Here is a 60,948-nt window from a genome sequence, read left to right as displayed (position 1 = left end):
GCAAGGAATTGAGGGGTTATGTGGGTGAAGCTGAGGAGGGTGGGGATTAGGATGGATGGAAGCTCATGCGGATTATTAACACCGTCACGGACAAGCTGGGCTGAATGACATGTTTGGCTGCTGTAGATTCTATGTAACAATGCAATGCCAAGAATGGCATTGTGAATGTCCAAGACAGTTCTACCATTTACACACGGTTGCTGTATTTATTTAAAGAGACTGCCACCAGTGAAATTAAAATGGTTTAAAGCGCTCTGGGACGCTACCCCGCATGAAGGGTGCTATATAAATGCAAGTTGTTGTTGTTGGTTTGAACTGGCACAACCTGTCTGTACATAGACTCAAAGTAGTCATGTTTGGACAATTTTGTGAATTCATTTGGTATGTCTCCATGTTACAAAAACAATTACTGAGGCTAAGGGAATTAACATTGTTGTACAAAATCGCCAATGCAATAAGAAATAATGATTTATTATTAAGAAGAGGGGATTTTCAGGTCTCTGGTGTGTGGAAGATGGACAGCATCTCCTCCTGAAAATGAGCTGAGCTGATAACGGTTGTAATACAAATCTCTCCGCTGTGGAGGGACAATTTTAATCTTAGATGTGGCACTGAGGCACAATTATCATTCAGAGTACAGTAAACCTACCTCCCACAAGTGCAAAGAACTATCGTGTCCGTGCCTTTTAAAACTTTACCAACCACTGGCCTACTCCACGTTCCCCCACACCCTGACTGGTCCACTATCAGTGGTCGAGCCTTCAGCCTTTCTGCCCCCACCATCTGGAACTCCTCTGCTTCGTCCCCTCCCTTGCTTCCTTCAATGCCCGTCTTCCTTTTTGACCGTGCCTTCGGTCATCTTCCCTCCTCCACCCTTCTCCCCTTGCCATCCACCCCTCTCTGATCCCATCCAGCAGCTCGGGTGCAAACCCTTCATTGTCCAACACTTTGGGATGTCCTCCTGACCTGAAAGGCGCTGTATAAATGCAATGTGTTGATGTTGTTGTTTATGGTTGCTGATTCTCTGAATGAGGTATCTGTTTAATCCCACTCTCATGCCTTCCCTTCCATTACTCTTTCACATTTCTGTTTTTTCAGATAATTATCTAATTTCTTCTTAAAAAGCTAATAAGCTAATAAGGAATTTTTTCTCAACCATGTTCTAAGTAGAGCATATTCACTTGTGAACAATGCTGTGTGTGCTGGCCCTCTCAGCTCATCTACTGCTGAAGACTCTCGAGTCTGCGAACAGCAACAGTTTGCTTCATTGCTCCCTGCGTTGATATAGTAGCGCACTTCAAAGGAAATAATCTACAGCGTCAATTCTGTGCTTTGCGGAAATACGAATGGGAATGGGTGAAGAAGGTCTTTTTTGTTAAAGAACATTGAAACCCCGCCTGTTTAAGACTGTTTCAGGAAATCCCATCACCCTTTGGGTTATTGCTATCATGGTCACTAACAGTAAAAACAAGAGCATTTGTAACAAAAAAATTTGCAATCTTCGAATTACAACAACTCATAAACTATTCGTCCTAGCAACATGATGTTACGATGCCTGTTTATTCCAAATCTCCAGAGTGGATATACAGTGAAATCAAGAGAGAGCAAGCGAGAAAGACAGACCTGATCGTTCCTGTGAAATAAATCTGAATATCACCATTAAAACAATGCTTTATAATATATCGCACAACGAACATCCGTGACCACAGTAATCTTTCAACACTGAAAGAAAGAGAGAGAAAAAAATACACTGGAAACAGAAATAGCAGCAAGTAGCAAGAAGCGTTGATTCCCACATTCCCCTGACTCCAGTGCAGCTTCAGCCATTAGTACCACATCAAAGGCTAGTTCCTCCTCTTTAAAATTCATCTTCTGAACTGTCAGCTAATAGCATCACCCGATCCTGCATACTGGTGAAATCCCTGGGCTGCAATTTAAAACAAAAATATCAATCGCTGGGACTCTATCCTGCAACATTCATTCACACAAAAGCAAACAGGTTACCCCCACACTTACCGACAAAGCCATTGTACGTGAGTCGGTCAAACATCAGTAAAGATCAATTCCTCCCTCCAAAAAATCTGTAGATTCATTTTAAATAAATTCAGGTGTAATTCGCTAAGGGAGGTGGATTTTTTTAATGGAAATTCTTAAAGGGGCAGGAATGTCCTTCTGTTCAAAGTGCTCCTCCCAGCGACGATAAGGAGAGATATAAGCAGACACTAACGCTAACCAGTCACTGTTGTTAACACACAATCCAACCTCACACTGTTGTCAATGTATTTAAGAGGCGATTTAGTACATACATGAGGGGAAAGAGAATAGAGGGGAGAAGAGGGTTGGAGGCTCGTGTAAAGTATAAACACTATAATGGATTGGCTGAGCTGAATGACTTGTTTCCATGCTGTATCATTCTGGGATGCAACCCTGGGATGTTACCGAAGCGCTCTGAGATGCTACCCTGCATGAGGGGCACTGCATAAATGCAAGTTGTTGTTCTTCTATCTAATTCTGTGGCTTTTTTGACTTTGCTGCAATTTCCTTGATCGTTAAACAATCTTGATACCTGCCTCCTCCTGCTCCTGGCCACTCCAGGAGAAACCATGTGAATCCTGGAATAGGTCCGTTTGCCTTAAATGGGATGGATGCTTTGAACCAGCCTGGGAGCTGACCTACAAACTTCACATAGAAACATAGGAACTGAAGTAAGACACCCAGCCCATCAAGGCTGTTCCACAATCTTATTAAACTAATGGCAGATTTTTTTCAAACCCATTTGGCCACCTTTTTGTCAAATCTCTCAACATTGTCCAACTATCCGTCCACTGCTCTTTTTAAGTATCCCAATTCGATTCCCAATTTATCTGCAGCCAACAAGACAAAGCAGTGGAGAATACACCCAGCAGGTAATGTGTCTATCTAGGGACTGGCAGATGACAATTAGCTCCCAGGAATAGTCTGTGTCGAAATCTCTGGAAATTTTTGAAGAATTGGCTGCAGTTCTGTAAATTATAAATATAGGTGAGTTGATACCCAGGTGCTTCATCCTTCTCCAGAATAGCTAAGTAGCCAACGAGTTTATTTCAACAGCAAGACAAATTGTACTAATAGTTGCTTTCTATTATAGTCAGGGAAAATGTTTAGAACAGAACGTACAGCCCAAATGAATCAATCCATGAATTGATGGCATCTCTGTGAACACTCTCCAGTCTATGTGGAATGACCTGTTCTGTACATTTTCAGCTCACACACTGCAATTATTACTGTCATTCACACTCTCGTTAATACACTCCAACCTCACACCGTCTGCCCAAATCCCTGGGTGTTCAGCTTTGGGATGTTCTCCCGACGTGAAAGACGCTATTTAAATGCAATTTGTTGTTGTTATTGTTATTATCCATCACTAACACTCCCCAACCTCACACTCTCACTAACACCCTCCAGCCCCGAGGTTCATTTTATTTGAATCTATTTGCGTGCTTTTTGTTTCAAATATTACAATGTAAAATTGGAGAAGGAGGGGAGTTAAATACAAGTGCAGCAAAAGCCTGGCCGAAAGCCAATTTGAACATAAGAATTGCTAGACGAAAGAAGACCAAGGTCCATCCAGTACTCGTTCCACCATCCTGGCAGTCGCATGCACATGTCATGTCCCAAACTATATACTGTGTCCCAACATTTTATTTCCTAAAAGAAATCTTGTCTTATTTGCTTTTGAAAGAATCAACACTTTCTGCTTTCACCGTCTCCCTAGGGAGCCTGTTCCATCGATTTACTACTCGCTCACTGAAATTAGTGTTTCCTCAGATTTCTTTTGAATTTAGCTCCCTTCAAGCGCAGGCTCTGTCCTCTGGTTCTACTGTTCTGAACAAGATAAAACAGCTTATCGTGGTCAACAGTATCCAGTGCCTTTAGAATCTTAACAAATGCAATCAGACAGACTCTCACATCCTATTTGTGGCAGCACCCCAAGCAAGAAAATTCAGACCAGCTCTGTGCATCCTCAGCAGAAAATAATGGGCATAATTTTGTAGTTTATAAACAATGCCAGTAACCAATGTTAATAGGTCTGCAGTTGCAACATTTCTGCTGTTCTGGCATAGGTCTGTTAGTTGTTGCTATAACCTGGCCACAGGCCACATTATCCACTCTAGGGTTACATACACCTGATTAATGTGGGATATCTTTTACACTAACGTATGATCGAAACGTTACACTGGTAGTTTTCAGGTTCTGAGTTCAGATTATTTACTGAAATAAGGCAGTGATTTATTGTGCTGCTGTTAGTCGGGGATTTGGAATCCATCTCAGCAAATGCTACACTGCTGTTTCCCACTGTATGATCTTAACTCCCTATAAATTGTCCTCCACGTTCACTCTCTCACTATCAGTTATAATAAATTTAGCATTCTCCTTCATTTCTTCAAATCTCTGTCACTGGAAAAGTATTCTGTTTGAATCTCACCTCCTCCCCCACTCCCCCACCACCAGTCCACACTCCAAGGAGGATAGTCAAAAGAGAGTGTCTGGATTTGCAGCTCCTTGTAATTACACAGGAGCTTGATCCTGCATTATAATGCTGCACAAAACACATCTGAGGCTGGAGCAAGGGCCCAACTGACAGTCTGCGGAGAGTCTCAGTTTGAACCAAGGACATTTTATTTTTATTCTCATCATAAGAGCGACAGCAGAGGGAAAGGAGTGTTTTAGTTTAAACTTCCAGTTAAAAGCGCGCATGGTTTGTCTGACGGTGATAAGAAATTAGGGTCAACTTTCTCCGCTTTTACATTGACCTCAAGTCTTTTCAATAACACAGTACAGATCAGGGTTCAAATTCTTAGTCGGGTTCCTTAATAAGGTATTTGAATCACTCAAACAGGGAATTGCTTCTGTTAACCAGAAGTCTGACAAGTTGACCCATGGGAACTCCGCTCTGATGAACGTCTATGGCAATTCTACCAGGATTCCTTATGAAGGAATCCCGTAAAGAATTATTCCCAAATTAAACCCTACAGAACCATTGGAGTTACAGCCCAGAGGGAAGCCATTGAGATCATTTTGCTTATGCCAGCACCAGCTCCTCCAATGAAACAAACCACATTCATCCCAAATAGTTTGTCAACGCTCCCTGTCAGGCCTCGCATGTGAATAATGAGAATTTAAGATATTGAATGATTCGAAAGTGAATGGAACACAATTGTAGCTTCCAAGTATTAATACATTCTAAATGCTGCATTCAATGCTTATATGTAATATTGTTTTAACGATATTTCTAATCACATCAAATTTGCAATGTTTGCTAAATGAAGTAGCATAGAGTTCAAAGCACAATAACAAACTCTCCAGGGAGTGCATGGGGCAGAATAACTTCCTATGTCATCCTGACTGGAACCTTGTAGATCTACACAAAGAGTTTGGCAGCTCTGAGGATCAGTTAGCATAAGACCGAGCGGAACTGTAAAGAATGCAGAGATAGGGGGTACGTTGCAGGTTTCATGAGCTTATTTACCTTTGCCTCACGTCTTTTGAAACCGTTTTTTCTCCTCCGATTCATCACCTTGAGGCTGTAGAGAGCTCCCAGGATAAAGAGGGCCCCAGTCACTCCTACACCCACAGGCACCAGCATCCCAGACATGTAACCTGCCTGCAATAACAACATGATAGAGGTTAAAGATACTTGTGTCACGAGCAAGGAAACAAGACATAGCCTCATCATCGGCTGAGTTCTGGTGCTGAATAAAATTTGCAGGACTTCATGCCCATGGAAGGGAACTAACCAAAGCTTCACATAAATCATGGGATGCAAACGTGCAAGTCCGAAGCACCACATTGAAACACAAGTCACAAATGAAAAGCCTGCAACAAGCAGACCATAAACCAATTGAGCGTAAAAGGCAAAGACAAAAGAAATGCAGAATAATAAGGAAAGATTGTTGGTCAAATTACATTGGAATTAGAAAGATAACAATGAAAGAGAGAAAGCAGAGATGACTTACTTTAAAATCTTAAGACAGGTCACAGTAATACGGTATTAAAGCATGTTCGGCAAAACAGTACTTCGAACCAAAGCACAGTTCAGGTGAATAGATCACATGCAGGGTAAAAAGGTCTTAGGCACTTACTTTGTCTTTGATTTTTTCCAGCCAGCTTCTAACTGAAAAGAGACAGAAAAGGAAGAGGAGGAAACCAGTTAGTTTCTACAGAATAAATGTCTTTGTGATTATAAATAAACTTCAAAGAAAAGTGATCAGCAATCCAGAGAGCCTGACCAATCTGCACAGAGGGTTCTGCTTTACCAGCAGTCAGCACCTTCCTGTAACCGGCTCAGAGGAACACATGGTTCTTCAACATCAATAACAACAAGCACTTACATTTATATAGCGCCCCTCACGCAGGGCAGCGTCCCAGAGCGCTTGACAGTGGTGGAGCATGATGCCAAGCCAGGTGGGGGAGATATCAATAGGCACGGTCGAAGAGGAAGGTCTGAAAATGAGGAAGGATGGGGCAAGGCACAAGAATTGAGGGAGAGAGTTCCAGAGTTTCTGGGCGTAGTGACTGAAAATACGCCACAGGTGGTGGATCAGAAGGCACAAGGGACAAGCAGGTAGTGGGTTCAGTCTTGAAAGGAGACAACTCCGAGGGGACCATTATAGGGTATGTATAAATGTTTAAATTGAGAAAGTAAAAGTAACTCCTATTGTAAATTTGGAACAAGCATTGCAACAAAGTTTGGGGAGGTGGGGGAGCTTACCCACAGGAAAGGACCTAGGTTTAAAGTTGCAAAGGGCAAGTTTAGGAATTGAATTAATATTGCTCTTGACCACCCGCTTAAAATGAAAGAGACTGAGTTGGTGCAGCGGATTGCACTGAAGCCCTCTCACAAGGAAAAAGAGAAACCTCTTCAGCCACGTTATCTCATCGTTCCTGAATACCCACTGTCCCATATCAACGTATCAAGCAGTTTCTTAAATGAGTTCAGCGTCTGTTGCGGGCAAAAATTCAACCAACTTCCACCTTCTTCCTTATGTGGCGTCCTGTAGCTCAGTGGTTAGAGCACTCGCCTTGCAAGCAAAACACCTGGGTTCAATTCCAGGCAGGGCGAAACCTTGGGCAAGTTTCCTTACTCCACACACCTAATAATAATCCTTCCAAAACAAAAAATAATAATAAATTGATCATTTTCAATCCACGACTGTTTATGGGACACTGCTGTGCGCAATTGGCTGCCGCGTTTCGCCCACAAATATCCGGTCAATTCACTTTACAGCATATTCTGTGAAATGCTTTGAGATGTCTAGAAAACGTGAAAAGCGCTATATCAAATGCAAGGAGGGATTATTATTATATTATGGTGATAACATTCAAGTTACGATTATGCCTAACATTTTAAGCTACATGTCAAGACTTTGAGCTCACAGCCTAGGCTGGCACTCCAGTGCAGTGCTGGGGATAACCTGCATTGTCGGGGGTACCATTATTCAGAAGAGAAGCTAAACAGAGGTCCCATCTGCCTATTCTGATGGACATTAAAGATCGCAGTGACACTGCTGGGAAGTTTTTTCTGGTATCCTGGCCAACAATCCCCCAGATGAAATTGGTCTTTCACTTCATGGCTGTTACGGGACATTGCTGTGTGCAAATAGGCTGTCACGCTCACTTTATAACATACACAGTCACTACACTTTGTAGTATGTCCCATGAAGTGCTTCAAGATGACTCGAAGACGTAATAAGGATTATTATTAACTTGGGTCAGCATAAAAATAGAAACTTCTTCAAAACTTATGAAACGTAGAACACAAATGGTGGCGAGGGGGGGAGGAGAGAGGCAGCCACACAGCCAGAGAAATGTTCCCACTTGGCAAACAGGCCACTACTTTACTCAGGACTAAGTCAGCCTGAGAACTGTGGAGAAAGGAATCCTATCATATCACAGATCTTGTTACAGCCGCCTTATCTTGGCTGAAACTGAAGTGTGGAGTACAGCAATCTCATCACATCACTGTCTGCTACTTGATCTACAGATTGCCCATCAGTAAAACAAAGCCCACAGTGTTTCTGTGCCAATTTGCAGTTATAAATCTGGTTTTATTGGTATTCTTTTAATAACATCTGCCTCTAGTGCATTCCTCTTCCACAGGGACATTCCTCCGTTGCTGCCTTCATCTCCGTCAAGCTTTGTTACTATATTATAACCTTAATTTTCTCATCTCCTGAAATCCTTTGCTCTGGATTCACTTTGATTATCAGCAATTCTTCTATCAATCGGATTTAAGGAAGAGGGATCAATAAAAATAATAATCTTTGCATTTGATTTACCACCTTATCACTTTGTTAAGATGTCTCAAAATGCTTCACAGAATATATTGTAAAGACTGTATTGTATGGGTGAACATGGCAGCCAATTACACACAGCAGTGTTCCACAAATAGTCATGGATTTAGTGTCAAAAATGTTATTTTTCCAGAGCAATTATTACCCTGGAAAGTGAACGCCAATCAACCGGGTTCCTACTTACTATTAGGTAAACAGAGGCTACTAGAGTAAGAAAACTTGCCTAAGGTATTGATTCTAGGCAGACTAGACTTGAATAACTGAGCCAATTGGATGCTTTGCAGTGCCATTTTAAATATGCATGGCAATTCAACTCCCTTATAGTCCCTAGTTAAATCACATCTTCAAACCAGGCATTACACCGAAGTGTCGTCTGCTTGTTCAGGTGGGGACGTTAAAAGAACCCATGGCACGATTTGAAAAGAGAAGAGAATTTCTCCCAGTGTCCTGGCCAATAATCCCCCAGGTAAAATGGCTCATTCATCTCCTGGCTGGTTGTGAGGTATTGCTTTGCGCAAATTGGCTGCAGAGTTGCCTACAAAATACACAGTGAATACACTTTGAGACATCCTCTTGATGTCCTTGTGAAAGGCACAGTATCAATCAAGTACAAGGATTTATTATTTTATTAAACCTGAAGCACTTGTTGCAAATCTGCTTCTTTTGTGTCGCTAATAAACATCGAGTACAAAAGATATGGAGGTGGTGTGGTCATGATTTCTTCTCTACACTTAACATTTCAAAAGAAGTAAGAGAATATTCATGTCAGATATAGCTTTGATGATTTTTGTGCCTTCTGTCCTTTTGGGAATAGAGATTTCTTTGAAGTGTACAGTATTCTGCTAAAACCAAAGACTTGTCCAGATTCAAAAAAATAAAAGCGTGGGGAGGGGGAAAAAATATTGAGAAGTTTGTTGACACTGCAGTAACATCCGAACTGCAGGTGGGAGTCAAGGGACACGGGGAGGGGAAAAATGACAGTCAAAGGTATACAGGATAAACTGTAAAGTGTAGCATTTTATAGGCGAACGCAGCAGCTAATTTGCACGCAGCAATATCCCACAAACAGCCATGAAGCAAATGGCCAATTTATCTTTCATTTGGAATGCGAATAGGAATTGGCCTTGCCACTGGGAGAAGCTCCCTTCTCTTTTTGAGTAGTGCCGTGGATCTTTAATGTCCACCTGAACAGGCAGATGAGACCTTGGTTGATCGTTTCATCCGAAGAAAATTTGTGGAGTCTGTTATGATTTGAATTCAGCTGTAAAAACCTTATCCCTAGATTCCAGGGTAAAAAAGATACCCAAAGCCAACTAATTACTTGCCTCGTCTACTATTCATGGTGCTATGCAGACAACAGAATGTTGGCACTGTGAGCATTTCAAACAAGAATGAGAAGTGAGCTTGTAATCTTTGCTTTATCTGCTAATGCCCACGCTTTCTGAAGTTCTTTGCTCAGCATTTTTCCTTCAACTAAAACAGCAATCCTTTACTCTGCTAGCCAAGGGCTGTTTTCTTTATTCCAGCAAAGACAAACACAAAGAAAGCATCTGGAAATCAAAGCTCCCAACACTTTGCCGCTACCCCGCCTGCTTATACTGTGAAGCCCACTTCATGTATTATCTGTCAATGCAAATACCCAGACTAATCAACTCCCAACACTAATCAACAACAACAACAACAAATGACATTTATATCACAACAACAACTTGCATTTTGTACAGCGCCCTTCCATGCAGGTCAGCGTCTTGGAGCGCTTAACAGTGACAGAGCCTGACGCCAAGCCAGGGGGAGGGAGGAGGTGACTGTAAGTGCCTTTCACATCGGAGGGACATCCCAAGGCTCTGAACAGTTAAAGGATTGCACCCCAAGCTGGGTGTTGGAATCAAGAGGGAAGGACATTGGGGGGGTGAGGGGGGTGTTGTGATTGTGGCCGAAAGCACGATCAAAGAGGAAAGTCTTGAGACAGGCCATGAAAGAAGCAAGTGAGGGGGAGCATCAGAAGCAGAAGCATGAAGAAGTGAAAGAAATGCCACATTTCATTGAATCTGTTATGAAACGTCACATTTTGTTGTCCTGCAGATGCAGCCCCAGTAATATAACAGTAGCTTCTCTGACTTTTATATTTCTGGGTTGTTTTTAAAAAAAACTGGCTAAAAAATGGACCTCTCTTCAAAATGAAACACCATTTAGGCATAGATATCGATCCGCTCCCTATTGTGCTCCCCCGTTGGCATGGTTCATTTCATTTATTGTCAGCGAAAGCCAGCGAAGCTAAGTGGCTTTGCCATGCATCACACTGGAATAAACTGCATGACCTCCGGCCGCAGTTTTCTAAGAAAACTAATCCCATTGTCTCTGCTGTGCTCTAGCCGAATGCTCCACGGGGAGCACCTAGATTATAATACAGGATTTCTTTTCTGCAAACTCACGAGAAAGTTAATTAAACACCCGCCGATCTGCATCACAAAAAAATGGGCTACCATTCGCTCAATGGAAAGTGAATTTGAAATAGACGGGCTCAAAAATTGACCTTTTTTTCATTCTAACAAAGAAAACTTGGCTCTGCTCCACCATTCATAATTAAAGTCATTCAATCTGCACGGTGGTAGCAATTTAAAACAGTTTATATCCTTCCATTGAGGCACAAAAGTTGACCACTTCAGGTGATTTGCTGTAAACGTGGGCACAATCATTTCACTTCACTCTCCTTTTATTCTTCATCAGAAAGACATATGTTCCCCTCTCATCTGTTACATCAAATTGTATTTGCAATAGATAAAAGCTATCACTTGGACCTATTCTGTATTTACTTCTATTCTCTGCTAAGGAGAGGTTTAGATGTCTATTTCCTACGATTACTTTGGTTGCCACGAACTCTCACGTACTGTGCTTAGATTCTGTGGAGTTCTCAGTGTAAGCACGTTTGGCAGCCAAACATTTCTTCCACAAAGCCTGACTGAGACTCACTGTGATGAGAGACAGTAGGAATTTTGGTAAATAAATGAGTGAAGTGAATTCCAGGGAGAAAAACATTTGATATTGGATTCTCACAATGTTCACATCTCTTTGAAAAACTAAAGTACAAGAATTTTGCTTGGGTCACTGAGGTCAGACCATAATAACGCACTGATAGAAAAAACTCCCCTTGTACTGACCAGAGAGAGGAATGTTCATCAGGGAATTGTGTGAAAGCACATGACTGAGGTAAAAGTCCCACTTGGGTCGAGATTTACGCTATTTTCTTAGCATTTCAGAGTCCCCAGGATTTCACAAATACAGTCTTACTTATGAAACTGGTTTAACACAGCCAACTTCTGACCACTCCGAAATGTTGTGAAGATAGATTAAACCTAGATCCAGATGGAAATGTTCCAGTTCCCAACTATAATTCTCTAAACATCGCTAAGCAATAATGAAGTGGTAGCAAGCCATGAATCCCTCTTGGGACACCTGCAAATGCCCAGATGTCTATTGACTGGATGTCTATTAGCCAGATGTCTATTGGCACAACAGATGAGCAGTCAGGGAACATGACAGAATGTATCACTGGAAAAATGTACCAACAAAACAAGGGATAAAAAAAAATTGTTTAATAGCAAATTTTAATAATAATAGTGATCCTTGTATTTGATATAGCAATTTTCATGTCTCAAAGAGCTTCACAGAATGTACTGTAAAGTGAATTGATTGTGTATTTTTAGGAAGCCAATTGCGCACAGCAGTGTCCCACAAACAGTCATTGATTGAAGTGACCAATTTTATTATCGTTTTTTTTTCTTGAGGGATTATTATCAGGCATTCCGTGGAATAAGGAAAGTTTCCCAAGGTTTCGTCCTGCCGGGAATCGAACCCAGGTCTCTCGTTTGGGAGGCAAGTGCTCTAACCACTGACCTAAAGGGCGCCTAATTGCACCATTGAGGGAGAATTCAAGGTTTTATTAAAAAAAATTGCCAGAGATGATCCTCCAAGCTATGATGTGTGTCTGGGACAAGGGGAAAGGCAATATACTATGCCCTTGGGGCAAAAAGCCTTACTGGGCCAAGTAGAAATAGCATCACCACACATGTGCCAGGGGACAAATGCAACCTTAATTTGTGTACAACTACAACAAATCATTGGAGACAAACGCTTAATTCATTTTATCGGCAAGTTGCTAATGATCTCAAGCAAAGTGACTGCAAATATTGCATTCTCACTTAGTTCCACTGCAAGGAAATGTCAAAAAGAATAATTTCAGAGTGAAAGCATTCATGCAGTTTGACTTTGCAAATCAGCCCTATTGCAACCTAGACAAACAAGAAAGCTTATCAAACATGCCTTACATGCAAAATAGTAGCGAAGGCCTCAATAACTATAGGGGTTATTTTTATTGCCCAGTGTAAACCAAGCATCAACACAGCAGTTACAGAACAACAACAGCAACAAGATTCCATTTATAAAGCGCCTTTCACGTCGGGAGGATGTCCCAAGGCGCTGTACAGTTGGGTCAGGGCCCGAGCAAGGGTGAAATGGTCAGGGTGAGAGGAGGGAAGGGAGGGAGCGAGGAGGGGGTAGAGAGTCGAGAGGGGAGCTGAAGGCTCGGTCAAAGAGAAAGGTCTTGAGACCGGCCTTGAAGGAGGAAAGGGAGGAGGCAAGGCGAAGGCACTGGGGGATAGAGTTCCAGAGAAAAACGGCACTATCAAAAGTCTTTACTCGTAGGCCTATATGAGATGTTCCAACTGCATATCTTATACATGTTTAACACTCTGTGGCAATAACTTTCACACATGAGAGGAAAGACACCTCCTGTAATGGCTGCACACTCTCTATCAATGATGTCTTTTAAAAAAAGAACATAATTAATAATTGAAAGCGCTTCAAGGGTTCCGAGACACTGCCCCACATGAAGGCCGCTATATAAACGCAAGTTGTTGTTGTTAAAATCTCTATGAGTAAGGACTTCTGAGTCACCCTATATATTTACTGCTACGTACCATACTGAGTGCCACTAAATCCAATTGTTAAACCTGTGGAAATTGCAGTTGCTCTGATGTGATAACTTTGAACTAGGTTGATAAGCACCGACCGGATTAATTCATTTGACAGTTCTGACAGATGTGGAAAAGCCAAGATGATGAGCGTGGTGACTTAAATAAGTTGTTTTGTGCTTTTGTAATTTGAGCCTTCGGTCACCCTCCTACTAATTAAGAAATCCATTAAAAAATATTGTAAAACTGACCCCTCTTGACTCTAATATGTTAAGCTCGAAATATTAGAGTATTTTCCATTCATCTGAAGTACATGTTGCCTTAATAACTATTTATGCATCATAATCAACCCTCTGTGCTCAGCATGTGAAACACCTTCATCAAATAATACAACCCATTCAAAATCAAGCGTTCAAAATCTCACTTATTATAAAATCAAGCATTTGAACTCTTGAATTATCTTATTTATCCTCTGTGACTCTTGCATGCTTCAAAATGCTCAGTAAGCTGAACCCAGATCTTTAACTTTAAGTCCTCAGGCTTGCTACTGAAAAAACATTAGGTAACGCTTGCAAGAATGTACTTCATTGGGACTTTTAAAGTAACGTTTTGAACATCAATGCTGAAACTTTTGACATTGAAAATTGGCAAAACCAGTGGTCGAAATTACTTATTTAGAGAGATTCTTCATTCCTGTAACGAGTCAGCATGTAGGATGAGAGCAGCACAAGATTAATTAATCCAGAGAGCTCAGATGTAGCGTATAATGAATAGGTACAGTAAGCCTGCTTGACTGACCTCAACAATACCATCCATCATAAGAGTTTGAAAAATGTTCCTCGAGTATTGCAACTATAAATACTGAATTGGTTTGCTATGAAATCTTTTTCATATCTTCGATAAGATGAATCTCAAGGTATGCTGTGAATCGAGTGCATGTAAAACTGATGCGATTCAATAAATATTTTAGCAAAGGTATAAAGCTGGTCCTCCATCACTTATCATTAAAGAGGATGGACATGAGGCTGGATGAAGAGATATGGTCTCCTGCCAATGCAACTGTTGTGAAGAGTCTCCCTCTTTATGACTATGTTCTCCTCTACATAACGTGTAGCATAACTTTTCTCCTAGTGTCCTGGGTACAATCCCTTCCCCTCCATTAAAATTGGTCATTCAATTCATGGCTGTTTGTGGGACACTGCTGTTTGCAAATTGGCTGGGTCATTCGCACACAAAATACACAGTCACTCCATTTTACAGCATGACCTGTGAAGCACTTTGGGAGGTCCTCCGAACATGAAATGAACTATACCAAATGTAAGGATTTATTATTATTACTTTATTATGTTCTTCCCATTTACTTCATACTTTTCACGGTGTCAAGTTTGGTTTGGGTTCAGGCAGTAGCATTCTTGCATCTGGATCAAAAAGCTCTTGATTTAAGGCTCACATCAGGATTTGAGCTCCAGTTGGGGCGCATTGCATTGTCAGAGATGCCATCCATCAGGTAACTCAGGATGGTCCAATTGGACCGCGAGCCAGTTTCATCTCATCGCCCTCCATTTCATCTGACCCTCCACTCCCTTTACAACCTGTACATGTTACATTAAGTTTCTGGAAGGGAATCACAAAAAATGTTGCTTAGGGTATCCGGCCCTCAGCAGCCAAAGGTTGGACCACCTTGAGGTAAGGCATTAACCCATCTGACTGTCTAAGTGGGAATTAAGATCCCATGACATTATTCAAAAAGTTTCTCTCTCTGTCTTCTTCCAATCTTCCAGATGGACTGGGCGCTTCTGTGCTTTTTGTGGAACACTGGCTCCTGGTTTGTCTACAAAAACTGAGACCACAGTTGACAATTGTGAAGTACTTTAAGAGATTTCCTTCTGATAAAGCACTAAAAATCCAAGTTCTTTATTCGTAGCCAGCTCTGCAGCACTGTACATGCGAAGCGCACATTGGAATCATTTTGATTTTTATTCAACTTGCTTTACAGCTGTCGTTTGAAGTCAAAGCCATAAATAACAGGTAAAATTCCATCTGGACTTAGATTTATTCTATTAACCTAGCATTTCAGAGTGGGCAGAATTTGGCAATTTGTTCAATTCGCTTTTTAACTTTGAAGCCTGTTTCTTCAGCTCTTAAAATAAACTTCAAGATTGTAATTAAGAGCTTGACAATTCTGGGAGCTCTGATTAGAGGAAATATAGACCCTGGTGGAATTTCTACCCAATATGTACAAGGCAGATGGATATCTCTTTAGCTTGGCAATTAAAACATCCTATTGCATAATACAGAAGAATTAGGGGAGATCTTACTGAAATATATAAGATTGTTAAAGGGCTGGATAAAGTAGACACTGAGGGTCTGTTTCCCCTGGTAGGAGAATCTATAACCAGAGGTCACAGTCTTAAAATTAAGGGTCGGCCTTTTAGAACAGAGTTGAGGAAACATTTCTTCACTCAGAGGGTAGTGAATTTATCGAATTCACTACCCCAGAAGGCTATACATCTTCAAGGCTGAGACTGATAGATTTTTTAAAAATAGAGGGATTAGGGGATATGGGGATAGGGCAGATAATTAGAGTTAGGTCTGAAGATCAACCATGATCTTATCAAATGGGGGGGCATGCTCGAGGGGCCAAATGGCCTACTCCTGCTCCTAATTCTTATGTTCTTATAATCTATTACAATGCTGTTAAATCCTAAACTGTAATTTACCTGTGGAGCATTGGGTTATGCAATAAAGCCACTAAAAATAACTCAGAACATCCCATAAATGTTAATAATAAAATAATAATAATAATCCTTGCATTTGATATAGCATTTGATATTTTCTCATTCTGTGAAATCCTTTGCTCTGGATTCACTTTGATTATCAGCAATTCTTCTAACAATCGGCTTCAAGGAATAGGGATCAATAATAATATCTCTTAAATTTGATATAGCACCTTATCACATTGTTGAGACTTCTCGAAGCGCTTTACAGAATATACTCTATATTTTGTGGGTGAAACTAATCTAATTTTGACAGTTGTTTAGTAAGGTATACGAGGGAGAAATTCCACCCAGGTTCAGAGGCATTTTACTTATGAGGCATTTTGAAGCAGTGCCCAGAAACTGATCAATTTAGTCTTAACTTCAAAATTGGTTTTCTATATTTCTTAAATGAACCTGTTGAAAACTTTCTTCAAAATTAAGGCTGTTTTTTAAGAATTTGCCAAATTCTGGATGTTCTGAAATGCTACATAGAGTAAATCTAGATCCAGATAGAAATCTACATCAGTTACGACAAGCTTTGTTGGCAGTCCATAAGTCTATTAAAGCTACCCACCTGGTCGCCAGAAAAAATTAGGCCAGTAAATTAAGAAAAAATTATCATTAAATCTTTATTGATGTGCCACTTAAGGCTCGTCCATATAAATTGTTTGTTCAGAACTTCAATCTTGTTAACTATGAAAAAGCACCAGTCACTTGTCGACACTTGTCAATATATCCTCCGAAATGCTTTGGGTTGTCCTGACAATGTGATAAAGCGGTATGTCAAATGTAAGGATTATTAGCATTGTTATATATTTGTATTTTTGGGGGTGTTTTTCCTTTCCCCTGTGAGCAGATCTATCCACCTTTAACGGTGAATCTACATACTGACAATAATAGTAATACTTTCATTTGGTTTAGTGCCTTTCAAGTTGGGAGGTGTCTCACTGCGCTTCACAGGATTTTCTGTGAAGTGGTATAACTGTTTACTTGTGGGTTAACATGGTAGCCCATTTGTGCACAGCAAATATCTCATGAACAACCATGAAACAAATGAACACTTTTATTTGGTGGGATTGTTGACCAGGATAGCACAAAAACTCCCTTCTCCCTACATAAATAATAATGATTCATTATTCGGGTCTAAAAAGCAGGTTGGGCTAATAGTCCATGATCTAATGATGGCCACACAAATGAAATTTGTTGTTGTTCAAACACATGCTTTTTTTTAACTAACCTTCAATCAAAAGAATTATAGTTGGTTCTGTAATTGGTTGCATTGGTTAATTGCATAATCAATAAGATCTATAATGCATGCATGGTTAGCCAATGGGCTAATAGCTCAACCCACATTTCAGATCCCGATAAGAGCTTGGGTTCAGTCATTAGACCATAATTATTTTACGCCATGTTATTACGTGAGCGGAAAGGAACACACTTCATTTGGCACCAAATAATAATAATACTTGCATTTGATAGAGCGCCTTATCACATTATTGAGGCATCTCAAAGCACTTCACAGAATATATTGTTAAGTGGATTGACTGTACCTATCAGACCTGTGCACACAGGAAGGTGGGAGCCCCAGTGATGTCCTCAAGAATACTTCACTGTGCAGGCAAGCAGCATGTCCACACAGTGGTGTGTTGATCTCGCTCATCTTTACAACACTAAATGTCCATGTCAGCATTTTTCTTAATGCAATTGTGTAGTATAAGGTTTTGTAATGTGTGCACTCTGGGACGCATGTTTCCATCAGACAGTTTCATGGTGGTCGACAGCAACAGGATTGTGAAATGTTCTTCGCAGCACAGTGAAAATCAATTGGATTTACTTGTACCAGTAGATGGAGCCTGAGAAAAACTGAGTGCAAATATGAGTGATATACTTGCATTTGGGACATTGCTGTGCGCAAATTGGCTCCTGTGTTCATCTGCAAAATACACAGTCACACCACTTTACAGTGTATTCTGTAAAGTGCTTTGAGACATAGCAATGACATGAGGCACTCTTATCAGTTGCAATGGTTATTATGTTATTATTAGACAGAGGTTCACACTTTCCCTTGGCATTGGGTCAACTACCATGTAATGTATAAGCATCTAAAACAATTACTTATTTTTTTATCAGTAATGATTTTTTTTCCAACATCCCATAACTATTTAAAGACACTTGCATTTGATATAGCGTCTATAACATTGAAACATTTCAGTAATTATCGTTAAGTGCAGTGACTGTGTATTTTTAGGCAAACCCAGCAGCCAATTTGCCCACAGAAATGTCTCACAAACAACTAGGAGGTGACTGATCAGTTTCTAACCATCAATACACATTTTCTTTTCAAAGTCAGGCATTGTGGAATTTGTAATCCATTTCATCATAGCCAGCTAGCCTGTATTGCAATTATGACTCTACAATAACAGATTTACTACGTAAGTTGAAACAATTTCTGCTTCAGAAATAATAAGAATAATCCTTGCATTCGATACCATGGCTTTCAGTTGGAAGGATGTCTCATAGTGCCTCACAGGATATAATGGAAAATGTAGAGACTGGTTATTTTTGTAGGTGAAAGGAAGAGAGTAAGTTAGTTTTGCGTGTAGTTCATATTGTATTTGGTGCTTGAAAGGTTAATAGGTGTATCTACATCTACAGTTCTTTTAATCCTTATGACCCAGGTGACTCCTCATTTAGATCAATGTCTTGTAATTCACACTGAGATATTGGTTAGCCTCTGTGACTTCCATCCCTCCAAGCAAAGATGTGCACCCCATGAAAGGTTGCAACCTTGACCCGGATTCACTGAGTGAGATCCTTATCAATGGAGGTGGACACTTTGGGAGCAACGGTAAAACTGCAAACTGTTTCCAGTTACGTGAGCTTCTTATTTGAGCTGATTACAAATGGAAGATCAATGCCATTTAATCAATGCAATTTCCAGGACTGCATCTGTTCAAACTGGTTACTGTGACAAATCCCCAGTTACAATTGAAGGCAATACTTCCACATGGTCCACCGATCTCATGCACCCTCTATGCTATTTTGGGTCACATCTTGCTGAAATCACATCTGCTTTTCCCAATGTAGTGAGTTCGCAGTTTCCAGCTGGGCTGTCAGGCACGATTATGTCTCACAGAAAGAGAGATAGAGAGGGAGGGAGCGAGTGAGCTTACAGAGAGCAGGGCTGCTTACACTGTAGACAATGTCGAAAGCAGATTCCAACTTTTTTTAAAAAATCCCATAAGTTTATAATTAAAAGTTTATAGAGTCAATGGACCACTTTTTTTTATTATTGGTGAGCAAGGTTAGGCCTTTAACCGAATTAGACCGAATACGTTCCACGTAGAGAATGAAGGTTGACTCTTCAGACAAGCCCCAACCCCCAAAACGTCTTCGAGGCCCTAAGTTGACAAGGGACAATGTGGACTTGAACCATGTCTCCCTGACCACCCGAGCAAATCAAGTAACCAGACAGGTGTTTTTTGACTCTAGTTGGAGATTTCTCAGCATCTACTGTATTTAGTTGTATGCAGAGTACTGGATATGGAGCTCTCCTCACCAACCCCATAAAGCCATAGAAATTTACAGTAGGGAAGTAGCCCTTTCTTCATCTACAGATCCACTGTCAGATACACTGTTTACGGCAAAATCCTAATGAAATTCTTTGAGGCATTTCAGTGACGTGATAAGGTGTTATATCAAATGCGAGGGTTATTTTATTATATTCAACCTTTCATGCATATGTGGGCTCTTTGAAAGCAATTTATTCAATAGTACTCTATTCAATCCTATTATACACCTTTTCTCTGTACCCCATCCCGGTGAGAGTTGTATCCGAGAAGGAATTTGACATTGCTAACAAGTCCCACCCATCTGGTGCAAACTGGCAACTGAGAGAAACAAATTACGCTCTCTGCCTCAAAAAATGTAGCTGTTCAATGTCGGGCAGTTGCTAACCTTTCAATTATCCAAAGCTGAATTCTTCCTATGTACACCTTTCCCTCTGCACTCTCACAGGTAATTATCAGGCAGTGTAACAGAGGAGATAGAAAATAATAGTCCCAGGGACGGCAAAGGTGCCTGTGCCATTTCGATTCACATTGCTCCATGAACCCAATCTATCCAAGATGCATTCATCAGGAAGGTTTATAACAGCAAGGTATAAACTGGTGCAAAAAGGAAAAAAGATGAGAGACTTCAATCCCTTACGGCTGTGCTTTTCCATTTAAATAGTCCACAAGTGCCAGCATCAGTTTGTCACACATTGTACAGTAGTTTCCTATTCAATTGCCACCTTTTTTTTTAATAGGTTCCCAATGACTCAAACTGACTTCCTTGCCCAATCTTCCTCCTCTGGGATCCATCCTTCCGCCACAGAAAATATTCAATCCTGGCATTTATCATGTCAATACCTTAAGACCTACCTCTTCGATGGCGCCTACAGTCACCTCCACCTTCCCCTTCTCCCTTGGTCAGCTACCAAATGCGCCAGGCTGACACCCAACAACAACATCAACTTGCATATATATAGTGCCCCTCATGCAGGGTAGCATCCCAGAGCGCTCGACAGTGGTCGAGCTTTACGCCGAGCCAGGGGGAGGTGAATGTAAGCACAGTCGAAGAGGAAGGTTTCCAGCACGACCTGAAGATGGGGAAGGAGGGGGCAAGGCGGAGGGATAGAGGAAGAGTGTTCCAAAGTTTCAGGGCATGGTGGCTAAGGGAGTGGAGGGCACAAGGGACAAGCAGGTCAAGTTGCCCAACAAGTTGCAGGAAACTCCCGTGACAGCACGACCGTTCTGATGGTTTTTGATGTTCAAGCGTTGCAGGAGTAGCAGCAACCTTTCAGAGTGAAGGCAGTTAAAAGAGAGCGAGTACAAAGAGGAAAGGCTTTATTCTTACCCAGATTCTTTGTACCTTGGTCGTGCTGACTCCACTCAAAGGAGTCCGGAAGCTGGTATGACATCTCTACCACTTTTGTGAAGTTCTTGGCATCTGTTATGGGCCCGCCAGGCGTGATGTACAGTTGGGAGGGCACCTCAGTGTCATAATCCACATTGTCTTCATCCGAATCTGAATCCTCGTCTTCTTCCTCTTCCTCTTCCTCATCCTCATCTTCATCATCTTCATCTTCATCATCTTCTTCTTCTGCAGAATTATGAGAAGATTTTAACCAATGAGTAAAGTCAGCACAAAATACCAATTTATATTTTATAACAAATACAGCTCTTTTCTCATCAGGACATCTCAAAGTGCTTCACAGTGTGGATGGGTATCCGAACAGAGCGTAGGCTTGGGGAGGAAGATGACCGAAAGCACCAACAAGGATGTATGTTTTAAGACATGCCTTATACGTAAGAAAAGGAATGCTTTAGTGCAGCAACTCATTTAAATAAAACAACCAGGCATAAATTACATTAAAAAGCACTGAAGTCTGGCTAGCAGCCCATCGTATTTGCGTTATCTAATTTTTTGCCTTGAAAAATGCTTCTAAGAAGCTTCCCACAGCAGTTTAATTAATGAACAAGCTGCCCATGGAACAGATCCATTATCTATAAAGCAGAATAATGCACCATTCAAGCAACCATTAAACCCCTTTTTAAAACACTTTTTTCTACCTAATTAACTCTTAACTAATTTAATTTAATGCAGCACGCAAAGAAAGTGCATTACTAAAGTCAGTCGGATAGGATTTGGGTGGCATTCATGTGGCTGATCAAAACTCATTTTACGTGAGATAGTAGATCAGGGATTCAACATTCGTTTATGATACATACACCGTACACCTGATAAAAGTTGGTTACTCACTTCAAGGCTGTTTGTGGGATACTGCTTTGTACAAATTGGCAGCTGCATTCATCTACAAAATATACAGCCAGTACACTTTATACTGGAATCCTGTGAAGCACTTTGAGACATTTGACGATATAATAAGGCGCTATATAGTTGAATGGCGGATCCCTTTCTGGGTGTAGTAATTCCTCCCCCTAAAAACATTGGTCACTCAATCCACGACTGTTTGTGGGACACTGCTGTGGACAATTGATTGCCGTGTTTTGCCCACAAAATGCAGTCAATCCACTTTCAAATTCAAGGATTATTATTAAATGAGATGCAAGGATTATGTAATTATAAAAATAGTACTAATTTTCAGACTACATCAGTTGTTTATACTTTTACTGGTTTTGTTTGCCTCCACCAGTATCACCATCGGATTCTGCTGACACCTTTAATAGTTTTTGAATGTAAAACTCCCTATTGCTATAACCATTGTTGTTCTATTTATTTCATTCCTCTCCATTTCCCCAATGAGGGAGAGCCAACGCCGACCACTACAACAATTTTACACCGCACTTATACCGCACCTTTCACGTCAGGAGAACGTCTCAAAGTGTTTTAGAAAGGTAGTTCGAGAGCCTGAATTGGTTGGTAGACAAGAGGGGAGGTGGCTGAAGTTGCGATCAAAGCGATGGGTCCTTAGATGGGACCGAATGGAACGCTCTTTAGAAGAGAATGCTCTTTAAGAGCCAGCACAGACACAAAAAAAAAGCGTCAAAGCAGAACTGTGTAACAATTGCATTTCTGTCCAGCTGACAGCCAGCAAGAGCCTTTCCAACAAGGAATGGATGGCTTCCATTTTAGATACAGCTAAACTGGAGGCATTCCTTTACAGCCAATGGGAGAGCGCAGACCAATTTATTCAGACTCAACGTATTTGACTGTTGCCCGGTGATAGAGAAAGAGGAGAGTAGCATTTTCTTTCAATAGAGGGAGTGGGCGCATGGCAGGCAGCCAGGAAAAAGTGGAGATAGTGCCATGGCCGAGAAGGGTCTGTACAACTAGAGGGTGGCAGCAAAATATAGTATTAAAAAAAAGGCAAAATATGGCAGATGCTGGAAATCTGAAATAAAAAAACATAAGTTACTGGGAACAAGTAGCAGGTCAGGCAGCATCTATGGAGAGAGGAAAATGAGTTAACGTTTCAGGTCGATAACCTTTCATCAGAACAAAAAGGAAGTAGTTTGCCTTCTATCCTTTCCTGGCCTTTCTGTGATTCCTCGTCTTTTCAGATATTCGGTGGACTAATCAGGAGGGCCTTGGTCTTATTGATGGAGAAAGTTTGCTCTCATTCAGGACTTCAGACATTTTGTCAGGACAGCAGTGGTCCTAGAGTCAAGGGTGGAAGCAGACAGATAGAACAATTTTGTTGGGGGGGATTGTTGACCAGAAGAACACTGCTTTCTCTTTTTCGAATCGTGGCTTACACGTCCACCTGAACAGTCACGAGGCGGGACCTCAGTTTAACGTCTCATCTGAAGAATGCGAGTATCACAGAGTGAAATGATGGGAATACAGAAAATCCTTTGTTAATTTGCATTTCAAGCAAATGGCAGCACTACAGCCCCCACGATTCTTAAATTGTGGTGCGGATGGCGGGAGATCACGTAAAGATTGATTCATGTTCTGTGAAGCTCTATGATAATTTGCAGTCTATCACAGATTAGCTGAACAGCATTTCACGTATGCTGCACAATAGAAAATATAAGCATATTAGGCTGTTGAGACAAGCATTCAAGTATTTCAATTTTGTAGCTGAGTTTGCAGTAGCTTGCAAATTTTCTCTCGTTCCCCCCTTCCCCTTATATTTCAATCCTTTTTCAAATTTCGCAATTGGAAGGGATTAGAGCTCTATCTCTCTTAGGCTGTGCAATAAAATTGCCAAGTTGCCTTTTAAAAAAATTACACAACCTGTGATCCTCAGGATGTGCTGTCAGTGCCATACGTGACAAATGTTAAATTGAAAAGGACTAGATGTTTTTTATCAGTTACAAGAAGAACTGAAGAAATATCAAAATGTGCTCTATTTAGAGGTTTTGTGACCTTCAGTACTTTGTGATCTACACTGTGCGATATCTGTTGAATGTCCTTGAACAGGAACACATAGAAAAAAATACTAATTATGATATGTGGGCTATTCTTTATAAATACATTTCATGAAAGTTTTTGATAAAGATTCACAAGATATCCTGTGAAGCACTTTGGGACGTCCTCTGCACGTGAAAGTCGTGGAGTCCTACAGCTCCATGGTTAGAGCACACACCTTGCAAGCGAGAGACCTGGGTTTGATTCCCGGTAGGGCGAAACCTTGGGCAAGTTTTCTTACTCCACACGCACAATAATAATCCCTCAAGAAAAAAAACAATAATAATTTGGTCACTTCAATCCACAACTGTTTGTGGGACGCTGCTGTGTGCAATTGGCTGCCGAGTTTTAACAACAAGAACTTGGATTTATATAACGCCCTCCATGCCGGACGGCGTTTCAGAGCACTTCACAGTAACGGATCCCGGGGCCGAACCAGGGAGAGGGGAAGGAAGGTGACCAAAGGCGCGATCGAAAAGAAAGGTCTTCAGCCGAGACCTGAAAATAGGAAGAGAAGAGGCGAGGCGAAGGGAGTGAGGAAGGGAGTTCCAGAGCCTCAGGGCATAGTGCCTGAAGGCACGGCCGCCAAGTGTGGAGCGGAGGACTCGGGGGACGAGGAGGAGGCCAGACCCGGTGGAACGAAGGCAACCGGCATTATTTTAAGGAGAGAGGAGGTCAGAGAGGTAGGGAGTGCAGAAGAGTGGAGGGATTTGAAGACAAGAGTGAGGATCTTGAAGTCCCACAAACAGTTGTGGATTGAGTGACCAAATTTTAGATGGGAGGGATTATTCACTCACAAATATACAGCCAATTTACTTTACAGTATATTGTGTGAAGCGCTTTGAGACGTCTAGAAGACATGAAAAGCACTATATCAAATGCAAGGATTATTATTATTATTAAAGCTATACCAAATGTGAGGATTTATTTATTATTTATCATGCTGCAAAGGCAAGTTTTTATGTTGCTACGTTTCTTGATAAACAAATTTTGAAACAAGGAATCCTTCCATCGAAAACAAATTAAACTTCATAATAATAACATAGGTCACACATATATAAAAATGTTACAACCCTTCCTCGTGAAATTTTCACCTACATTTCTGCTCTGTGGATCATTCTGTTTGATTTTCACGTGGGCGTTGTATAAATATTTAACTATAGAATTCAACTTCATTTTTTGAAGCAAGGAATATGCTATGAATGACTTTACTTTGTTAAGCTAATCACATGCTCAGCCATCCAAGCCTTCAGCAATTCCCTTGCATCCACTACCCATACCGTGATTTTGCTGCTCGTTTCTGTTGCATTCAATCTACTGTCCAGACCCTCTCTCCTCAGTAAATGTGCAGGTGCTTTTTTCTTCAAAGAACCTTGACAACAGACAACAACAACAACTTGCATTTATATAGCCCCCCCCCCACACACACACCCAGGGTAACGTCCCAGAGTGCTTGACAGTGGCAGAGCAATGTACAATGTATCCAAGACAAGCAGATAACTGTCTGTCCAGCGCCTTGGGACGTCCTCCCGAGGTAAAAGGCGCTATACAAATGAAATTTTGTTGTTGTACTCAGAGGGTAACTCATTGGGTAATGAATGACTGGAACAGGTTTGCCAGGAAAGGTAGCAGAGGACAGGACACTCATTTAAAAAGCAGCTTGACACTGTGATGGGAAGGGTACAGTAGAGTGGGTGTTCTGGAAGGTTGAGATCAGATGGGAAAGACCAATTTTTTTTATAATTGGGGAGGTATTATCAAGACATCTCTCTTGTGGTTTTGGTCAACATTGCCCCCCCACCCCCGCCCCTTTCGGCTCACCCCCAAGCTCGGGCCCCCAAAGTGTCAAGCACTTCGTGAGACATCTTCACGATGTGAAAGGCACCGTATAAATGCAAATAGCTTTGCATTGTAAGGTCAAGATGAATTTATACACCGTCAACCACACTTTTGTATTTCCAGATAGACGCATCATACACTCGTACTTGTATTTGGAATATTTGAGTGCTTTTTGAATCACTCAGATCCAGTAATATTTTGTGAAGTTAATGCGCTTTTAAAGCTTATAATTGTTGACAACCGTTCAGCCCAAATCATTATTCTATTTAGAACAGTTATGGTTCATTGACATCAAAAGCCTTTGGGGTAAATTATTTGGGGCCCCTTCAAACACATTAACTAATTATACATCATATCCTATAAATTAACATAGAACATGTCAGAATTTTTCATTACTTTAATGTTCTTTTTCTCAACTGAGTTCCTCCTCACCCACTCCTCACACCCACTCTTTACAGTTGAGCGGGTGGGGTGGGTACCTTGCTTCTCATACAACCAACAGCGCTTTTCTTGGCTGGTTGGGCATGAGGAGACTTTTAAACAAGACTAAATGAAATTCCTACAATTTTCGCTAAAATTGTCTTGCTGGAGTAAAAAGTGTCTTAGACATAGAAAGCAGAAAGTGACGATAAATGGAGGAGAAAAATGCTCTGTCTGCTCAAGGCAGTAAGTAAGGGAGTTTCTGAGCTATAATAAGCAACGATTAGACACGGTAGTTCTTAAGGCTCGAAAGAAAATGACTCAGAGGGGATCTACAGAGGCATAAGGATAAAATTCTAAATGGTAAATGCAGATCAATGCACCAATGGGCTGAATTCTTCCCACTGCCAGTTCTCTCTTCCCAATCGCCACCCAAATAACTGCACCAGAACCAGAGGTAGGTGTGTGTATGTGGAGGGGATGGGTTAAGGCTGGGAGCAAAGTTCCCTGTTATTTCAACATATTTCCCGGCCTCTGCTACTGTTATTTCAGCATCAGACAATTCAGATTGTTCTCAAGGTTCCTTCCTGTGTGCAAAGCATATGAATTGACCACAATTCTTCATAAGTTCTGTGCATTTGCAGATGAAAAGTCAGATGCCCTTTAGAGATGCTGGAAAGTCAACTATTTTTCCATAGGATTACATAGACAGTTCAGCACGGAAACAGGCTATTTGGCCCAGCTTGTCCGTGCCAGTATGTATTCTCCACATGAGCCTCCACCTATCCTAATTCCCTCTCCCCTTCAATACCCTTCTATTGCATTTTCTCGCTCGTGTGTGAGGGATATACATTTTGTCCCATCTCTATTTAATTCAAATGCATAAAATGTTGATTTCACCGAACAGCAAAGGCAGCTCAGAAGTTGCCAATGATGTTTATAATAATCCTCATCATGTCCAGCCCCAACATAATCAAAATACCTGATTCGACATAACAATATAACTAAACATATCCACTGGATAATTTGTAAACACTTCAATGTTGATGTAAAGACCAACTAGTATCAATATCAACCGGGAAAAGTAACATCAAAAAATAACATCACAAAAATCAGGGACTCACAAGCACATACAGACAATAATCTGTAACAAACCAGATATTATTATAAACTAGCTTGTACATACAGTACTATTGATGTGGCAGTCCCAAGTAATTATAACCTAAGAAACAAGGAACTAATGATCACGAAACGTATCGATCTACAAATTGAATGCCAACAAATTTAGTCACTCACCGCACGACTGTTTGTGGGACATCGCTGTGCGCAATTGGTTGCCGCGTTTCACCACAAAATACACCGTCAATCCACTTTACAATATATCCTGTGAAGCGCTTTGAGACTTCTCAATGACATGATAAGGTGCTATATAACATGTATTATTATTATTATTAAAATCGGTTAACAAAATCGTTCACACACACACATACACACACACACACTGAGCAAAGCTCACAGTCATACCTTCTGAGTCTGCCGTCTCCAAAGTGTAAGCTGGTGGCTCTGGGTGCTGCATAGATGGGGCTGTGGTCGCTGCTAAAGATGCCCACGTGCTTTCCCTTAGCACAGGTGACAGCGTAGAAGGTTTTGTCATGAGCACTTCTGGTGTTTCTGGAGTTATCGTAGGGCTCATCCGTGTGGCTGTTAGGATTGTTTTGGGGCTTGCTGCTTCCTCCACAGTGGAGGGGTGTACGTCATTTCCAACCGGGACTGCTGGTCCATGCTCGGAGAAAGCAGTCGAGACGGTCATTGCTGAGAAAAACAGTTTTACAAAATAACATACAACAACAACAACTTGCATTTATATAGCGCCATTCCCGCGGTTGCGCCCCAGAACACTTAAATACTTCAGTCTCCCCCACTGACGCAGCAAGCAATAAGTACTAATGTGGAACTGCAACCAAGGGGTGAGCTTAACAGCAAGAACAACAAATTACACTTGTATAGTGCCCTTCACATCAAAAAGATGTTCCAGGGCACTGTCCCAGCTCCTCCGTTAACTTCAATGGAACTTCAGCCAAGACCAGAGAAAGTCTTCCTTGTGGGAGAGCTACAATAACTCACCTACTGGATTTCTTATACTGTACTGACCCTGTCTGTCTGTCAGTCTGTCTGTCCATTCATTCATTCATTTAGAAAACATCTTGGAATTTATTTTGTGATATTCCCAAACAAACTGTGGTGTAAAACTAGATATGAACACAGTGCAAGCAGAATGTTTTTTGCTAGGCCTATTATTCAATATTTAACTTGTGTGTTCAAATAAATAAATTTCAATCATACCACATCTTCAGTTTTTGCAGTATAACATTTTGCTTGTTGGTGTTACTTTCAAGAGTACAAAGCGTACACATCTACCTTCTGATCCAAGCTCCTCGGGCGCACTTGATGGTGGCACTGTGCTCCTTGCAGATGGTGTATTTGTTGTCAGCAGCACGAGCATTGGATCTGTAACCTCAGACATCTCGTTGGCTTTTAGTGATGTGACTTGTCTTGCTGGGTTTCCAGCTGTCATTTCCTCGGTCATCTTTGCAGTTCCTGGCTTAGCGGTGGGTAGCATCATCTCAGTGGGTATTGCAGAGGGTCTCTCTTTTGTGGGCATCGCATTATTTGCTGCTCGAAAAGAAGATCAACATTTAAATTTGAACATAATGAGACATTCAGAATTTCCCCCTTGCCCACCCCCTCACGGAACAACCTGACATCATAGAGTTTGTGAAATCAAAACTTAAGAACATGAGAGATTGACAACAAGCAAAATCAGTATCTGAAAGTGCTTGAGAAGAAGATGAGATATTGGGGAGAAATTCCATCCGGGTCTAGATTTCATTCTCCTGATGTAACATTTCAGAACTTCCAGAAGTTAGCGAATTGTTGAAGTCTTAACTTTGAAGTCGGTTTTCTGTAGTTCTTTCAAAACAATTTACATAAAACCAGTATAAGTCTAGACTGTACTAATAATCCTTGCATTTCATATAGAAACTTATCACGTCATTGAAACTTCTCAAAGCACTTCACGGAATATACGAATTCTCGAATTCAAGATCCTCATCCTCATTGCTCCCTCGAACCTCTCCGACCTACTATCCCCCTACCTACCTGCCCGTACCCTCCGTTCCTCTGGCTCCGGTCTGCTCCACATCCCCCGCCCCAACCGCCCTACCATCGGTGGCCGGGCCTTCAGCCTCTCAGCCCCGAGGCTCTGGAACTCTATCCCCCAGTGCCTTCGCCGCCTCCTCCCTTTCCTCCTTCAAGGCCGGTCTCAAGACCTTTCTCTTTGACCGAGCCTTCAGCTCCCCTCTCGACTCTCTACCCCCTCCTCGCTCCCTCCCTTCCCTCCCCTCACCCTGACCATTTCCCCCCTGCTCGGGTCCTGACCCAACTGTACAGCGCCTTGGGACGTCCTCCCGACGTGAAAGGCGCTCAATAAATGGAATCTTGTTGTTGTTGTATACTGTAAAGTGCATGGAGTGTATATTTTATGAGCTCAAAGTCCTGACGTGAGACTTGAACCCGTGGCCTTCTGACTGAGATTCGAAAGTGCTATCAACTGAGTTAAGCCGTGGTGAATGTGAAGGTTGGTAAGTTTCAGTTCTAAAGGAGGGTAACATACAAAACTTTACTATGTGTTTCTCTTTCCCTTTATCTGCTGTGCATTTCCAACATGTTTTCTTTTGGTGTTTAGATTCCCTGCACTCATAGTCTTTCTTCTAATCTCTGCAGTCAAAATATATTGACCCTTATGTGACAAAGAGGAGATGGAACACAGGGGTGAACTACAAATAGAATTGTCAAATGATCTAACCAAGGAAAAGGTAGAAGATAACATAACCTGAGAACAACCCAAGAACTACAAACACAAGCGAAGACAGCAGAATTACTATTCCAGCAGCAGCAGCAGCATAACAAAGAACCATAATAATCCTTGCATTTGATACAGCTCCTTATTACATTGTCAAGGCATCTCAAGGCTCTTCACTAATGATATACTGTTAAGTATAGTGACTGTGAGTAGCTTGTGGATGAACACAGCAATATCCCACAAACAGTCATGGAGTGAATGATCAATTTTATTTGGAATTGTTGGTTAGGACCCCAGGAAAAACTCTGTTCTCTTTTTGAACAGTACCAAGGGATCTTTAACATCCACTAAACAGGCAGACGGAACCTGGGATTAATGTCTCGTTCAAAGCACAGCACTGCATTGGAGTGTCAGGATAGACTATACGGTAAATTAAACATTCCCCTCACACTACACTAATGTAAAGAGGCAGTGACTCCCACTCTGCAAATGCTAAATGGGCTGTAACAAGTATAAAAAGCAGTCAATCTTAGGCTGGCACATAGTTTGACTCTCATTCTTCACAAAATACTCCAAACCTCAGCAGGAAGGAAAATTGCAGACAGAGCAGTAACCAAATTGGAAACATATATGTGGACTGCAACAAAATGGATATGCCAAATTACACCGGATTAAAAAGTAACTGCACTGTGCAATGTACTGCAGCACAATCTGAAAACTAGAGAGAAACAAAGTTGCAGCCTCTACCCTTCCACATCTGTGGGATCAGTGAACATGTACCAGAATCAACGAAGAATGCAGAACCTTGTACACTCTCAGCAAATGCCATCAGCGTGATTCGGTTGGTAGCACTCTCGCTTCTGAATCAGAATGGTTGTGGGTTCAAGCCCCACGTCAGGACTTGGGACTCACAAACACTAGACATTCCAGTGCAGTGCTTGGGGAACGCTTGGGGAACTGAGGTGTCACCTTCCTGTTCTGGTAGAAGTTAAAAGATCCCACGTTGTTATTGAAAAAGAGATTTCCCCCAGTGCCCTGGCCATCAATCTCCCAAACAGAAATTGACCATTCACTTCAGGTTGCTTTGTTTGACACTGCTGTGTGCAAATTTTGTGCTTACAAAACAGTCATTATACTATATTGTAAATCCTGTGAAGCGTTTTGAGATGTCCTACGAATGGGAAAGGAGTTATATCAAATGTAAGGATTATTATAATTATAAGGACCAAAGGCATTTAGCAAACAGGACAGGAAAGTAATAATAGGTCAACTAAATGGAGAAATTAATTTTCTAGACTCAAACTGAGAGTTAAGCTTGCTGCTGTGTTATCTAGGGCTGGACTCAAGGGCAATTGAGCAAATGATGAGCTAAGAGTAGTTAACAAACCTAGAAGTGTGCACAAAACAGGGCAACATAACAGAGGAAAATAATTAATGCAATGTTGAAGAAATGCATCTATATCCCAGACGTATCAATAACAAAAGACCCAGCGGCAAGTAGATATGGCAAGTGCAATGAGACTGCAAAACAAGAATGAGTCAAACACCTCATGATAAAAATAGAAAACAAATTTACAATTTCTCCGTGTTACAGCAAGCCGTAAATTCACAGCTACTAAGAATGAGATCACACAGCGACAAACTCTTGAGTCTTAAATCCAACATGTCGAATTTGAACACAGCTGAGAAGAAACCGAAATAGCAGCCTGAGCCATCTTGGAGCTATGCAGCTTTTAACAGCACTGACTGCATTTGAGGACCATTAAGATAGATGACTTGCCCAAGTGCATAAATGTTAAAATGGCCAAAGCCAAAAGCATTGACTTCACAGCAGCTTAGAGGTTAATGGGTTGCATTTAACTGGTCAATAATTGCATCCTTGGACCAAATTAAAAGTGTTTTGAAATAACACCCAATGTGTTCTAATACCCATGAACAAACAGGGGCAACAATTCCATTCAGTATAATATGCAGTGATTTCTGCCATGATTTTGGCCATGGTATTATATCCACTGATATACACACTGCTGTATAATGGGAAATCACATTAGTGGACCACAGCGAAGATGATGTGTATAACTCTGAATGGAATTTTCCCCGAACAGTGACCGCTATTCTATTGTCTTTTTAAGAACTGTGGAAAATTGGCTTCCAACTTAAGAGAACACGTAAGATTTTTGGAGGGTAAACTACCATAAGTAATTGGCTGCCGCGCTCTGCCCAAAAAATATATAGTCAATTCACTTTACAGTGTATTCTGTGAAGCACTTTGAGACGTCTCAATGACGTAATATGGCTCTGTATCAAATGCAATGATTATTATTATTAAGAGTAAATTTAATGAAAATACAGCCAAGAGATTAAATTTTGAAACAACAGATTAAGGGCCAAGATTTTAAAAATAAAAAAAATTAAGCTCATACTGGAACTGAATGTGTTATTTTTCAAAAAAAAAGCAAGATTTTCACTGGTAAACGTAGATCAGAATTAGACAGATGGTAAGTCTGCTTCAAACCTCTTTGCCATCAAAAACTTGTGCTTGAAGGCTCCTGATTTACTGCTCACAACACACTTCCTTTGTGGTTAGTGCATTAATATATCCACTGCATCTCTGATAATGGTTCCATTCAACATCATACCCTGGATCTCTGCTGATCTGATGTTATTATCCTCGTAAAGCCTATCCAATATCTGTTAAACACCTCAAATCCCAAGAACTTCAGAATATTGTAACCCTAAGTCTCTCTGTTATCAGTCTTAAATGGATTTCTGATCATGTTTCATTGATATTGATTAGCTCCAACATTGATGGCGGTTCATCTAGGTTTACATGTACACAAGAATCTACACATGTAATGGATCAGGAGAGAATAAAGCATTACATACAATGAGTTCGCATAGATAGGCTTATTCACTAAGTAGTAGGCCAGTTGTATGAGCTATCCCTTGCTGTCTAAGCATCGTTACCATTACTAGGAATTGATAGTAGTTTACACATTAGCGTTCAATGACACATTGTCAATCAGAATTGAGCATACACTTGCAACACACTGGTATTTAGGAAGAGAGACTCGATGTTTCAGCTTGTTAGAATGTGCTGTAGTGCAGTGTGATTCACACCCACGATGCCTTATGTGGTGTGCTCTCAGTTTCGCTTTGGTCATCACAAGGCACTGAGCGAAAGTGAGAGGCTTTTTTTGGCTTGAGGGAGACATTCCTTACAGCAGCTGCCACCTGCGTTTTGATTTTAAATTTCCTGTCTGCCTATTCAGGTGTCAGGATGTTAAAGATCTTGTGGTACTTATTCGAAAAGCAAGGCAGTTTCTCCCGGTGTCCTGGCCAACAATCCTCCAGACAAAGTTGGTTGTTCACTTCACGGCTGTTTGTGGGACATCACGGTGCACAAGTTGGCTGCCGTTTTGCCTACAAATTCACAGTCACTACACTTTCAGTAGTTTGCAGTAATTACTGTTCAATTACACTAATTCCTGTAAAACGCTTTGAGATGTCTCAAGGATGTGATAAGCCGGTGTATCAAATGAAAGAAGTATTATTATTATTATTACAGCCATCATGTGACTTCTTGATTAAATAGGCCACAAAGGAGAAGATTCTGGCTGTAAAATAAAGATTCCAACAGTGGCCCTATAACCTTATGAGATAGATTTATAGCTACTGGTAGCAAGCAGACATTTAAAACTTGTGCCAGCAACAATAAATCAATCGTAAGACATTAATTATAAATGATTCAACAGGACAGCTTTTCAGGTAGTCAGCTGAAAGGTAGAATAAAGACTGTTTTAATGGGTCTGAAAACTTTGTTCAGAAACACGCGCCATAAATAATTGCTTTTAGTGGGCTTTGGAAAAGAGGTGGAAACTGACATGGAATTGTTGGAGAGAAATTCCGCCTGGGTCTACACTTATTCTATTAAAGTAGCATTTGAAAGTTTCAGAGAGTTTTGCACTCTGCAAATTGTTTTTAACATTGTCATCTTCTGCAGTTTTTAAAAGAGACCTTCAGAAAAAATTAAGGCTGTATTCAACAATTTGTCAAATTTTGGAAACTGAAATGCTACATAAATAGAATTGAGTCTAGACCCAAAGGGAATTTCTTTCCTTTTGTGTACAAATCAAGTCACTTCATTGCCGTTTTGGGACACTGCTGTGTAAAGAGCCTTTCATGTCAGGAGGACATCGGAAAGCGCTGTAGTGACTGTGTATTGTTAGGACTGTGATGAAGTGCTCATGAAAATAAGGCAATCCTTATTGGGAGTAATAGAGTTCCAGAAGATGCGGGCAGAAAGGTTGAAGGCCAGAGCACCTATGGTGGATCAGGCAGGGCGGGTGACATGGAAACAACAGCAATTATTTACACAGAAGATAGTCAACACCCAGAACAGAGGCCAGGTTGCTAGAGTCATTTAAGGAGCAGCTTAATGTTGTAATGGCATAATGGTAGAGTTTGTATTCTGGAGGGATGAATTCAAATGGAGACAAGTGCCTCTCTGGTGATCTTCAATTTATTTTCCCCAATTAGTGGAGTCCTGTAGCTCAGTGATTAGAGCACTCGCTTCACAAGCGAGAGACCTGGGGTGAAATGTTGGGCAAGTTTCGTTATTCCACATGACTCTGTTTACCTAGCAGTAAGTAGGAACCCAGTTGTTAGTCGATTGGTGGATCGCTTTTCCTGGGATAATAATTCCTTTAAAAAAAATCGGTTCCTCAATCCACTACTATTTGTGGGACACTGCTGTGCACAATTGGCTGTCGTGTTTCGCCCACAAAATATACAGTCAATTATTTTTACAGTATATTCTGTGAAGCGCTTCGGTTCATCTCGAAGACATGATAAGGCACTATATCAAAAGCAAGTATCATTATTATTATCACTTTAATTATGTGGATGTGCAAAGCCAATTTATGCAAACTCTAGATGAACGTATCAGAGGGATGAAGATAAACTAAAGAAGCTACAATTTAGGAATCAAGTTCAGGATAATTGTATTATTATGGAATGTAGTTGGCACAATAATTACTGATTCAGTCAAACATTCAGAGGGAAATTGGATTGGCATGGATTTGAGAGCAGAACCAGAACATTGGAGGGAGGAAAAGCAGAACTTCTCCAGGGACTAAATAAATCAGGTAGAGTTCAGTCTGGATTAAACAATCTGTACATGATTTATAGAAGGAACGGGCTTGAAGGGATCAATAGTCTTTTCTCATTCCTACAGAGAATATAGGAGGAATTACTTCACGCAGAGAGGGTAGTGAGATTGTGAAACTCGCTGCCTGAAGTGGTGGTTGAATCAGATAGAGTAGATGCATTCAAGAGGAAGCTAGACCTTTACATGTGGAGCAGGAATAGAAGGGTATGGGAGGGAGTAAAGGAATGGTTAAAGACTCATGTGGAGTATAAACACCAGCACAGACTGGTTGGGTCGAGGGGCCTGTTTCTGTATTGTACACTCTATGTAAGTCTTTTTCTATATTGTGAATCAAATGAGAATTTGTTGCTAAAAGAACTGAATCCCAGTGGTGAGGTAAGTCTCATTATGTTACTCACTCTTTTCTGCAAATTAATTACTGTGAAGGGTTGGATTTTCCACTGTTCCACTGTTCACATCAGAACAATTTGTCTTCAGTTATTCATATCAGCAAAAGTGTCAAGACATTTCTTTTTATATATAACAGAACACAACTTTATTACGAGATGAATGATTCAGTGTTCCTTTGCAAAATCTTCACTCCATTCACTAGCAGGACTTAAACTTTATTATTTAAAGGAAACCTCTTTGTGTTATCTTCCAGTCAGAAATGATAACGTAACTACATACTTAGCTTCTCACCTGAACGGGCAGTTGGTTTAACGGATATATGAGGTGTGTCACATCAAAAAATTATGTGCTGCACTGAAGTGTGTCAACCAAGACTCCCAGCATATGTGATGTTACATTGAAATACAAAGTTGCTTCAAAACGGAACTAGATAAGTTCTGAGATATATTGAAAGGAATTAAGAGTTATTGGATGATGAAATGAATGTATCAAATGGATCTTGTGGGAAGTTGGATGGGTAAGTTAGATAAGCCAATAATCTACCCGGTCTGAAACAGTTACTATTGTAACAGGCCTTCCTGTTGCTACTAACAGTGGGAATCTGCCGAGGATGGCCCAGGGTTTTCAACCTATTGGTTTACCAGTTCTGAGAGCCTGTGGGGAAGGCTGAGTGGGGGAGAGGAAACTTGTGTGCAGACGAGCAGATCAGAAGGTAGCACAGTGCCTCTCTACTGACTGGGAGGCAACCCCCTCATCCCAGGAAATGGTCTCCAAACTGCTTACGTTTTTAGTGACCTAGGCGATTTCCTTGGATGAGGGTTTGCCTCCCAGTGATTGATAAGGTGCCCAGGGGATTTAACGCAAATTTCTGCACAGGAAACGCTCTCTTTTCGCCTTGACAAAGGAATGCTGTGTGGAGTTGCTCTCCACTGGCTCTGTTTTTGCATGCTTTCTCAATTAAAATTTGGAGTTTGTCAGAAGGCGATGTCAGACAATGGTGAACCAGTAATTTTACCCCACCATACCAGCATATATATTACGCTGTTACTCCAGTATTATGTAGAGTCTATGGTACAGAGAGATATGTTAGAATGTGTTATAATGTATTTAATAGATGGGTTTCTGTGAGGTTGAACTAGCGCTGAAGAGACACGCTTGACTGTTCTGAAATAATCGCAAGGCAAATCCTCAACCCAGAACCTAAAGTCCCAGTGGGTATCATGATCCTAGTTGGAATAATACCTTGCTGCACAGTTGCCAATTAAAGAATATTTGTACCTTCTGAGACTGATTTGTCAGGGAGAAGTGTTGTTGGCATTGCAGGTCTCATACCAGAAGTCCCTGTTCTTCCTATTAGCCTTGCTGACCAACCCTTGTGTTGTTTCTTAGTGGTTCCACTCATAGCCCTTGAGTTGGTTACTTGCATTGGATGGACTGTTTTCAACATGGTTTCTATAGGTAATGTAGTCCCTGTAGAGTCTGATGAGACCTGGGCTGGGTTGATAGTCAACTTGATCTCTGTTGTAACTCTGGGTGTTGAGGTAACCTGGAAGGTTTTGGGTGCCTTGCTGTCTGTAACTGCATTTGCTGTTGTGGCCATGATTTCGTTCATGTCTTTGTCTGAATTTCCGCTGATTGTCTTCCAGGCGAGGTAATTGCTTTCTGGTTCACTTGTTATTGCTGCTGTCACTTCATTGTTCCTCAGACTCTCTGAATTTGTAGTGGTGAATTCTGAGCCGTCCGACATTTCAGACTTCATTACAGAAACAGTTTTGTGTGCGGTGCTTACAGTGAGCACCGTCTTGCTGGTCAGAGGTAAAGCAGTAGTGTCATGGCTATTCAGCATCCCAAAGCTTTCTGTGCTTGAGTCAGTAATCCAAGTGGTCTCCAAACTACTTAGGTTTTTAGTGACCTGGCTGAATGCAGTTGAAGCTGTGACTTGATACGACATGTTTTCCTTAATCTTGACTGGTTCTTCGGCTGTCGATGTGCTGTCGTTGGCTGTAACACTGTGTAGCTGCAGTGATCCTAATGTTGGAAAAGCAGTGGGACTAAGTGAACCACTCTCCTTGGCGTGATCAGAAGAGGAGCTTGTAGTTAAGGTGGTTATCAAATCTTTCGGTTTGGGCTGCAAATCTTCACTCAAATCCTTATTGTTCGCACTGACATTGAATGGTTTCTGAGATGGCAGCAGTGTGGTGGGCAATACAACATTGAGGTTGATTGTAGTCAGTAAACTTTTATCTCCTGTCTTATCGGTTTGCTGCTTTGCTTCTTCCTGACCAATGCCAGGACTTACTGATGGAGTTGGCGTTCCTAATGAGGGGTCAGGAATCTCTCTCGATTCTTCATATGCTTCTGTGGCATTGCTCATACGGTCACTGTTCTGAGTTTGGTTTGCCAGCACCTCCAGCTGAGCCGTAGCAACTACAAATGTTTGTAAGCTCCTTTTTTGGTCCCTGGGAATGGGAGAGCCTATCAGGCTGGGTAAGCAGATGGTGAAGATAAGCACACACGTGTGAAACTCCACCAATCTCATCGTGGACCAGGTTGAGTGCGAAGATCAAAAAAATACACCTGGGGAGAAATCTGAAACAAAATTTACAAACACTGTTGCTGATTTAAAAATGCCACATGACAGAGATAGAATAGTAATACAGCATTAATATAATGTAAAACGAAGCCTTCAATGCAGCAAAACATATTGCTTCAAGCAATCATTTTATGTCTCCCAGCTGCCATATTGTGATGTGTATCCATTCAGCAAACACTGGCCTGTTTCGCCTGCCCTGCTCGACCTGTGGGCAAAACGCAGCCGCCAATTGGCACAGCAATGTCCCACAAACAGTTGTAGTACAGTATATATAAATATTGGTATAGTGCATAGTATTGTGCATAGTCATGGATTGAGTGACCAAATTATTTATTTTTTTGAAGGGATTATTACCCCTGGAAAGCAATCCTCCAATCAACTAATAAGCAGGTTCTTACTTACTCCTAGGTAAACAGAGGCACGTGGAGTAACTAAACTTGCCTTAGGTTTCACTTGGGAGGCAAGTGCTTTTACTGGTTCTAACCAATATGCTACAGAACACCTGTAGTTTCAATAAATGGTAATTTATGAAGGAATGTTCAAATCAGGATTATTGTTAAATTAAATATTCTATCTAATGAATAAGGAATCATTGCAAGTCTGGATTTGGATCGTGATAATTCTTTAAGCAGTGTTTATTCAGACTTTACTGTATAGCCATAATAATGCTAAAAGCTTAATCCTCTCACTTTCCCTCTGTGTTGAATGAATTAAGACTCTGTTTCAATGAACTTGCACAGGTGAAAGATTTTTTTAATTACAAATATGGCCTATCTAAGCAAAAACCCACTCATAAACTGAAAGATGTGAGGAATAAAATTCCTCTTATTGCTAGCAGTAAGGGCTTTGAAGATGTGTAAGTTTTTTGGTTATAATTGCACATGGTCAAAGACTTTGCTTGTCCTTTACTAAGCTTTTTCTCACATTTTGTTCCGACTTTTTGCTTATATATCCATTTTTCATTGATCATCCCAGTCACCTTGGGGAAATGAATCATCCAAAGCCCTAAGGTAGTCCTTGCTCGACAAGCATTACCCCAACCCACACTCTGGGGTCCCAAGGATAGGCTCTTGCCAACCTGCACCTAATACTTTCGGAATTAGGGAAGCAGGATGTGTCCCTCAGGGAGATAGTGTGCATTTCATGCCAACATCTACCACTGGAATTTCCACTTGTAGGTGGGATGCATGGAATTCTCAGTTTGGTTTGGATGCATGGTGATGGGTTTCCACATGTCAGACACCCAGCTGGGCTCCCAAAATATCACCCAACGCAGGTCTTGAACTCACAGCCTTCTTACTCAGAGACGAGAGTACTACCAACTGTGTCAGGCTGACACTTGAAAGGAAAGGAAAAACTGGAGAGTGAATACCCCTGCCAGACAATGTGAATCTTCCACCAGGTAGTTCAGCATTATTATGAACAGAAGCTTAGGAGCAGTTAGCCAATGCCATTCAAAGCAATTGCTTGGAGACTCTCTTGAGTGGCCTAGGGTGACTCCAATTTTCCTCACTGTTCCTTTGGGAATATTCGTCGCTTCTGCTAAGTGCCTCCTGAAGGCACGAATGAGGTCAGGAAACTTGTTGTTAGCACTCTTGTTTCTGAGTGAGAAGGCTGTGGGTTCAATAATAACAATCCTTGCATTTGATATAACCCCCTATCATGCCGTTGAGACGTCTCAAAGTGCTTCACAATATATATTGTAAAGTGGATTGACTGTGTATTTTATAGGCAAAATTTGGCAACCAATTGCGTACAGCAGTGTCCCACAAACAGTCGTAGATTGAGTGACCAATTTCTTGGGGGTAGAGGGAGGGATTATTCGACCATTGATTGCTCGACCGAAAAGCGATCCAGCAGTTAACTAACAAATGGGTTCCTACTTAACTGCTAGCTAAACAGAGGTGTGTGGAGTAAGGAAACTTGCCTAAGGTTTCTCCCCTACCCAGGAATCAAACCCAGGTCCTCTCACTTATGAGGCAAGCGCGCTAACCACTAACTAAGGGACTCCATGTGGGGATTTTGATTGCACAGTTTAGGCAGACTGTTCAATACGGTTATTGAAAAGCAGAAGGGCACCACAGAAACACTGTTTTATCATATCAGTTTTCAGAGTTTCTCACGCAGTCGTTTCCTAACCTCATCTGTGCCTTCGAGAGCCTCTCGTCAGAAGCATTCCCACAGAAACGACCATTCCCACAGGATTGGAAAGGAAATTGGAGTCACTCTAGGTGACTCAAGAGAGTCTCCAATCAATTCGTTTGTATGGGCTTGGCGAAGTCTAGAAACTAGGAAGATACAGTACAGAGAGCAGGTTACCCATCATAAGGTACAAAGCAAGGCTGCTGTGAAAAATCAACAAACATATTGCAGTAAACACTGCAATTTTTACTTGCAAAAGCTATCAACTATTCAATTCTCTTTCATAATAGGAAAGAAAATATTGGTACGGACTGAAAAGCAGTTTCAATATCTCGAAAGAGGTAAGGGTGAAATTAAAATGATCTCTTGTGGGCAATGCATTATAATATTTGAAAGAGAACTGTAAAACCCTGTCTTGGAAATTCTATAATTTCATGTTATTTTGTGCAGGAGAGGAAGTTTTTTTAGGTATAATAATAATTAAACAAGGAAAATTCCATTTAAATTCTGGTAATGTCTCCAGTAATTCACACAATTGTTAGTCGATTGACGGATTCCTTTCAGCGGGTAATAAAACCTGCAATAAATAAATATATAATTTGGTCACTCAACCCATGACTGTTTGTGGGACACCACTGTGCGCAATTGGATGCTGTGTTTTGCCCACAACATATACAAATCAATTCACTTAACAGTATATTCTATGAAACGTTTCGAGGGGTCTCAACGACGTGATAAGGCGTTACATCAAATGCAAGGATTACTCGTATAATTATTATTATTATTCCAATGGGGAATGAGATTTGGAGGGCTGTAATACTAAAGCAGCCAGCAGTTTGGGAAGTGTGTCGAGGAGGAAAGAAAAGAGTACATGGGGCTGCTGATCAATTTTCTCGGTGAGGCCACTGCATTTGACACATGTATTAGGGGCAAAGCGATGGTGTCTGCTGTAAACATGGCACACAGCATGAACAGTTTGCAACATACAGACTGAAAGGCACATCGCCCTGGGGACCAGCTGCTAAATGCAATCTGTATACACGTATACGTACATATATATATACATATATAGGCATAACATGTAAGTCTGGATGTTTTTGAAAGTAATTCCTGCTTTAATCTAATTACTGGCGGAATAAAAAAAAACAATTCACCGACGCTTCTTTTGGGTGTGATGAGAAAGGAGGTTTGCATTTTCTTTAAGTGATTGTAAGCTTTTGTTGGTGAGAACAATAAGATAAGATCAGTGAGTGAGTGAATCAGTGAGTGAGTGAGTGAGTGCCCTTCGGATTGCGGTTTGGTCAACACGCACAGATAAACAGATGGATGGATAGATATATTAAATAAATACGCCTTTCATCCTCTCGGATTCAAGAGCCATTGTTTTAATGGGTGTGTGTGTGTGGGGGGGGGGGGGGTCGGGGTGTGGGGTGTGGGAGGGGGGGGGGGGGGTACGGGACGAAAACCCCTCTTTATTTTCAGAAAGCAATACCGATGCAATCCAGCGATCTGGTGAGGGTTTGTCTGATTGCATTCATTTCTTTCCTGTGATGCAGAGAGAGAAAGATACACACAGATGCACACACACACACACACACACAGACAGACAGACACACACACACAGACAGACACACAGACAGACAGACACACACACACTGATGTAATTAACAACTAAATCGAGACTCACCAATTGCAAGCAGCTCAACTCGTACGATTTCACTTACATCTGGATCCCATCGATGGTTGGGAGAGGGTGATGGTGATGGTTGTGGTGCTGGTGGTGGTGGTGGGGGGGTGGTGTTGGTGGGAGAAATCCTGATGCAAAAGCTGCTGCTTTTTTTTTAACACTCGCCTTTGCTCTGGTGTGCTGGTGCTATGGATTGGATAACTAACCCCGTCGACTATCCATCGAGGAATAGATGGCCGGGGGTTGGAGCAGTGAGTTAGTTGCACCGCCCCAGTCAGTCCCCACAATCAGAGGCGCTCAGTGCGCAACCACAGCGTGAGTGGCAAGCAGCAGCCAAGCCAAGGGGCTCTGGGTTCATTCTCGCCTTTCTTCAGAGAAAACATTGAGGGTTGGAGGGGAGGTGTGTGTGTGTGGGTGGGTGTTAAATAAATCACCCCAATGCAACCGGGAAATAATACCGTTAATGGTAATAATCCATGCATTTGATGTATATAGCCGCCTCTTACCACCGCGACGTCCAGACGTCTCCCAAGCGCTTCACGGAATACGTTGTAAAGCGGATCGGTTGACTGTGTGTTTTGTGGACGAAATGCGGCGGCAAGTCGCTCACTGCAGTACGCCACAAGCAGTTGTGGATTGAGTTACCAATTTTTTTTAAGGGATTATTACCCCCGGAAAGCGATCCGCCAATCGACTACCAACTGGGTTCCTACATGCTGCTAGGTAAACAGAGGCGTGTGATAGGTATAAAAGGCATCTGGAGTAAGGAAACTTGCCTAAGGTTTCGCACCGTCAGGTCAATAACTACAGGAATAGGCTCTATTTGAGAGATTGTTGTGCAAAAATTTGCCTGCTGCATTTTTTGCCTACAAAATACAGTCACTACACTTTGCAGTAAATCCTGTGAAGCTGGTTGAAGCATTCTCTGCCCCCCTCACATGTGAAACACACTATATCAAAACAATAGTTGAACACAATCTTAATATGTAAGATTCTAGCTGGCTCAGCAAGTTATCAGACAGCAATTTAATCAAGCATCAGGAACAATTAGAATTAAGCTCAATCGGTTCGCTAACATCAGCAGAAAGCCAATGACTTAAACCCTGCCAATTGTTTATTCTTTATAATAGTCTCAGCCAATAAGCTTCCGGATGGATTGAATGTTCACCAAATGACTGCTTGTGGATCCTTGCTACTGCATTTGCCAGCGAAAACAGTCACTACACTTGACAGTAATCACTTGTGAAACGCTTTGAGACATTTTAAAGAATGAGGCGCTGTAAAAACAAAAGTTTTTATAATTGCAGTGCCACATTGATGCACTGTCAGAGATATCATGCTTTGGATAAAATGTTAAACTACAGTCTCTTCTGCCTGCCCGTATGGACATTATAGATCCTGTGGCACTATTCAAAAAGAGAAGGGGCTTTCTCCCACTGACCCAGGCAACATTCCTGCAAAGTAAATTGGTAATTCACCTTCTTTGTGTTTTGTGGGATATTGTTGTGAGCAAATTAGCTCCTGCTTTCACCTACAAATAGTCACTACACTTAATCACTGAATCACTGTATTGATGTTGAAATTCCACAGAGAAGTGGTAAATCACAAATAAGGAAGGAGTTCTAGTGGTTGGGAGGTGGAAAGTTCGGGCACCAATGGTGTTGTAGGCGGTCGGATGTACAGCAGGCCTGAGTTAGCAGAGCAGAGGGAGCAAGCAGAAGAATGGGGTTGGAGAAAGGAACAAAGAATAGGAAAGTGCTAAGGTGTGAAGGTGAGTGTGAGAACCTTGAAGTCAATCCATTTGGGAGTTAAAAAGCCGGTGGAGCCTATTGAGGACTGGGGCAATGGGCATGCAGTTTTGTGTACATGAGAATGCAGATGGCCAGTGGTTTGGATCAGATGGAGCTTATGAATGGTACAACAAGGCAGACTGATGGAAAAGTCTATTTGAGAGATAACAAAGGCGTGAATGAGGGGTTTCTGCAGCATTTGGTTTCAACAGTGGTAGTGAACTGTTTGGAATAAATGTTAATTTTAAAAAACTTCAATAAATTTGGAGACAGATCAATCTGTTGCTCTGCCACACGTTGACTTTTTCTGCCTCTAGACTGTTAACAGTCTACTGCCAACAGTAACATCGGAGAAAAGTATTCAATATTTTCCAGAGAATGTTGCATAGCTCAGCCTCCTTGTAAAGCTGGTTTGCATTCAGTATTGGCATTGGATCAGTTGCACAACACAGGAAAAGCTGCTTACAGACCAGCTCTTTGCAGCAGTCCAACTCACTTGCTGTGAAGTCAGGAGACAGCAATCCTGAATTTAACATGGAGGCAAACTCTAGTACAGTACCACGGGCTGGAGAGAGCCATAGCGACATATTGAAGGGATCATAGATGAGCAAGCTGATATCCCACAATTGGTTCATGATATAACTATACTGTGATTACCAGTGCTGTAGAGGAAAGACTTTAGCCATTTAATCTATATGTGGAAAAGCTTCTTCTCCATTTTACTCTCCCTTTCATTTGCTTTTTTCAATTTCTGTCTGCTTTTTTTTGCTTTCAATTTTCTTCCTGTTGCTGATTCTACTAGGCTCTGTCTCAACAACTCACATTCCTTTGTTTGTTTTTGTTCCTTTACTTTCCTAAGTTTTGGTGAGCAAGTCCAAGCTCTGTTTCCACCTTTCCTGCCGCTCCCACATCAAAGCTCTCTACGACACATGCTTTCCAGCAGAGTCAACACATTATAGCACTCACATGTAGAGGTAATGTTAGAGCAGATTTACAGTCCTAAACAGACCACTAATCTATTTAAATACATTGGTTTTTTTTCAAGCAAATGGTTTGTATATTTTTAAAGCCAAGCAATGGAGACTTAACAGGTCTGCTCTATATGTGCTAATTGCCAAGAGTCCACAACAGTGGTAGCCAAAAGCTCCTTCCTTCCCTTGCGGCCAACAGCCACAAAACAATTTGGTGTTAGTACAAAAAAAGTGTAGGCACAGCAATATCTCCCACTTCACATTTAATTTCCGACAGCAAGGAGGAAGTTTTTCACGTGAGCCAGAGAAAAGATCCTGCAGAAGATTTGAAGGAGCGCCAATTTTGTTTCCCCAAGAGAATTGCTATCCTTGCATTTGAAAATGGCATTGAAACGTCCCAAAACACTTTGAAGGTGAATACTGTCGAGTGTAATTTTGGTAGGCAATCACAGTAGCTGGTTTGTGCTCAGTGAAGTACCACAAACAGCCGTGAGGTGAACAACCAATGAATCTGGAGCACACCAGGACAAACTCCCTACTCTGTTTAAAGGGTGCAAAGTATGTATGACAATGTAATGCTCCCGGGGGTCAAATACAGCGAGAAAGCTTACAGTCAAGTCTCAAAGATGAAGTATTGTTACTTGGCCGAGAGGACATCTCAAAGTTACATCCAATATAAATTCAGATTTATGTAGTGCGTTTACGCTGAGATGACGCCCTGAGGTGCTTAACAGTCACTGGCTGAGCACCCGAGCTGGGGGTGAGAGAGATGACGGGGGGGGGGGGGGGAAGCACGTCAGAGAGGTAAGTCTTGAGAAGCACCTTGAACGAGGTGAGGTGAGGTGAGGGAGGGAGCGACAGAATGATACGACGTGGAAACAAGCCATTTGGCCCGACTAGTCCGCGTCGCTGTGGATACTTCACACCAGACCCCCGGCCCTCCTCCTATTCCCTGACCCCCATTCCCTGAGTCTTGCCAACACTCCGCTCTTTTTTTTTTGGGGGGGGGGGGCATTTGCACTTTGTACGTTGCGCTTTTGAAGAGATTCCTGAAATACAACAAAGTGGTTGCAGTGTCTCATTGCCAATGTCACCCCAATTGCTCTGCCATATGATGCACAAGAGAGTGGGGGGAGGGGGGAAGAGTCGCCTTTACGCGCGCCTGACAAACGGATCCGACCCAGCGTTTGCGTGCGGTGGCGGTCTTTTTTTTTCTTTTAAAGAATATATCTATCTATCTATTATATACATATTTCCTCGACGAAATGGCTCGAACGCAACCCTGGTGGCGAACGATTCCCGTTTCTTTTGCGGGTTCGCGGGGCAGGCGGGTGGTGGGGGGCAGGCGCGGCCCGGGCAGCTCACTGGGTGCTGCGCGCGCCGGGGCGAGGACCCAGCCGGATGTCGGTTAGTGACGGTTCACCCGCGGCTCGAGCGCAGCTCGGGGGCCGCTCGCGACGCTCCCCGGTGGTACGAGCGCGGCCCCCGGTACCGGCCCCGGCCCCGAGTCCCGGCCGACAGCTGTGCCACAGGATGCCGCTCTTCGAGGGACTGGGCACCGGCGGCGAGAAGACGGCCGTGGTCATCGACCTGGGGGCCGCCTACACCAAGTGAGTGAGTGAGTGAGTGAGTCACGGTTGGGGAGGGACCGAGCGGGCCCGGGCCAGGCCCGGCCCACACTTGGGGAGGGAGGGAGGGAGAGAGAGAGAGAGAGAGTGTGGGTGGGTGGGGAGTGAGAAAGAAAGAGAAAGATAGAGAGAAGGAGGAGAGAAAGAGAGATGGGGGTGGGGGGAGAGAGCGAAAAAGAGAAGGGAGGAAAGAAAGAGTGAGGAAAGAGCGAGGAGAGAGAAAATAATAATATAATAATAATAATAATAATCCTCGCATTTGATATAGCGCTTTTCACGTCGGGAGGACGTCCCAAAGCGCTTCACAGAACACACTGTAAAGTGAATTGACTGTATATTTGTGGGCGAACGCGGCGGAGGGAAAAGAAAAGAGACCGACGACTGCTTTAAACTGTCAATTGGATAACGATGATAACTTTTATTTATATATATAGACACACACGTATGTATTATATATAATAAACGCTCTGAGACGCTATCCTGCGTGAGGGCACGCTGTACAAATGTAAGTTGTGGTTGCAAGATGTGCTCAAAGCAAAAAGGGTTAGAATAGTTTGTTAACTCAGGTGCGATATCTATTCCACTAAAGATAGGTTGACGTTCCTTTTTCTTCTTTTTATAAGGTGTGGATTTGCTGGAGAAACGGGACCAAGATGTATCATCCCCAGTGAAGTTAAGAAGCAAGGCATGACCCAAGTAAGTCCTGTGCTAAGCTTCTGTAAGGGTGACACAGGTTATGTTTGTCAAAATATCAAAAGATTCTTATCTGGGGATGGATGACTGGTATAGGAGCTGAAGTTATCACATTACTTGTGCTACACTGTAGCAGTTTGTCTCTAATGCTATCTTCCCAAAAGTTAAGATTCCTAGAAATCATACTCGAGCTCTGCAGTGATCCGGTCAGGTTGTATCTGGAGTATTGTGTACAGTTCTTTGTCAGCATTATTTAATGGACACCCCCCCCCACCCACCACCACCACCCAGTTCTTAGAGACCGTGCAGAGGAAAGTAATGCAGCTGATCCTTAGCATTTGAAGGATGAACTGTGAGTAACGATTTAGAAAAGATGCAGATCCTCAATCTCAAATAGACATGTTAGAGGAACCCCATATGATTATATTATGGTACAAAGGACTTCTTGAATAAAAGAGAAGGATTTGCTGGGAAATGTATTATTTTGTGGAGTAAATCATTTATCATTATAATAATCCAGTTAAGTAAAACTAAGCCATATAATTGGGCTAATGTAATTTTATATTGTAGCTTTGTCTTAAATGATAACAACACTATGTTTGTAGATTAGACTCTGATTTGTTTATTTCTGTTTTATAGAGTGTTAAAGTAGTTGAGTACAACATCAATACTGAAGAACTTTATGGTTATTTGAAGGAGTTCATTCACATGCTATACTTCAGGTACCCTGCTTTAGTTTTTTTGCTAACTGATGATTTAACAAACTAAAATTTGGTGCAGAATACACCCAAGCCCTTCTCACTATCATTCTTGATCTGGCTATCAGGAAGTGTGCACAAACATCTGAGGTGTCTTCTCTCCGTGTCTGGCATATGTTTTGCATCTTCCTTCTGATAATAATTACGTTTGAAAGCTCACAATGTGGGGAACCATTGAATACAAACCTGAATTCTATCTTCTCCTAACACAGTAAAGTAGAGGATTAATTTCATACATCATTGTGCCGTCCCTTCCTCTTCTAGGNAAAAAAATCCTTTCTGCTAGATTTCTTTAAAAGAAAAGGATTTGAATTATAAGATTTATATTCTTGATTTTTATTAAAAGTATGATATTTACCAGTTGACTCCATTTGAATAACTGAATCAGCTTCTGTTTCCTTGTTGATCTTATTCATATACATAAAATTTGCAATCCATTTTATCTGAATTCCTTGAATAAATGTATTATTTCTTTTCTTTAACAGGCACTTACTGGTAAACCCACGTGATCGCCGTGTTGTAGTTATTGAATCTGTTTTGTGTCCATCGCATTTCAGAGAAACTCTCACCAAAGTGTTCTTTAAGCATTTTGAGGTACGAAGTGGTAAGGGATAAGGTTGGACAGAAAAGATGACCTAGGCTAACTGAAATGGTATTTTATTTAAAATTGTATTTGTGAATGAGTTTTATATTTTCTCAGTGGCTTTCAATGCAAATCATTTATTTATTGACTCAAAATTTTTGTTGGATTTCACAGCTTCTCCAGTTCGTAAATATTGTTGGTCTCTGTAACAAAAAGTAAAAGCAGCTGATATTATTCATAGTTTTTTTTTCATGACCAGTGACTAATTTTAATTCAGAGCTTTGAAATAACAAGTTTGATCCGTCTACCTGAAATTGATGTAAAATGAAATATAATATGGAAGGAAGCATAAGTGGTTGAGTCACCCTGGCCTGTTCTTTAGCATCTCCTAGTGGCCAACTGAATAGATATTGGCAGAAATCTCGCAACAGGCTGGGTTCTCAGCTTGAGAACGTGTTGCAAAGAGCTGAAAGAGTGAAGCACAATATGCTCATAGGGCAAATTGATGAAATTAAAATTGCTGCAGAACATTAGCATTTTCATTGAATTTCAAAGTTGAACTAATTTGTGCTGAAGTAAGCTTTTGTGAATTCTGAGGCATGCCACCAGGTTGAATGTTGCACTGCATGTATCATTTCTGGATGGAAGGGGAGAAGAAAAAAGCATTCTTTGTCATGTAACTGAGTGGTGCCACCTTTGTGGCCACTGATACAGTTTTTAGAGCAGTTCTAGAGAACTGGATCTGAATGGCTTGAGTTCCATATAAAGATTTTTCTTAAAACTTTGGAATCCCTTTGTAATCTTTAGGATTCTGTAATGAGCTTTACAGTTTCTCTCTTTCCCTTTTGTCTAGGTTCCTTCAGTGCTGTTTGCTCCAAGCCATCTCATGTCTCTCTTGACTCTTGGAATCAATTCCGCTGTGGTTTTAGACTGTGGATACACAGAAGCACTGGCCTTACCTGTATCTTTCTAAACTCTGTAGCCCAAAATAAAAAGTTTATCCAAAACTAATGCAAGTTGAAGTAATAAAATTAGGGGAAAAGGAGAAAATGGGACAAGAAGAACTGAAGTGTAGGTTCAAATGTGAATTTCCTCTTCAGAGCATTAGATGTGTACTCATCCTATAGCTCGATGCAGTTTAGTGTTCTGCCATATTGTTGTATGAGCAATTCCTCTTTTTAATGGTAGTTAATGACTAATGTTGTTTTTTATAAAAATCCCCAAATTGTAGAAACCTGTATTCACCTTGTTTCCTGCTTGAAGTTAGACCTTAGCTTTGTCAGATATATGAAGGAATACCTATTCTAAATGCCTGGGGATCACTACCACTGGGAGGAAAGGCCATCCACAAGTAAGCATTTAAATGGTGTAATTCGTGCACGTTTATTGCTGCTGTGCAGTGAAATGTTCAAGTCTGAGATGAAATTCAATTCTTCTCAATCTTATTTTTATTACCAAAGGGAGTTGAATTCCCAGTTACTAGAAGAATGCACTGTGGACACGGGCACTGAGACCGGACAGAGCTTGGCTTCTGTTATGAGTAAGTTTTGAAGTGGAAGCAATTTTCTTCTACCATTTAAAAATTGTAAAGGAATTTAGAAATACTTCATATTTATTGTGGAAAATTTGTTTGGTGATTTTTATATTAAAACAAGTTTCAGTTTTAGAATGTGGTGTTTAGTGGAGTGGGTTCTGATATTGCTCCCTGATAAATTCCAGCAGGCACACTTCCAGATGAAATTCTAGAAGATATCAAAGGTAAGGATTTTTCCTTTATAAAAGTAGAAAATGATCTATGGTGCATTTAGATATTGTTTTTGAAATGGAAATAATAAGATAATACCATGTCTTGATTGTCTTAAGTAAAGTACAACAACTTTCATTTATATTGCTGAGAAGAACAGTAATAATTTTATCAATATAACACCTTAGTATTATATTGCTACTGGGTGTTGCTGGCTGATTCATAGAAAATTGATTAAATATTCTCACTGAGCGGTAGACTAGTGGACATGCCAGCTAGGATATGAACTTGGACGCCCAGAATTTTACCCAGAAACCATAGAATGAAACATAACAAACGTCCCTGATTTTAAATGCAGACATTTACCCAGCAATAAAGTCAAGGATATAGTTTCAGCAGTGTAAAACTATATTGAGAAAGCGCATTTTTAATTTTGAAGGGAATTCAATTATTTAAAATTTCTTGTCTTTCAGTTCGTACTTGTTTTGTCAGTGATCTCCAGCGGGGTCTAAAAATTCAGGATGCCAAGTTTAATATTGATGGAACTGCTGAGGTAAGGATGAAATGACCCTAAAAAAACTAATTTAGCTACAACTTTACGAAGGCACGTGACAGTAATTTGGTATTTTACATCTGCAGCGTCCTCAACCACCTCCGAATGTTGCGTACCCTTTGGACGGAGAGAAGATTTTGCACGTCAAAGGATCAATCAGGTTGGATAAGTTATATAACCTCATTTTGTAAGATAATGGAGTTGAAATAAATGCACAGTGTAGGATAGGGTTTGTGCCTGCAAATTTGTACCCCGAGATTTCAAACATATTGCCGTGAAAAGGCAGTTTACCCCAGCCCCAGATAGAAAGGGATGCTTTGAAGGCAAGTCACCAAAATCCACAAATGTATATTGGACCCCAAAGTCATAGTGAGCAAGATGATAAAGAAATAAGATGAATGCCTTTAATACCTACCACTTCAAGCATCATTTCTTATGCGGGGCAAATTTCTTTATCCTTCAGATAAATTCAATTCAACAGTTTGAATTGGGAAAAATACACTAATTTGTCAAAATGTTTCTGCATTCACTTCTTAAAACCGGTTTTACGAAGGGAAACTGAAGGCTTTAGTTGCAATTTGTTTAGACACTATTACAGACAAATTTTACTATGTTTTGGTTGGGAATCAACCATTTAGGCTTATTGTTAGTGAAGGAAAAATTAGTAAAGAAATCTCAGCATCTACGAAGAAAATTTTAAGACCAATATTGCAGTTGTTCGAAAGCAAACCTGTATAAATTGAACATATATTAAAATGTAAATGTATTATTTTGGTACTATCCTAGGAATATTGTCTTGTGAGTCTGTCTGCATTTTTCACCTTTCTGATGTCTAACTTGAAGATTTGACATTTAACTTGTAATGATGTTCTGAGCTCCACTTCATTATTGAGTACTGAAGTTCGTTGTGATGCAGTTCTGCACTCTTATGTAATGTTTTATGCTTGTTTCATATCTGTAGAGATTCTGTGATTGAAATTCTGTTTGAACAAGATAATGAAGAAAAATCTGTGGCCACTTTAATCCTTGATTCACTTATACAGGTGAGTAGATTTCGTGACCTAAAGTTGGTGACTTTTATTAAACTTTTCTCCATGTGCTCTGTAACAACCTTAGTCAAGAGGACAGTCGCATTGCTGATCACTGTGCTGGAAACTTTCTGGTCTGTGTGGTTCAGGAACTCAAAGGATCATCTTGTTAGTTTAAAAATTGAGTAAGCAATGGGAATACTTGCACTCTGTATTTTAGCACCTCATATCTTGGGTCAGCAAATAATGTACAGTGTAGAGCAGTCGTAAGTTGAATGTTATTTAAATGAACCTTTTTATTTTCCAGTGCCCCATAGACACAAGGAAACAACTGGCAGAGAATCTTGTGGTCATTGGTGGAACTGCTATGCTACCTGGCTTCCTGCATCGTCTTATGGCAGAGATCCGGTACCTTGTGGAGAAACCAAAGTACAGAGAAGTGCTTGCTACCAAGACGTTCAAAATCCATACTCCACCTGCAAAACCAAATTGTGTGGCCTGGTTGGGAGGTAGGAATCTGTCTTGAAAAATCTATGTTAAGAAAAATTCTCTTAACACAGAGAGGTTTCACGAGAGGTTGGCACTTGACAAAGAAATTTAACAGCACATCCAGACAAGAGGTTTCAACGATTGGCAAGTCTTATTGGAACTGAGTGTTGGTTAATTATGTAAATGATTGGAGGAATTTTCAAGTTCAGATATGGAATGGCACAGCTTGATTTGAAGTTATTCTATCTAGATAATGCAATTACTAGTTCATAGATTGTGCCATAATAACAATATCGTGCATTTTGGGCACTGTGCTTTATGCACATTTTATCAAAGGATAGTCATGAGGCTTGCTGTTCCTTACAGATGAACCAGTGCTTTCAAATTTAAGAAATCAATCCATAATTCATAGATGGCTGGATTTTTAAAAAATGTTTGATATGTGTGTAAACTGGATGTGAAACATTGCAGTTTTAATGTCCCCTTCACACTGACGGAATCACTACATTCTGATGAGCACTCTGAGGGAATAATTCTGGGCTGGAGGCAGTACTTTCTGTTGATATCAGATGCATCTCACAGCTGTTTCTGGGCCAAATGTGCTTGAATCTTTGCTTGAATCCAGTTATAGTACACATCTCGTCTTCATAGTTAATTAACAGATAAAATGGAACACTGGAGTATGTTTACTACAAATGATTTGTCCAAGAGGGAGAATAAGTAGGAGGGAGATATTTGTTCCAGAGAAGACAAATAAGGTGACAGTTAACTGTAGAACAAGAGAGTTCTAAAGTAACTAGCAGTTGTTTATTAAGTTGTAGTTTTTAAAAGATTAAAAGCCTCTTTATGTTTCTGTCTGCATGACACTGAATTTGCAAGCAGCTGTACATGCTCTACAATGATATTACTAATCATGTCTGTATAGCCTAGAATGTTGATAATGCCATATAATTTTACAGAAATTTGCATAATAGAAACAGCATCTTAAAAATTGAGATTATTTTCCCTATTATGATCTGTGAAACTTGTTTTGTGCAACTAAATTGATATAAAGCCAACTTGAACATGGCTCACTGTCCTGATAAAGGTACTTTATTGTGTTTCTCTTTTTTAAAAAACACAGAGGTTGCACCTGGTCATCTATTTGCACTTTTTTTTTGCTTCTAGGAGCAATCTTTGGTGCTCTGCAAGATATCCTAGGCAGTCGCTCAGTCTCCAAGGAATACTATAGCCAGACCGGTCGTATTCCTGATTGGTGCTGTCTGAGTAACCCACCTCTAGAAATGATGCATGAAACTAAAGCACCACCTCCATTAATGAAGAGAGCCTATTCCACTGAGAAATAGGTGATCTGGATGTTGTCCTGGAAGCTACTTAACATATGTAACAGTGTTTACTAAGTACATTGTTGTCCTCTTTAGCTAACTGCTGAGATTTCTAGATTGTGTTTCCATATGTTCACTGTTGTATTATGTCTAATAGTATTTGAATATTTGTTGATCGAGCAAAAGTGACATACTCTTAATAGCTCTCAACTAAAACATGTATGCTTATCAACAGCATGTTGTTAAGAGCTGAGGCGAAAGTATGCCATTAAGTTCTTTCATAATCCTGTTGGAGACTTATTTATGCAGCATGCAATTCAAATGGACATGAAGGTTTGTCAGTATGATTGAAAATGGCTTCTGTTGCACAAGTGTATGTTTCTCATCTGGAGTTTTCACCAATAAAGGCTCTGAAGCCACACTACACTAAATGGTTTGAAATGTAGCTCAGTAAAATGTGTTATAGTTTAGTAAAATCAAAGTTCTTTGTTACACATCTTGATGGTTAAGGGAGGTGTAAATTACCAGTTATAGGTAGCTTTTTTTTAAAAATGCTTCAAACCCCATAAATGCCACAAAAGAATATCAATTCAAAGCAAGTGGTTAGCTATTATATCTGTAAAATTCTACAAAAATTTGTTCACATAATAATAAAAAAAAGACAGTGTTGAAATGTTCCTTTGCTTCAGACTGAAGCTTTGCAACCACCTCAAACAGAAGTTTTCTGCATGTGAGCCCATTTTTGAAAAAAAGTTTATGGTACACTGCTGTGCTCAATTGGCTGCCATGTTTCGCCCACAAAATACACAGTCAATCCACTTTACGCTTTGAGATGTCTCAATGAAGTGATAAGGCACTATATCAAATGCAAAGATTATTATTATTTGACATATTGTGTCTGTGCCACTTTTTTTTAAATTGACCTTTTCCATATCTTTTGATACTTTAACTTCTCAGATGCTTATTTAGTTCTCTTTTGTTTAATAAAATGGTGGCCTTTTTTTAAAAAAAAATTCCTGGGTACATTTTTTTAAATATCAGACGCTGCTGGATTAAATCATTTGACCTTTTATAATCTTATACCAGAACTGTTCTCAGTTATTGTTGAGAGAGAAATGTCTGGCATTTGTATATCTTGTGCTTTTTCAGCTCTCAATTTTCTCTCCCTGTCCAGAAGGTACTGACTTGTGTGCAAGTCCGGAGGTGCTGGCCACCTTCTGGTACCTTGGGTAGTTTTTTATCTGCCAGCGAGTTGATGCAGACTCAACTGGGAGGGAGGATTTGGGCGCACAACCCAAGTCTCATCTCCTCTCCTGAAATCCTTACATGTTGGCAGGGTCACAGAATAGCAATCTGCAATGGGACACTGTCTAAATCATCACCTCCCTAATCCAGAGCACAAAGGCCAACACCATTTAGTGCCTCTATTACAACTCCACAAAGAGCTAATTCTGTGAAGTGTATTGATGAACGGGGCAAGTTCCACCCTTGCAAGAGCTTTGAACAGATTGACTTTGGGCTGTAGATTCCAGAGAGAGAGAGTGCAAAATGATGTAGAACTAGATTTCCTGCTTTTTTTGCTCAGCATTTCTTCTGGCTGTATTCAACATTTTTTAAAGGTTTGACCGTTTACTAATGTTCAGTGGTGCTCTCAGACCACGCAGCACTCCACATGCCTCTTTGCAACAAGCAGAGAGCTGTCACGATCTTGGTTGCTAGTTTCTGATGATTCAGCTCGATTTATGGTAAGAGAAAATACAAGGATTAAAAATTTTTTTTTGAAACGCTGAGAACAACTGAAGAAAACCGTGAAATAAGTCAACAGTAACAAGCCCACCACAAAGATCTAAAAACATATAGCCTTTGAAATTAGTTTCACATTGAATTCTTACTATTAAGTGGAGTGTAAGATGTGCTGCAGATTTATGGTGATTGGTGAAGTTATTTTCAGGTTTGTAATTTACTTTTGAAATGTAATTTATACCCTGAGCACTTCAGTGGGAAATCACTACTGACATGTCATTTGTTTTCTTTATGCCACTAAATATAAATGAGCCCTAAACCAACACATCAATACAGTATTTGTGCTATTCTGCGTCAATCCTTACACAAAGAAATGTGCCATTATCTCACTCGGTCACTTAAACTCATTGCACCTAAAATGAATCCAAAAATGACTGCACCATCAGCATTTCCTCTGTGTTAATCCTTTCAGTAAGAAATATAATTCACTTGATCTGAAACCCATTAGTAGGTCTGTGGACAGTTAATATGATGGTGGTTTCTCATCTAGTTCATAACAATTCACCATGATTGCCCATCTGCAACATCCTACAAGTGTTTCTAAAGCTAAATAATTGCTTAGTGATTTTATGAGGATGAGGTAGAATTTATTTTAAAGGTCATCATGAACCTCGCTAAATCAATAATACTTTTAATTAAGCACAGAGATTATTAACTTTAATACATCACTAGATATACAGTAACCAAATATGGTGGTCCATTTAGCACTTATGTTTCAGAACACATTTCCCAACCACAAAACAGTAAGATTACTCTGATGGCTCCGAATATCATTAGTAAGCAAAAGCGAATACGGCATTTGGAAAATAAATTGAGGCTTTCAACTGGTTATACAGTATGTCTTTGGGTAGTTGGCATTGTGCTGTATTTGCAATGATTTCTTTCATATTTACAAAGAAAATTTGTTCCTTGAGATCACAGTAGGGAAAGTGCTTTATTTGATATTGATTGATACCAGCATACTGTGCTGTATTCGAGAGTATCTCGCCTTGCAATCATTTTGGATTTAAACGTGATTTACTTATCAGGGCGAAAAGTGGAGTATTCCTCACTGAAATATCTATATCGTCGTAAAGCTGTAGAATTAAGACCTATTGTACCTTAAACCTGCCCCATCCTTCATTCCCTGGACCTGACCTAGATACTTGAAACTGATTTGTTGAAAGATTAGTTATTAATTGCATCTAAAACTGAATTTGATCTTGAATTGATGACATCGCAGTGTCGAATAGAAGCAGAAACCAATGGAAATTAAGAAACCCAAGTCAATCGTGCCCTAATGTTTGCCTGCAAACAGCAGTAAATAGGGATTCATTCATATAGAAGTTATTTTTGATACAGACAAGTGTGCACAAATTAAATCCAGAAAGTGGGACCATGGGGCATTATTATAAAATAGAGAAAACATTGGAATATTTTTGCTGAAGACTGATAAATGTTTAGAAAAATGTGTGCAATAGAGGCAAAAAAAAATTGACATTCAAATTGAACTTAGCTCCTTACTGGGTACTTTAGGTGAGTAAAAAAATAATATCCTGATTCCCAACTATTATTAATGGACATATCTTCTAGGTAAACTAGGAGCCATTAGTGCGGATGGTGGGGGGGAGTAAGGGGCAAATGGAAATTTCCTTCAAATGATAGTAATGATCTTTGCATTTGATATAGCACCTTCTTATGTCATTGAGATGTCTCAAGGCACTTCACAGAATGTATTGTAAAGTGGATTGTGTACCGTGTGAGCGAAATGTGGCAGACTGGTATACAAAGAGTCATGGATTGAGTTTTTTAAATATAGAAGGTTCTTTTAGAGGCAAATCTATTTTTGGAGATATCTTCCAATTTAAAAAAAAACTTGTGAAGGACTTTCAAGTACAGTAGGCAATTTATTATTTTAAATAATCATATTAAAATTACATTTACATTTTAATGAGCATAGCTTTATCAGTTCTGCTCACCTTGACAAGTACTGTATTACATTAATTGCGTAAACTTGACAATATTAGTAAAAAAAAGCATACATTGGAACTGTTCTGGTATCTCCTATATTTGATATTTGACTTCAATTGCCTGCCCTTCACTTTTCATTGTGCCAAAGGGTTCATCATTTCAATAATTCTACGACTGTCTATCAAGTTTGAGATCACCTGAAACTTGGCCTAGCAATCACGATGACTGATCACCAAATAATTATAAATATTTGAATTGTATAACAGATAAATACAAGTTTAACGTTTCCTCAAAAACGTGTTCACATTTTAAGGTGCAGAACAGAAATCGTTACCTCTGCTGTGCAGTTTCTGACCAGCTTTGACTGACATTATTTACCAATAGCTCAAAATAGTTAAAGCCCCTGGAGATTCGGGAGAGGCTGCAATAATCTTAGTTTCATTAACCCAGAACTTGTGCAGGAAAGACGGGTTTCTGTGAATCTCACTCACGAGTTTGCGTTCCTATAACGAGAAGAAAAGCATATGAGAAACATAAATGACGTACAAATAGGGTAGCAATTTTTTTCCCAATACCCATTTCCAAGGATCCAGCACACAGTACTCAATAAAAATACACATCCAGTTTACTTGGAAAAGTATATTCTACTGAGCATGAGCTAAACCTAAGTGTTCACGTTTGAGCTACATAAAGGAAGAAATCTGAATTTGTAATTCTGTTCAATTTGTAGGAAGCCCAAAGGAATAATAATATTAATCATCCTTGCATTTGATATAGCGCCTCATCACATCATTGAGACGTCTCAAAATGATTCACAGAATATATTGTAAAGCGGATCGACTGTATATTTGTGAGCGAAACACGGCAGCCAATTGTGCACAGCAGTGTCCCACAGACAGTCATGGATTGAGAGACCAAACTTTATTTGGGGGAAAATTTGATTTTCCCGGGGTAATAAATAAGGATTATTACCCCGGGAAAGCCATCCGCCAATTGATTAACAACTGGGTTCCTACTTACGGATAGGTAAACAAGCAATATTTACCATGACATCCCAGATTAATATCTTCTTTCTGTCTCCTCCGCTAATGAGTTTATTTCCATCCAAATGTAGACACCTCACCACCCCAATGTGCTTTCTCAAGGTAAAGAGGCATGTTCCTGCAAGGAAAATGAAGTGTTTCTCAGGTCAGCATTAATGCCAATGCACCACAGTATTAATAATAAAAAATAATCTTTGCATTTGGCGTAGCACCGTTTACATAAGAAGGTCATCCCAAACCAATACAATATTTAATATCATTCCAGTAAAGACATTTTAATTTGAAACAACCGTATTCCATCCCAAAAGATGGTGATTATGAATAGTTTCAGTGTCAGCAAAGATACAAGTTAGAAATTCTGAAAATGATACCCTAGGAATGCCTCTCAACATTTTACGATAGTTATTTGGCAAGGGAATTTACTTGGAAAATAATAAGTGCCTGGGGGCAAACAGGTTTGGGAAAACCCCAGCCAAATACAGTATATATGTCTTTTTTATTTGCAGTATTTCTTAATAGGATTCTTTACTGAGGAATCAAAAGCACACAAATGAGTACCATTTCCAGTGATTAACAGTACATCACACCGACCTGTGGGAACTCTACTCTGATGCAATTTACTTCTGGAGCAGAGTTCTTGTGAGTCAGTGGGAATTCTATTAGGACGCAAGAAATCCCATTAAGAAATACCATAGAACAAGAAACTGAAAGGAAATGAAACAAACAAAGGTTTTAAAAAAAGGTTTCCTAGATTGCTTTAATAAAGATAAACTTTACAATTTCATTTTTTTTCAAAATAGATTATGTCCCAGATTTTTATTCTATCTCAATTTTTGGGGCTGATTTATAACAGGTAATACCAATCTTAACATCAGTTGGACAGCGCACAGACAGGTTTTAGAATACAGTGTCTTAATTCCCTCATTCGCTACAGAACTACTCTATTAACTGTTCATGGTTATATTCTTGAGAGAGAGTCTTTGAACGTTTGTTTAGAAACACAAGTAACTCATAATCTTGTTTTAATAAGTATTGGATAAAATACAGAAATGTCAGAATTTTTTTTTGCACAGAAGGGGGCACTATTCAGCCTATAACATAACATTTATGCCTATTCATACCTGTAAAATCCCAGACTCTGATGGTGCTGTCTGATGAACCAGAACAGATCACTGTCTTGTTAAATAGCAAACAGTACTGGAGAAAATAAAATCATCAAGCATTTAGATATGGGTCAACATTCAACGTGTATGATTTTATCTTTTCCCCCATTAATAACCTAGTAAATAAACAAATGAAGAAATAAGAACATAATAGACCATAATTAGACATATAACAGCAATCTGGTGTCACTGAGTAAAAATAGTAAAGCTCTGTGAGGTCAGTGCATCATTAAGGCATAAGATCAGCAGGACGCAAGTTTGTTTTGTATTCATTGTGAGACACTTTATTCTCTCAAACGTAATGAAAAGCTTCAAGCTGTAATTATATTACAGGCAAATTTTCTCATCTTTGCATTCATTAGACTGGAGTGATCAATAGCCACAGAGAAATATAGGAGACAGAAATTCTGCTAGGAAAAAGTAAATAAAAATCAAGAGAAATAAGGTTTAGGGGCAATTTTTTAATATGGTGCCGATCAAATACTAGACTCTCATTGATATTGACACTTTAATACTTTCTTTGTGTCTGGAGGACTGCATTCCCACAATCCTTTTTACCACATTTTTATGTTACTTACCACATCCCCAGTGTGTCCTTGGCATTTATACAGCAATTTTCCATTGTCTGTTGACCAGATCAGCACTAAGCAGTCCCCTCCTCCACTCACCACATAGCGATAGTCGAAATGACAGCAGTTCACCACTACAATTGCGATACAGAAAAAAGGGCGAAACCTTAGGCAAGTTTCCTTACTCCACACGCCTCCTGTTTGCCCAGCAGTAAGTAGGAACCTGGTTGTTAGTCGATTGACGGATTGCTTTCTGGGGGTAATAATACCTTCAAATCAATAAATACTAATTTGGTCACTAAATCCAAGACTGTTTGTGGGACACTGCTAAGCGCAATTGGCTGCTGTGTTTACCCAGAAAATATACAATCAATTCACTTCACAGTATATTCAGCATACAAGGGTTAGGTATTCTACTGGTATCTAGACTTAGATGTTTTTGTTATCATTTTAGAGGGTTCAAATTTTGAAAGATTGTTAAACTCAGTCTTATTTTTGAAGCTGGGTTTCTATACAGTAGCTTTTAAGAGAACCTACTTTTCAGTATATGTACCTTCGGAATGACCCTTCAGTACAGCTGTACATAGACCTTGTCTTAGATTCCACATTCGTACTGTGCAGTCCCAGGATGTGCTGACAACTAAATGGTCCTTCATAGTCAAGTACTGGTCAGTAAACATTGAGGGAAATAAAAATCATGTTACAATGTGAAATGATTCATGTGTCAACATACATAGATCTGCATGGAATCTACAGCTCCAAAACAGGCTATT

At 40.5% G+C, this 60,948-nt stretch overlaps 3 protein-coding genes across 4 annotated transcripts in view; 1 reads left to right on the top strand and 2 right to left on the bottom strand.

The window, feature by feature from the left end:
• Positions 1–966: 966 nt before the first annotated feature.
• On the bottom strand, positions 967–42,184 carry armh4 (armadillo like helical domain containing 4). The gene is made up of 8 exons (XM_007893428.2): positions 42,086–42,184; positions 36,942–38,252; positions 28,660–28,914; positions 27,766–28,053; positions 20,962–21,207; positions 6,123–6,154; positions 5,510–5,644; positions 967–1,927 (listed from the first exon to the last, which is right to left on the bottom strand). Exons 2-8 carry the CDS (start codon positions 38,200–38,202, stop codon positions 1,859–1,861), a joined length of 2,286 nt encoding a protein of 761 aa, XP_007891619.1. The 5' UTR covers positions 38,203–38,252; positions 42,086–42,184; the 3' UTR covers positions 967–1,858.
• A 4,047-nt stretch (positions 42,185–46,231) lies between these two features.
• Positions 46,232–54,078, top strand: actr10 (actin related protein 10). Of its 2 annotated transcripts, none has more exons than XM_007893299.2 (13): positions 46,232–46,456; positions 47,098–47,170; positions 47,807–47,889; positions 48,411–48,519; positions 49,362–49,469; positions 49,792–49,859; positions 49,969–50,048; positions 50,231–50,266; positions 50,726–50,805; positions 50,892–50,965; positions 51,767–51,848; positions 52,141–52,342; positions 53,490–54,078. In XM_007893299.2, exons 1-13 carry the CDS (start codon positions 46,248–46,250, stop codon positions 53,666–53,668), a joined length of 1,383 nt encoding a protein of 460 aa, XP_007891490.1. In that variant the 5' UTR covers positions 46,232–46,247; the 3' UTR covers positions 53,669–54,078. The 2 variants fall into 2 exon arrangements, with proteins under 2 accessions (XP_007891490.1, XP_007891489.1); XM_007893298.2 differs by having other exon boundaries at positions 46,233–46,456; positions 50,228–50,266.
• A 3,696-nt stretch (positions 54,079–57,774) lies between these two features.
• LOC103178507 (F-box/WD repeat-containing protein 7-like) overlaps positions 57,775–60,948 on the bottom strand; it is a 14,098-nt gene continuing 10,924 nt past the window's right edge. Inside the window, exons 8-12 of the mRNA XM_042338125.1 lie at positions 60,729–60,840; positions 60,185–60,309; positions 59,565–59,640; positions 58,446–58,561; positions 57,775–57,903 (exon numbers count right to left, since the gene is read on the bottom strand). Coding sequence (XP_042194059.1) covers positions 57,775–57,903; positions 58,446–58,561; positions 59,565–59,640; positions 60,185–60,309; positions 60,729–60,840 — 558 coding nt within the window. The remainder of the gene's footprint in view (positions 57,904–58,445; positions 58,562–59,564; positions 59,641–60,184; positions 60,310–60,728; positions 60,841–60,948) is intronic.

The sequence above is a fragment of the Callorhinchus milii genome, unplaced genomic scaffold (genome assembly GCF_018977255.1).
Source record: "Callorhinchus milii isolate IMCB2004 unplaced genomic scaffold, IMCB_Cmil_1.0 Scaffold9, whole genome shotgun sequence".
In the NCBI taxonomy this organism is placed as follows: domain Eukaryota; kingdom Metazoa; phylum Chordata; class Chondrichthyes; order Chimaeriformes; family Callorhinchidae; genus Callorhinchus; species Callorhinchus milii.
The sequence above is the reverse complement of the archived record's forward strand: the minus strand, read 5'-3'. Positions and strand labels throughout refer to the sequence as shown.

What these genes read in the sequence shown, in the direction of transcription:
- armh4 (XM_007893428.2), bottom strand. Translation starts at nt 38,202, where the DNA reads ATGAGATTGGTGGAGTTTCACACGTGTGTGCTTATCTTCACCATCTGC. An exon ending in TGACAAATCAGTCTCAGAAG is followed by an intron (nt 28,915 to 36,941) that starts GTACAAATATTC and finishes CTTTTCGAGCAG; the next exon opens with CAAATAATGCGATGCCCACA. An exon ending in TCAAAAGACGTGAGGCAAAG is followed by an intron (nt 1,928 to 5,509) that starts GTAAATAAGCTC and finishes TTTAAATTGCAG; the next exon opens with CCCAGGGATTTCACCAGTAT.
- actr10 (XM_007893298.2), top strand. Translation starts at nt 46,248, where the DNA reads ATGTCGGTTAGTGACGGTTCACCCGCGGCTCGAGCGCAGCTCGGGGGC. An exon ending in AATTCTAGAAGATATCAAAG is followed by an intron (nt 50,267 to 50,725) that starts GTAAGGATTTTT and finishes CTTGTCTTTCAG; the next exon opens with TTCGTACTTGTTTTGTCAGT. An exon ending in TTGTGTGGCCTGGTTGGGAG is followed by an intron (nt 52,343 to 53,489) that starts GTAGGAATCTGT and finishes TTTTGCTTCTAG; the next exon opens with GAGCAATCTTTGGTGCTCTG.